The 67,078-nt window shown below is 45.6% G+C and overlaps 2 protein-coding genes across 2 annotated transcripts; both read right to left on the bottom strand.

Moving 5' to 3' along the window:
* Positions 1–2,922: 2,922 nt before the first annotated feature.
* LOC136610259 (uncharacterized) lies at positions 2,923–5,440 on the bottom strand. Its single transcript, XM_066589496.1, has 4 exons — positions 5,348–5,440; positions 5,165–5,259; positions 4,532–4,678; positions 2,923–3,817 (listed from the first exon to the last, which is right to left on the bottom strand). The coding sequence occupies exons 1-4, from the start codon at positions 5,438–5,440 to the stop codon at positions 2,923–2,925; spliced, it is 1,230 nt and encodes a 409-aa protein (XP_066445593.1).
* A 14,164-nt stretch (positions 5,441–19,604) lies between these two features.
* On the bottom strand, positions 19,605–44,425 carry LOC136610862 (lactose-binding lectin l-2-like). Its single transcript, XM_066590060.1, has 8 exons — positions 44,368–44,425; positions 43,755–43,865; positions 41,079–41,085; positions 40,975–41,027; positions 31,066–31,113; positions 30,493–30,635; positions 28,476–28,597; positions 19,605–19,828 (listed from the first exon to the last, which is right to left on the bottom strand). Exons 1-8 carry the CDS (start codon positions 44,423–44,425, stop codon positions 19,696–19,698), a joined length of 675 nt encoding a protein of 224 aa, XP_066446157.1. The 3' UTR covers positions 19,605–19,695.
* Between the last annotated feature and the right edge of the window lie 22,653 nt (positions 44,426–67,078).

Raw genomic sequence — 67,078 nt, 5'->3', positions numbered from 1 at the left:
CCTACCGTTGCAGGCGGCACCCCTGCCACCACCGCTACAAGCGGCACCCCAGCCACCACTGCTTCTGGCGGCACCCCTGTCATCAGCGCCACAGACGGGCCCCCTACACACACCGTTGCAGGCGGCCCCCCTGCCACCACCTACCGCTACAGGTGTCCCACCAGCAACCACCGCTACAGGCGGCACTCATGCAACCACCGATGCCGGCACCACTACCAACAGCAACGGAGCCCCAACACTATGATGATACCAACGGCCGAAGGTAAACTTATGCGTGTCGTACACTCATTCCCAGATTCATCACACAGCCAGTGCTGCAGGTTATGGTTCTGCAAACCTTCTTTTTTTTTTTTTTTTTTCAGGCAGCAAGTTCATACTAATCCACCAGAAGAGATGGCGTGGTACCAGCGCATGGGGATTAATGTCTTAAGAATGATTATGCTGGTGAGTTAACCACGTCTTTCATCCTTTGTCACAGATCTGAAGGTGGCGGCGGGTGAGTGTAATTTGTGTCCACATCTCTGAGAAGCACGTCCACAAATACGGAATGGCGCCAGCATCCAGACCACATGAGGCATTCACCAAGCCGCCTTTTGGATTGGCCTTTGGTCGCTTAACACAGTGTCAATTTGGCGTTTCAACACTACGCGGAATGGACACTCATGTGAAGTGACGTTCTGCTCGACTGCATGTGCTTATATCCCTTTTGTTGTAGGTTGAAAGTAAGCCCCAAATCTGGGACACAGCCGACGAGGGCTACAGTGACAGGGATGTGAAGGCGGACGCCTGGTTATCAGTGTGCTCCGGGATGTATCCGGATTGGGACTCTGCCACTGCTGGCCGTCAAAATGAGATATGTAAGTTTACATTCATATGTACCTAAATTGCTGATTCGCTTGCTATTGCAGCGATGATGTGTCTGATTTACCTGCATTGTTCCTTGCAGCAAAAAGGAGAGAAAGAAGAAAGGTAAAATTGGATGACCTTGTATGTAACATTTTTCTTTACCTTGCAGTGAAAGATGTGAAAAATTGATGGCGGTCTGTCCGCGATCGCTACAAAAAGCATGAAAAGGAGTGCGAAAAGAGTGGCTCTTCTCCCTCAAAAAAGAAATGTCCATATGCTGACGAGCTGGCGTTTATACGAACCAGCAAAAAACTGCGACCGTAAGTTGTAGCGCCACACCCTCACTCAAAACTGGTTGTCCTGTCCAAGCAAGTGGGCTAATATACTTGTGTATGGCCATATTAATGCACGATGTATATTACAAAGTGCATTAATATGGACATACAGAAGTGTATAACCCCACTTGCTTTTACGGGACAACCGCTGTAATATTGTTGTCCTCCTCTACATAATTGTTGTTTTATGTTTCACAGAACCAGCGGTAACGTGCAGCCATCGCAACCCACGATGCAAGAAACATCCGAAGAAACGGGCCAGCCGGACACAGAATTGTCTGCAGATATTGAAATAAATGCAGGTACCCCAACCTTGGACGACAGCCAACTAAGTGCACCTGATTCAGACACAATTTGCATTAGCAATGAAGCGTCGGGACAATCAGCGGCGGCTAGCAGGCGAGGGACACACAGGGAGCCCAGTTGTGAGCCGGCCGTTCGTAACGTTGTTACCCGCGGACGTAAAAAAAAAAAAGAGCTTGATGCAGCCGAAGAAGCAATGGCACTGTTGCGCCAAGCTGACAAGGAAGACCAATGGGATACGATGGGTGCGGCAGTGGCGGCACGCATCCGTGAGTTGTCGGCTGAGCGTCAATGGGCTATATCGCCAGTTATTTATGCTGCTCTCGAGGTCTTTGCGTCTCCACGCCCTATCGCTGACTCTAGCGATATTATACAGGCAATGAAAAATGCCGCATTTGCTGCCAACCCCCCGTCCTCACGAACCTTGTTTCCTTCACAATCCTGCCCTGAACAATCAGACAGGGTTGCAAGGACACCAGGCTATCCGATACAGTATGTTTCACACGATAGTGGTTTCACGGAGAACATGACGAGCGGTTCACCATCACAACAGTCGTTCATGTCACTCATGAACAGCCCTTTGCCACAAACATCACAAAACGCTACCTCAGTATTCAATTCACCACCGGCCGGTGTGCAAAGAAGTGAAGTAACATACAGGAATTATACGGCACTTCAGTGACCCCTCAGTCATTGTCGGATCACTGCAATGTCGTGTAATTGATAGGTGCCGTTTGCACGTTCTCAAGAGCCGTTATCGTGTGTTACACTGCATGGGATTGCCTGGTGTCCCCATACTTACTTGAATGTTGAGGGGGAAGATTGTTAAAAAACTGCGTCCTCTAACCGTACCTCCCTGGCCGGCTGCAACGCGTCAAAATGTAACACATTCCTTTTTTTCTTTCTTGCGTTACTGACTGCATTATGTTGGAAAGAAAAAAAAAGAATGTATCGTCTATGTACATTCTGCCGACTGTGTGCCTTTACTTATCACATATTGACTGGCTGCTAGCTGGTTGGCTGTCCTCCAAGGTTGGGGTAATGCAAAAGTCTCTGTCATTCGTAAATTGTTTTTTTAATTTGTTCTTAATAAATGTAAACGTTGGGATTTCAGCCCGCAGATACCCAAAACAGGAGATGTGAGTCGTGCGTCTGGTTGAATTTAGTTTATATTTGTTCCCTTACTTCAGACTCTCTTGCTCACTTCTCATTGTGGTGACCCAACTCTGCTAAAATAAACCCCAAAAGAAAGACGAAACAGTTCTGCCAAATAACTTTGTTTTTAATTTGTAATAACTTAAAAATGCAGTGCATTAGCACTAAAAACAGGTTTTTTTTTATGTCAATGTTTGGCATGTCATGCCGCAAATAAACAATTTTTCTTGCACTTTGTCTTCATGGTTCTTCTGAAGCTGGTGGCCGGGGGATCAAACTGCGATTAGGGCTGCACACCACCCACACAAGAGTACTGCCATGGCACGGCGCCTTCGGGACTATGGAAGTAGTCAGTAGAGTGTTCTCGTACCTGCACAGCGGTTGCAGCAGGACGTCCAGCACCCCAGTTGATGACCGTGTCAAAGGCAGGAAGCAGTTCTTCCACATCTACCTCGGGACGATATTCCCGGAGGTAGTTGTGAAGAACACAACATGCCTTGACAAGGTCATCAAATGTGGTAGGGTCTACCATTAGGGTAGTCCCTAGAACCCTCCACTGACTAACCATAATCCCGAAGGCACATTCAACCACTCGACGTGCCCGGCTCAGCCTATAATTAAAAATCCTTTTCCGGGCATTCAGTCCTCTTCGCGGGTATGGGCGCAACAGGTTCGGCATCAACGGGAACGCCTCATCCGATACCATCACGAAGGGGACTGGATGTGTGGTTCCCGGCAAAGGTTGTGGGGCTGGGAGCGTCACGCCATCTCGGAGAATTTGCATCCCAATCTGTGATGTTCGCAGCACCCGAGAATCCCCAGTACTACCATAGGCGCCGACATCGATGCAAACAAATTTAGAATGTGCATCAGCCACCGCCATCAGGACTAAAGAGAAAAATTTCTTGTAGTTATAAAACTTAGAGCCGGAGTGCGGTGGCTGAAGCACACGGACATGTTTGCCATCAACCGCGCCTATGCAGTTAGGAAATTTGGCAACAGTTTGAAAGCCTGCTGCAACACGTTGCCAAGTCTCCTCGGATGGTGAAGGCATCACGATGGGCTGCAACTTCTGCCAGATGACGCTGCATGTGCACCTCACAATTTCAGTGATGGTCGATTTACCAATACGAAATTGGAGATGCAGGGATGCATAGCTCTCTCCTGTGGCCAAGAAGCTGAAAAGGAAGCAGAGAAAAAGGGGAAAGGATTAGTGAAATCAAAAGAACTAAAGTAGCATGTCACATACAGATCAACAGATTACATTTTCTGCATTTTCATATTGGAAATATTTGGCCAAAGTTCCTGGAACTTCCTTGCTATCTGCATTCCATTACAACAATGTTGAATGAAACATAGAGTATTTGTCCCTTTTTTCTTCATTTATCTACATCGTACCGTTGCACTACATGGGCCCAGTAAAATTGATGAAAATTAATATTTCGTCGCCATACAAATACTCAATGTTGCTTAGTGGGACAGATGCAAAGCGGCGTTTTTTTTGGGGGGGGGGGGGTTGTCACCTACGGTAACTCGGCTCAGAGATCGTGTTGCCACAGGGGTTTGTACTTGTGTTGTCAGATTATTGGGTACAGGTGCACTAGCTACCAAGCAAGGTATTTATATGAAATATTACAGTTTGCTATGACAACCACCAACTCCATAAGCTGACTGATGCACCGGTAAAGTACGCCGAGGACTCACACATACGCACATCAACAAGACATGGCAATGAGTTATGGAGGACTGTGCAAGGGATCTAAGTTTCAACACGCTCACAGACGGATACGTGCGTGCCAATACTATGTCAGCGTACAATGCCATTTTAACCAGTCTCCAGTCAGACTCAATCAGTAAGTAATTCTTACAAAAGACATATTTTGGTTACTTACCGAAGGGTGATGAGCAGCCTTTCCTCTGCAGTGATCGCCTTTCGCATTTGGGTGTTCTGAAATGTCGGATCCCGGCGCACCAGCTCCAGAAGACGCTCGAAAGCCTCCTGCGGCAGGCGGCAGAACATGACAAACTTCTCCGGATGGCTACAGAGAGACATACATAAGAGACAGTGTGAGACTGTGTGTGCGGTGGGCACAGAAAGAGAGAGTGAGAGAGAGAAACACACAGAGAGGGAAACATAGGGAGAGAGAGATATACAGAAAGGTGTAGAGAGGGAAAGAGAGAAAAAGAAGGGAGAGAAATATACAAAACAGTGAGAAAGAGGGAGAGAAAGAGGGACACACCAAGGGAAAGAGAGAGAGAGAGAGAGAGGAGAGAGAGAGAGGGAGGGAAAGAGAGAGAGAGTGGAAAAAGAAGGGAGAGAGAGATACAGAGACACAAACAGAGGGAGAGAGAGAGAGAGAGAGAGAGAGAGAGAGAGAGAGAGAGAGAGAGAGAGAGAGAGAGAGAGAGAGAGAGAGAGAGAGAGAGAGAGAGAGAGAGAGAGAGAGAGAGAGAGAGAAACAGTGATAAAATAACATTACTGCTTCAGTAGCAGCGAAGCAAATTTCGGGCAATAATATACGTACTTTTTCAGATCTTGGTACAGGCTTACAAAGTGCCCCTTCGTCCCCCGCTCCAGCAACAGGGGATGAACCCAATACCGCCTGGATCCCCATCCGGTCTGCAACATATTTTCAGCAATACATTAGCCCACTATTCGCAAGTTTAGCAAGTAAAACACACATTTTCATTTCACGTATATAGCTGACCTTGTTGGTTTTTGCGGCGTGCATCAGCAGAACACATATCAGATACTTTCGCCTGTAATATTTTCGCAGACGCATTCTCTGTCCACTTTCCATCTTTCCTAGCTGTGCTTTCCCTGAACAAGGGGTCAGTGAACAGGGTGTTCCCACTTCCTTCCCAGTTGTGGGGAGGGATCATGACATCACAGGAAGCAGTCGAAATCTGCAGCAAAATCTGCAAGAAAATACGCGACTACATAGCAAATACCGCAGCGGTATTTTCTGCAGCTTCTTCGAGGCGGATTTTGATGCGGTTAAACCGCAATGAAATACGCGTATAAAACCGCAACAAATTTAAGTCAGTATATGCGGTTTTGCCGCTGATGCGTCTGGGTTGCGGCAAATACGCAATGGAAAATACGCAGGACTTACGCAGCAAATCCGCCGTGTGTGAACCTAGGTGTAAAGCTAGCTCCTTATGTGAGTTAATACAAAATGCCTGTTTCCTTTTCTACCAATTCTACTTGAGTAATAGTTGAGACTATGCTGGGAGGTCTTCTCTGGCTTACCCTACTCAAGACAACACTGCTCTTTATAGTTTAATCGCAGTCGGATCATTCATGATCCATTTTCCTCTAAGTGAGCGGGCTGCCTCGAAAATCGATTTTTGCTTTCGAATCTGGACAGAAGCGGACCGTGTCCTTAATCTTCTGTCCAGCTGCAAAAAACTAGAGACAATCCCTTATCATTAGTTATGTAATGTTATTGAGTTCTAATTATGTCCCCGCTTTCCCTGTTTGTATGATTTTGGACAATTCTGCTGATGCTGTATTCGCGATAATCAATCCTAACTACCAAAATAAATGGCAAATCTACCGATAAGTTCATTTAATGTTAGAGGTATCAATGTCCCCCAAAAAAGGGCACACATACTTCATTACTGTCAGGGAACTAGGGTCCCGGATATTGGAAGTCCCTGAGACTGCCCGCAACCCCTGTCCCTACCTACTTACCCCCCTGGGCTAAGCCCCAGGGCGACAACTGGGCGACTGTCTCACAACTCACTAGGAAAGTGGGGAATGGGGACAGACAACAAACAAACATTAGAGTAAACTAACACAGAGGCAAGTCAGACTATCCGGGTTGGCAACTGGAGAATATGTGGTACAAAGGGTCAGGCGAAGGCGAAGTCAGGGTCAGGCAAATGATCAAAAACTGGGAGGCAGGCAATATCCAAAAACATGAGTGCAGCAGGAGACCAAACTAACACTAGCAAAGGCTGAAGGCACTGAGGAGTTTAAATGCTGTCAGAGCTCCCGCCCCAGCCGGGGAGCCTGACAGCAGAAGAATCCACTCACTGAGGCGCTGGAGAACGGGCCCCAGCCTTGTAGGACAGGCGGAGACCAAGGACGCACGCCTGGTCATGGTGGTGCCGAGGATGCGGGGCGAGGCGGAGCCTGCCGCGTTCCTAGCAACCTGGTGTTGAGGAGGAATGCGGTGGCCAGGGGAGGTTACCAGAACCAAGGCTGTCCTGTGTTACACAGCTGCAGCCTGGGTGACAGGGCCAGCGGGGTGGACACAGAGGCCCTGCGAGTCACCGGTCCTGACAATTACCTAGAGTGCAATGAAGTTTAAAATTACCTTTTTACAGGAAATTCACTGTAAAAAACGCTACACCCCTTAAAGAAAAAATAGAACTTACACGAGATGGTACAATGCCTCATATCTACAGATGATCGAGCACACTCGTCCGAGCTGTTGTGATAACGTTTTTCTCAGGTTTTAAGTAGAAATTTGTGATGTTTTGCACATTATTTAGTACATAGAGATGAGCGAACGTACTCGGCCACGCCCCTTTTTCACTCGAGCACCGCAATTTTCGAGTACTTCTCTACTCGGGTGAAAAGATTCGGGGAGCGCCGTGGGTGAGCGGGGGGTTGCAGAGGGGAGAGTTAGAGAGAGAGAGCTCCCCCCTGTTCCCCACTGCTATCCCCCGCTGCACCACGCCATCCCCTGCTCCACAGCGCCCCCCGAATCTTTGCACCCGAGTAGCCAGGTACTCGAAAATAGCCATGCTCGATCGAGTAATTACTCGAAACGAGTACGTTTGCTCATCTCTATTAGTACACCCTTAGTTGTATGTGTGTACATATACCATCGTTGGGCTATTTCTATATTTGCCCCATACTATTTATAAAACCGTGAGTGAGATAGTTGGGGATATATTGGGTATTATATGTTATGGGCTATATGGAATATTTTCCTATACCCATATTCTGTATGTTAAACGTGCAGGTTATGTAGTATATTGAATAGTTAATTCACTGGACTGACTTTTGTGTCAGCTGCTCCTCTACCAATGTTGATAAATTGATATATACCCCCCTGAGATATGAGCACTTTTTACTGTTTTCCTATATAAGGCTTTCTTTGTCTTGAACATACTATCTCTTAGTAGTGCCATATTTATTTAGTTGGGCCCCTTATGACAACTATACGAGTAATTTACATAAGTGATAGACAATACTATGTAGTGTACATCTAGTCGGCCCGTATAGCCGCTACACTATGTTATAAGTGAACTGTGTTGTTGACAGTGCACTCTTAGTATGCTTAGCTATGTAATAGGCTATGATAGCATATAATAGCATATCGCCGCTATGTAGCCGCGGTCTCGCGGTAACAGCGGCATTAGAGGTTCGTTCAAAGCGGCCGGCGCATGCTCAGGGTGCTTGTCTGTGTCATCTATCTGTATAGCGCGGTGTGATATACCACCATATGACTGCCGTAGTCTCGCGATAACAGCGGGTCTGCGTGCATGCGCTCTGATAATATCAACAAGCCATTGGGACCGGAGGCCATGGAAGACGGACGCACATGCATTCCAGGTATTGGTCTGATGCTCAGCTGTTTGGTATCTGTTTTTAATTTAGGCACTATATTAGGATTGTATTTGAGGGTGTGTTTATACTTGATAAAGATCAGTTATCTGATTGAAACGTTGTATGATGTTGTGGAGGAATAAAGAAGCTGTGATTTAAACTGCATCACTCTTTTCTGCCACGGACTTTCTTTTCTGCTGTGCTGTTTGGGGTCAAGTGGCCCGGACTCCTTCTGTGGCTGGCACATAGACGGTCCCACCCTATGGGTCTAATAGAGTAGTGCTGTTTTGCGTTCTCTATGTATGCTCGTCCGAGCTTGATGCTCGTTCAAGGATTAGGGTACTCGAGATGCTCGTTACTCGAGACGAACACCACACGGTACTCGAGTCAATTTCATTTCCCTTCCCCGCATGTTTAGTGCCATTTTCTAGCCAATAAACATCCTGGGAAGGCATTATCGCTTCCTACCCACCAACAGCAGTGAGTGGCTGGCGGGATCAGGTGACCACTGAGTATTTAAATTGGTCCCGCCCGCGGCTCGCCTGAGACGCATGCTGGCAGAGGGTAGGGAAAGTGCTGCTGCTGATATAGGGAAAGTGTTAGAGCAGGATTCTCTCGTCAAGAACCCCAACGGTCCTTCTTAGGGCTACTCTTCATAGTGTGCATTACTGTTGTGGCTGGCTGGGAGCAGTAGTGCACCAATTTATTCTTTTTTAAGCCTCTAGGCCTGTGCAGGCCATTACAGCTATACCGTTCTGTGTGTGCATTGCATTAGGCAGAGCGCTCACTCTCATCGCTAAATAGTACGCAAATATTTCCTGGGCGACAGCAGATCATTGCAGCTATACCGTTCTATGTGTGCAGGGCCTTAGGCAGATGGCTCACTCTTGTTGCTAAATAGTACTCTAATATTTCCTCGGCCACTACAGATTATTACAGCTATACTGTTCTATGTGTGCAGTGCCTTGGGCAGAGGGCTCACTCTCATCGCTAAATAGTACGCTAATATTTTCTGGGCCTCTGCAGAACAGCATTTCACAGATACCATTCTCTGTGTTGGGTGAAGTAGCCGCAGTTACCAGCACTATCCACTGGCTTTATAGCTTTCTGCCCCTGTGCAGAGCATCTTACAATACCCTTCCCTTGAGTGCGGTGAAGTAGCTGCAGTTATTAGCACTGTCCATTGGCTTTAGAGTTTTCTGCCCCTGTGCAGAGCATCTCACAATACCCTTTCCTTGGATGTGGTGAAGTTGCTGCAGTTATTAGCACTGTCCACTGGCTGTATAAGTTCTCCCACTGTGCAGAGCGTCTCACAATACCCTTTCCTTGGGTGCAGTGAAGTAGCTGAAGTTATTAGCACTGTACACTGGCTTTAGAGTTTTCTGCCCCTGTGCAGAGCATCTCACAATACCCTTTCCTTTGATGCGTGAAGTTGCCACAGTTATTAGCACTGTCCACTGGCTGTATAGCTTTCTGCCCCTGTGCAGAGCATCTCACAATACCCTTTCCTTGGGCGCAGTGAAGTAGCTGCAGTCATTAGCACTGTCCACTGGCTTTAGAGTTTTCTGCCCCTGTGCAGAGCATCTCACGATACCCTTTCCTTGGGTGTGGTGAAGTTGCCGCATTTATTAGCACTGTCCACTGGCTGTATAGCGTTCTGCCCCTGTGCAGAGTGTCTCACAATACCCTTTCCTTGGGTACGGTGAAGTAGCCGCAGTTATTAGCACTGTCCACTGGCTGCATAGCTTTCTGCCCCTGTGCAGAGCGTCTCACAATACCCTTCCCTTGGGTGCGGTGAAGTAGCTGCACTTATTAGCACTGTCCACTGGCTTTAGAGTTTTCTACACCTGTGCAGATTGTCTCACAATACCCCTTCCTTGGGGGGGTTGAGGTAGCCGCAGGCACCAGCACTATCCACTGGCTTTCTATTTTTCTCCCACTCCATACAACCTCTATTATATACAAGTTTCTGTGAGCAGTAAATGACCCCTCGGTATCAGCGCAAGACAGCGGTTACATTTTTTCTGGTCACAGCATAGAGCCTACAAGTCTACAAGTCTCTGTGTGCAGTAAATTAGCCACAGTTCTCAGCGCTATATGGTTTGGTAGTTTATTTTGGCCCTGCTCTATCCTTAATCTGACATGCTGGAGTAGGGGTAAGGGTCGAAGACGTGGACGTGGACGCGGGCGTCCAAGTGAGGGTGTGGGCACAAGCCGAGGTCCTGGGCAGAGTGCATCACAGCCGGATGCCTAGGGATTAGGAGAGCGCTAAGTCCATTCGCTCCCCAGCTTCATATCACAATTTGCGGGTCCGCGTGGTAGACCTTTATTGCAAGCAGAGCAGTGCGAGCAGGTCCTGTCATGGATGGCAGATAACACGTCCAGCAATGTATCAAACCCCCAGTTTTCTACGCAGTTCACTACTCCCGGCCTAGGGACTGCACCTCTGAATCCTCTAGCTGCTCCTCCTTCCTCCCAGCCTCGTCACTACAGGAAAATTACAGATTCTGAGCAGGCAGATTCCCAGGAACTGTTCTCGGGTCCCTGACAGAGTGGGAAAAAATGGTTCCTCTCTAACCTGAGGAGTTTGTCGTGACCGATGCCCAACCTTTGGAAAGTTCCTAGAGTCCGGGTGATGAGGTTGGGGACTTCCGGCAACTGTCTTAAGAGCTTTTTGTGGATGAGGATGATGAGACACAGTTGTCTGTCAGTGAGGTAGTAGTAAGGGCAGTAAGTCCGAGGGAGGAGCGCACAGAGGATTCGGAGGAAGAGCTGCTAGATGATGAGGTGACTGAGCCCACCTGGCTTGCTAAGCCTACTGAAGACAGGGCTTCAGAGGGGGAGGCAAGTGCAGCAGCAGGACAGCTTGGAAGAGGCAGTGGGGTGGCCAGGGGGAGATGCAGGCCCAGATCCCAGAATCCACCAACTGTTTCCCACAGCACCCCCTCGTGGCAAGCCTCCGTGCAGAGGGCTAGATGTTCAAAGGTGTGGATGTTTTTAGTGAGAGCGCGGACGACTGACGAACAGTGGTGTGCAACCTATGCCGCACCAAGATCAGCCGGGGAGCCATCCCTACCAGCCTCACCACCACCAGCATGCGCGGGCATATGATGGCTAAGCACCCCACAAGGTAGGACAAAGGTCATTCACCACCTCTGGGTCACACCACTGCCTCTTACCTTGTGCCACAACCTGCCACACAGATCCAATCCCCCTCCCAGGATGAAGGCACAAGAGCCTCGCGGCCTGCATCCGCACCCTCACCTCCACCGTCCTCCATGGCATCCAGTAAAGTCTCTCAGCGCAGCGTTCAGCTGTTGCTAACACAAGCGTTGGAGCAAAAGCGGAAATACGCTGCCACCCACCCACATGCACAAACTTTAAACGTGCACATTGCCAAATTAATCAGCCTGGAGATGCTACCGTACAGTAATCTGGCCAACACAGATTACGAGGTGTACACTCTTCTCGACCCATGGTATAAGGAGAGCCTTTCCACTCTCATTCCCGAAGAGGAGAGTGATGCAATACCACAGGGCTCTGGTGGAAAAAGTGATGCTAAAGTTCCCATCTGACAGTGCTAGCGGTAGAAGATGCATTTCAGAGGGCCAACTAGCAGTGAATGTGCGGGGATCAGGCAGCATGTCCAGCGCAGGCAGGGGAACACTCTCCAAGGCCTTTGCCAGTTTTATGGCTCCCCAGCAAAACTGTGTCACCACTCCCCAGTCCAGATTGAGTCAGAGGGAGCACTGTAAAAAGATGGTGAGGTAGTACAGAGCCGACCCTACCACCATCCTCCGTGATGCCTCTGCTCTATACAGCTATTGGGTGTCTAAGCTGGACACGTGGCATGAACTTGCGCTGTACACCCTGGAGGTGCTGGCCTGCCCTGCCGCTAGCGTTCTGTCAGAGAGGGTGTTAAGTGCTGCTAGGGGGATCATCACGGATAAGCTTACCTGCCTGTCAACTGACAGCACCGACGTGCTTACCCTCATACAGATGAACAAAGGCTATATTTCCCTAGACATGTTTATGGGTTTTCTCCGCCCTCGGCGTTTAGCAATTTTTCACGGGTACACTTGTACTCTTGGTACACCAATTTTTCAGGCCCTCGCCAATACTGTTAGTGAACTAATTTTTCCGGGCTTCGCCTATACTCTTGGTGAACAAATTTTTTCAGGTGTTCGCCTATACTCTTGCTACAGAAATGTTACAGGGGTCCGCCTATACTCTTGCTACTGAAAGGTTTGAGGGGTTTGCCTATACACTTGCTACTGAAAGGTTTGAGGGGTTTGCCTATACTCTTGCTACAGAAATGTTTGAGGGATCCGCCTATATTCTTGCAACAGAAAAGTTTGAGGGGTCTGCCTATACTCTTGCTACTGAAAAGTTTGAGGGGTCCGCCTATACTCTTGCTACAGAAATGTTACAGGGTTCGCCTATACACTTGCTACTAAAAGGTTTAAGGGGTTCGCCTATACTCTTGCTGCAGAAATGTTTGAGGGGTCCACCTATACTCTTGCTACAGAAATGTTACAGGGGTCCGCCTATACACTTGCTACTGAAAGGTTTGAGGGGTTTACCTATACTCTTGTTACAGAATTGTTTGAGGGGTCCGCCTATACTCTTGCTACAGAAATGTTACAGGGGTCCGCCTATAGACTTGCTACAGAAATGTTACAGGGGTCCGCCTATACACTTGCTACATAAATATTACAGGTATCCGCCTATACCCGTGATGGCGACACGCGGCCGCTCACCCCGTTAGTGAATACTGGCAGGGGCCGCAGCTCCCCTGCTAGTATTCACTAACCATCGCTACTAGCAGCGCTGATCTCCTACCTTTTGGTTCCTCGAGAACGTCCAGGGGAGGAGGCGTCACAGTGTGCGCCGGAGATCATCGCTGCTGGAGGGTGCAGAGTTCAGAGGAGGAGCGGAGCTTCCAGGACGTGGAGGAGGTAAGTGCATGGGTCTCGGGGGCACTATCACTGATAGGGGGCACTATCATTGCTGGGGGCTGCTGTGGGGTCACTGTGACTGCTAAGGGCCGTTGTGAGGGGCACTATCACTGCTGGGGGTCACTGCTGGGGGCCGCTGTGTGAGGCGCTGTCACTGCTGGGGAGCTGTCACTGCTAAGGGCCACTGTGAGGGGCACTATCACCGCTGGGGGTCACTCCTAGGGGCCGCTGTCACTGCTGGGGGCCGCTGTGGGTGGCGCTGTCACTTCTGGGGGCCGCTGTGGGGCGCACTGTCACTACTGGGGGCCACTGACACTGCTGGGGGCCACTGTGGAGGGCGCTGTCACTGCTAAGGGCCGGTGTGAGGGGCACTATCAGTGCTGGGGGTCACTGCTGGGGGCTACTTTGGGGGTCGCTGTCGCTGCTGGGGGCCACTGTTGCTGCTGGGGTGGTGCTGTGGGAGGCGCTGGCACTGCTGGGAGTGCTGTCACTGCTGGGGCCGCTGTGGGGGCACTGTCACTGCTGGGAGCCGCTGTGGGAGGCACTGTCACTGCTGGGGGCCGCTGTGGGGGGTACTGTCACTGCTAGGGGGCACTATCATTGCTGGGGGGTCACTGTGACTGCTAAGGGCCGTTGTGAGGGGCACTATCACTGCTGGGGGCCGCTGTGTGAGGCGCTGTCACTGCTAAGGGCTACTGTGAGGGGCACTATCACCGCTGGGGGCCGCTGTGGGGGGCACTGTGACTGCTACGGGCTGCTGTGAGGGGCACTATCACTGCTAGGGGTCACTCCTAGGGGCCGCTTTCACAGCAGGGGGTCCCTGTCACTTCTGGGAGCTGCTGTGGGGGGCGCTGTCACTACTGGGGGCCGCTGTGGGGGTTGCTGTCACTGCTGGGGGCCACTGTGGAAGGTGCTGTCACTGCTAAGGGCGGGTGTGAGGGGCACTATCACTGCTGGGGGTCACTGCTGGTGGCAGCTGTCGCTGCTGGGGGCTGCTTTGGGGGGCACTGTCGCTGCTGGGGTGGTGCTGTGGGGGGCGCTGTCGCTGCTGGGGCCGCTGTGGGGGCACTGTCACTGCTGGGAGCCGCTGTGGGAGGCACTGTCACTCCTGGTCGCCGCTGTAGGGGACCGCTGTCACTGCTGGGGGCCGCTGTGGAAGGTGTTGTCACTGCTAAGGGCGGGTGTGAGGGGCACTATCACTGCTGGGGGTCACTGCTGGTGGCAGCTGTCACTGCTGGGGGCTGCTTTGGGGGGCACTGTCGCTGTTGGGGGCCACTGTTGCTGCTGGGGTGGTGCTGTGGGGGGCGCTGTCGCTGCTGGGGGTGCTGCCACTGCTGGGGCCGCTATGGGGGCACTGTCACTCCTGGTCGCCGCTGTAGGGGACCGCTGTCACTGCTGGGGGCCGCTGTGGGGGCACTGTCACCGCTGGGGACTCATCATTACTGAGATAAGTGAGGGGGAGGCAGCGAGAGGCGAGGGCCTGTGCTATGGGTGTTTTGGGTTTATTAAATACAGTTTTATATATTACAATTATGCAGTTTTGTTATTTAAACTATAAATATCGCAAATTTATAGTTTATTATTTTTTTTCTCGAAGTGACACACCAACCAAGTTATGCTCGTTTTTTGGGCGAATTTTGACACACCGAGCTCAAAAGGTTGCCCATCACTGGCCTATACACTTGCTACAGAAATGTTACAGGGGTCTGCCTATACACTTGATACTGAAAGGTTTGAGGGGGCCGCCTATACTCTTGCTACAGAAATGTTACTAGGGTCCGCCTATACTCTTGCTACAGAAATGTTACTAGGGTCCGCCTATATTCTTGCTACAGAAATGTTACAGGGGTCTGCCTATACTTTTACTACAGAAATGTTACAGGGGTTTGCCTATACTCTTGCTACAGAAATGTTACTGGAGTCCGAATATACTCTTGCTGCAGAAATGTTACAGGGGTCCGCCTATACACTTGGTACTAAAAGGTTTGAGGGGTTTGCCTATACTCTGGGTGCAAAAAGGTTTCCCATTGCGGTGTTCAGCTGCCTGACACATACACAAAATGAAGTGTGTGGGAACGCATGGATTTCCCATAGCTATTTAACTCACGGCAACTTGGGTCACACAAGGTGGAGGCTGGGACCGAGCCTGACCCAGGGCCCGCTCACGTACTTCCCACACAGAGTATTGCGGGTCCTACCTCGGTCATGGCCTTATTATGCCACCTCCTCCTCCTGCTTGGGGTCATGGGATTAGCACTGGGCTATTGTCTCTCGTGTTACCACAGTTATCTGAGACAGTGGTTTGGGCCAAACAGAAGGAGCGTTACTGCATTCATGAGACGTTCACAGCTGTACTAGCATCCGAGTCTGCTTTATGCCCATGATTACTGAGGGTGTGAGCTGCTTCTTTGGTAATTGGGGTGCCAGAAGTCCAAGGCACCCCACATCAAGTAAGATTTTCACTGGTTGATACAGTTGGATGGAGCGCATCAAGTGAGTTTTTCTGTCTCTTTCAAAATTTCCATTTCTTTCCTCCTTGACAACACTGTTTCGGAGTCGCTCGCTGCTGCTCTCCCCCAGGGGATGTCTCAGGACCACCAACGTATTCCACTCCAATTGATTTGAAATACCTCAGTGGACCCATGAACTGACCGGTACCTTTTACTAGGACCGGTTCAGTTGCGGTGAGTTCTTTTTCTATATTGTTCCTGTCTGTAACTTCGTTGTACACCATCGGAGCGCCGCTTCTGATTTACTGTTTATTCCTATGATTACTGAGGGTGTGAGCTGAGACCGACGTCCTTGGTGGGGTGAAACTGCCTTGTTTGGGTGCTCTGATTTCTTTATGTGTAATACTTTCCTTGGGTTCCAGGGGCTCGCCTATGCTGTGGGTGCACAAAGACTTCCCATTGCGATGTTTTACCTGTCTGGCAGAAATACACTGACTGACTTGGGTAGGGTGCAGACTGCTTTCCCATTGTGGTGTTTTATCTATCTGGCTCAAATACACTGAATGACTAGGGCACAAATGTGGGCCGAGGTCCTGGGCGGGGTGATACTCTGCCATGTTTGGGCACTCTCTTTTCTTCCTGTTTAATACTGTCTTTGAGTTTCATGGGCTCGTCTATGCTGAGGTTGCACAAAAGCTTTCCCATTGCATTGTTCAGCTATCTGACACATACAAAGAATGAATTGGGCAGAAATGTGGGCCGGGGCCGAGGTCCTGGGCGGGGCTAAACTCTGCCATGTTTGGGCACTCTCTTTTCTTCCTGTTTAATACTGTCCCTGGGTTCCAGGGGCTCGCCTATGCTGTGGGTGCACAAAGGCTTCCCCATTGCATTGTTCAGCTATCTGACACAAAGAATGAATTGGGCAGAAATGTGCAGGGAACATTTTGTGTGCGCTGTGGATGCAGGGTCGTATGTGTGTGTGTGTGTAGGGGGGTGTTGGACAGCAATGCCAGCATTTAACTCTTGAGAAGAGGCAGCGGTGTCACCCGCAGGCGGTGATTGTCCTTGGTTGCAGGTAGTGTGGTGCTTAGCTAAGATGTGCCAGCGCATGTGCCTTGCTAATGAGGGTTTGTCCCAAGTAAATTGTTAGGGGGGGGTGACCGCCAGGCTCTTGCCCCCATTTGGTTTAATAGTGGGACCTAGAAGCCTCAGATGTAGCCATGCATACTGCCCCTGTCGTTCCTTCTCCATTTATGTGGTGTTTCCATGACTTTCTGATGTTTTCTGGTGTTTCACAAGTTATCACCTATGCTGAGCATCAGTCCAATACAAAAATGCTCGAGTCCCCCATTGACTTCAATGGGGTTCGTTACTCGAAACAAGCTCTCGAGCATTACGAAAAGTTCGACTCGAGCAACGAGCACCCGAGCATTTTGGTGGTCGCTCATCTCTAGTCACACACAATAATAAGCACGATTTGCCCATAACATACCTCAGAAGTGTGGTAAGCCAACTAATGGCATGGGTCGATAATCAGACAAATGATCGTTCGTGCCTGAACAGGGGCCTGTATATAAGGGCTTTGAAGGGGATGTCCAAGACCCATATGTGGTATTAATTGAACTATTACAGTGACCACTAACTTTATAATAATATACTCACTATTAAAAAGTTGCCCTATTCAGCTGATCCTCGCAATCGACATGTTCCCTCACTGTCCAAAATCCAGAACTTCCACTGACCTCCCATACACAGATTGGGCGTCTCTGCAGCTCAGTGTGTACATTAGTAGCTGCCCCCTTGGTGGTGAAATACACAAGTACAGACGTTCTCCCCGGCACCGGCGCATATTCATCCTAGGAATAGCATCCCGTTCCATTTGAAGACAGATAGAATATCACACAACAACCTGATTGGTATGACAATGATGGTCTCTGACACTGGATTCTAAGCAAGTTTAATCCTTTAGAGATGGCCAATATGTCTTATTACTGACCTCACTAATGGCCTTTAAATCTACACATACATCTTTTTAAGGCAGTGGCTTCGCTGACTGCTGACAGCCAGGTTCCTTCTCTAACTGGTTGGAGAGGAGAAAATTCAGATTATGGCAGTGTAACCCCTTTCAAGGCGCAACCAATAGCAACTGCATCGTGTAAGCAGATGATAGGGTGAGGAGGCTCTTTCTGTCACCTATCAGCACCCTGCAATCAAATCCAAGGTACCAATGGGTTCCCGTGGCAGGTGGAGGCTTCTATGTCTGCTATGTAACTTAACCTATTAGGCCCTGCCTATGACAGAGTCTAATATGCTGCTGTCACAGGCTTTGTAAAATGCACTACAGTATTAAAGGCCCATTTACACGCAACGATTATCACTCAAATTTTATTCAAATGAGCGTCAGTGAACAATAATCGTTACATGTAAACGCAAAGCCATTGTTTGCTATTCGTTCACTAGTTGTTTAATGCTGATTTTCAAGTTGCGTAAAATAGTGGTTAGTTTGTAGGCTTGTCATTTAAACAGCAGTTGTTCAGTCGTTGAGTCTTTTAAATGACTTGAGGGGAGGCGTGATTGCTCTGCTAAACACAGTGACTCATGCAACAGAAGTCAATGGCCTTTTCTTCGCAATTAAAAACCTTCCACCTAGAGATTCTTCACATAAACACACGCCCACCTGAGCAAACAACACATATAGTGTTTACATAGCTAATGAGGATAATGGTGAGGATTTCAAACGATTATCTTTACGTGTAAAAGCGTAGCATTTGAAAGGAAAAAAGCAGAGAAATTGTTTGTTTGTTTGAACGACAATCGTTGCGCGTAAATGGGGCTTAAGTAATGCGCTGTCCGATCCTAACAATAGAACTATCACTTCTTCAAGTCCCCTTGAGGAACTAAAAAATCTTGTCAAAAAAGTTCAATAAAGTTTAGTTTAAAGAAAAAAAATCCAGTTAAAAATAATGTATTTTTCCCCATAAAAAAACATTTGCAATGGATGAAATACCCAAAAAAGTTTTAAAAAGCAACACCCAATAGGTGTTACTGTGTTCGTAAAACATTTTGTTATTATTGCACATAGGGATTGCTTCAAAAAGCATTTTAAAAAGTTATGAGCAGGGGCGTAACTAAAGGCTCAGGGGCCCTGATGCAAAAGGTGAGCAGGGGCCCCCCCTCTATCTGTATCTGTACCTGTACCCATACCTAAACCATGCTGCACAGAGACGTAACTTGAAGCTCCCGGGCCCCAATTCAAAACCTGTAACAGGGCCCCCAACTATAATGCTTTATTCATAGTACTGGGCTCCCTATATGGAGAAGAGAGGCTTTATGGGCCCCCTAAGGCTCCTGGGCCCAGGTGCAACCGCATCCCCTGCACGCTCTATAGTTACGCCCCTGGTTATGAGAGAAGTCACATAAACCTCAAAATATTACCAATAAAAACTACAACTCTTTCCGTAAAAAAACAAGCCCTCACAGAGCTTCCGCTGCTGGAAATATAAAAATGGTCTTAGAATGCAACTATGCAGATTCAATTGCTGAATTGCTGTTCTTTAAAAAAGTATCTAGAAAAACTTGGCATCACAGCTTTTGTGCTGATCCAGATAAGAAAGTTATTATGTTTCTTAACCGAATGGTGAACACTGTAAAAACAAAATCCAAAAACAACGGTTGGATTCCTAGACCTTATTTGCATCTCCCAACCAAAAATTACACAACACATTACATGTACCCCAGAAGGGTGCCATTAAAATATACTTGCCGCAAAAGAAAACAAACTCTTATAAAACTATGTCAATGCAATGATGAAAATCGCTTGGTTCTTAAGATACAAAAAAGGCTCTACACTACGGGGTTAAGAAACACTAGAAAAGTCTAAACAAGAAAACTTCATCCAACTGTTTCTTCTTTTCTATAAAATGCAAACATGAAAGGTAATGTAGAAAATGGGGAAGGGCCCTTTAAGAGCTCCTGACCCTATAAACAGTAGAGACATAAATCATGCAGAGATAAATGAGATGGGAAGTATAATTCATCCTCATTCGTAAAGTTCTGTTTGGTTCTAGATGTCTAAGATGAGCTCAGAGCTTCTTCTCACAAATCCCGTAGGCACCTTCATAATCACAGGAAATGTCATTCCACTCTCCAAAGGCCCGCAAGTGCACACAATCTTCAGCATCCTCCCAGTCATCTGGCTGTTCATTTCCCCAACGCCTGAAAATAAATGACACATTATTAAAGACTAGCTGGTATACCCGACTTCGCCCGAGTTAATTTGCTACTGGTGTTTATCTGGTGTTCACACGGAAATCTTATGAAGTCGTGGTTACTTTAGAGATACTGGAAAAACATATGTTCACCATTTTGCATAGTTCTCTGTGTTACCCAGGAAACACCACGGGAGGTAAACATGCGATGCTTCCTTTATATAAAATGACATCAGGAAGTGAGAGAATTAGATTCCATACGTGAAATGTGGACGCTAATTCTTTTGCTCTTAAAATTGAACAATCGAGGTGGGACCCATTAGCTTTTCCTATTTATGACATATTCAATGCTCGTGCCAAATTTCATGTTTCTATGACACCGGAAAGTGAGAAAATTACATTCCGTATGTAAAATTTGGACGCTAATTCTTTTGCGCTAGAATTGAACATTCGAGTTGGCACCCATTAACTTTTCCTATTTATGACATAATCAATGCTCGTGCCAAATTTCACGTTTCTATGACACCGGAAAGTGAGAAAATTACATTCCGTACATAAAATTTGGACGCTAATTCTTTTGCGCATAGAATTGAATAATCGAGTTGGGACCCATTAGCTTTTCCTATTTATGACATAACCGATGCTCATGCCAAATTTCACGCTTCTATGACACCGGAAAGTGAGAAAATTATATTCCGTACGTAAAATTTGGACGCTAATTCTTTTGCGCATAGAATTGAATAATCAAGTTGGGACCCATTAGCTTTTCCTATTTATGACATAATCAATGCCCGTGCCAAATTTTAAGTTTCTATGTGAGAAAATTACATTCCGTACGTAAAATTTGGACGCTAATTCTTTTGCGCATAGAATTGAATAATGGAGTTGGGACCCATTAGCTTTTTCTATTTATGACATAATCAATGCTCGTGCCAAATTTCACGTTTCTATGACACCAGAAAGTGAGAAAAATACATTCCGTACGTAAAATTTTGATGCTAATTCTTTTGCGCATAGAATTAAATAATCGAATTGGGACCCATTAGCTTTTCCTATTTATGAAATAATCAATGCTCGTGCCAAATTTCACGTTTCTATGACACCGGAAAGTGAGAAAATTACATTCCGTACGTAAAATTTGGACGCTAATTCTTTTGCGCATAGAATTGAATAATCGAGTTGGCACCCATTAGCTTTTCCTATTTATGACATAATCAATGCTCGTGCCAAATTTCAAGTTTCTATGTCACCGGAAAGTGAGAAAATTACATTCCGTACGTAAAATTTTGACGCCAATTCTTTTGCGCATAGAATTGAATAATCGAGTTGGGACCCATTAGCTTTTCCTATTTATGACATAATCAATGCTCGTGCCAAATTTCCTGTTTCTATGACACCGGAAAGTGAGAAAATTAGATTCCGTACATAAAATTTGGACGCTAATTCTTTTGCGCATAGAATTGAATAATCGAGTTGGGACCCATTAGCTTTTCCTATTTATGACATAATCAATGCCCGTGCCAAATTTTAAGTTTCTATGACATTGGGAAGTGACAGATTTAGATTATGTACGTAAAATTTTGACGCCAATTCTTTTGCGCTAGAATTGAATAACCGAGTTGGGACCCAATTACTTTTCCTATTTTGGAGATAATCTATGCTCGTGCCAAAATTCATGTTTCTACGATATCGGGAAGTTGGAGAACTTTTGGCGAGTCAGTCAGTCAGTCAGTCAGTCAGTGAGTCAGTGAGTCAGTCAGTCGGTCAGTGAGTGGGTCAGTCAGTGAGTCAGTCAGTGAGTCAGTCAGTCAGCCAGTGAGTCAGTGAGTCAGTCAGTGAGTCAGTCAGTGAGTCAGTCAGTCAGTCAGTCAGTCAGTCAGTGAGTCAGTCAGTCAGTCAGTGAGTCAGTCAGTCAGTGAGTCAGTCAGTCAGTGAGGGCTTTCAGCTTTATATATATAGATATTGCTGGGCAGTCATACCAGTAAGGCTCTGGTCACATCTTCACATCACTGGTATACGTCGGGAGAATCTTCCGGCAGTGTTTCCCACCAGGGGCGTAACTTGAAGTTCCTGGGCCCCAATGCAAAACTTGTAACAGGGCCCCCAACTATAATGCTTTTTTCATAGTATTTCGTTCCCTATATGGAGACGAAAAGGCCTTATGGGCCCCCTAAGGCTCCTGGGTCCGGGTGCAACTGCATCCCCTATAGTTAAGCCAGCGGTTCCCACTACATCAGCCCTCTGTACAAAGGTTCCATGTACCTGTAATTTCTGTACTACTCACTGACGTTCACCGTCAGTGCTGCGTTGTACTGATTTTTAAAAAATATGTGTTTTTTACGTGCCATCGCGGGTACCCGCAACCTATCCGCATTGTCAATTGTGGATGGGCTGCAGAACGGATGGTTTCCATTGACTTCAATGAAAGCCGTCCGTAGGAAGTCCGCAGCAAAATAGAGCATGCTGCGATTTTTCCTACTCTCACGGAAATCACAATTAGGGCTCCTGCACACTTGCGTTTTTCTTGTGCATTTTTTCACGCGATATCGCTGCATTTTTTTAACGCACTTGTCAATGGGACTAGTGTTAAAATGTTAAAATCGCATCGCGCAAAAATTGCAAAGCATTAACTTGCGATGATTTTTAAAATGAGAAAATCCCATTGACAATCGTGGAAAAAAACGCAGCGATATCACGTAAAAAAACGCGCAAGAAAAACGCAAGTGTGCAGGAGCCCTTAGTTTCCGCGAGTGTCAAGAAAAAAGCGAGTCTACATAGCATGCTTAGAAAGGTATTTGCTGCGAATCCTCCGTGTGGACGACGACCGCGGATTCCGCAGGAAACCTCCAGTCATTTGAAGTCGGTCTAAGGGCGAGCACCCACTGGCGTTTTTTTACCTGCGTTTTGCGTTTTGCGTTTTGCGTTTTTCCTGCACAGGCATAGAGATAACATGTGTTCCTGTCCACTGGCGTTTTTTTTGCGTTGCGTTTGCGTTTTTAACATAGGAGCTGTCAGTTGCATATGTGTCCTTATTTTTCTCCATGGAAATTAATGGAAAAGCCGCGAAAACGCCGCGAAAAACGCCGCGGAAAACGGGCGGAAAAAACGCGGGAAAACGCGGAAAACGCAAACGCCAGTGGGTGCTCGCCCTTATACTGTCTTAAAGGTAGTCTAAAGAAGGCAGGACTTCGCATATTAGCTCTGCTGAATGATGAATCTGTCGAACTTTAAGACTGTCTGTCCGAAGTTTAGGCCACCTATTAGCTGGCTTAGTTTACACCAAAAATGGTGGCTGCAATCTGCTGCGTTACTTAGGCCACGCCTTTACTCTAAGTTTGGAACATCTATTAATTAGCATAGTTTACACCAAAAATTATGCTAAAATTTGTGCACAATTTATTGAAATTTGGGGCAATTTAGGCCATGCCCCTTTTTTAACAAGTCAAAAAATTGTCTAAAAACACACAGTAAGTTTGGCACAAAGCAGGTAAGACAGTTTATTGCTGCTATTTTACCAGAAAACTGTTGTATTTTGTATAGTAAATAAGCCCAACTGTGCTCAGAGCAGGAGAGGCGGGGGAGAATCGTACGTAATATAGAAAGTAATGCCATGTGGCAGTCCGACTCCTGTGTGAGGGAGGCAGATAGAAAATGCAGTAGATGTTCTACTAATTGATTGAGGTTCAGGAGCAGGGAAATGGGAAGCGGGAGACTGACAGGGCACTAAACCTGAAGCCAGAAAATGGGGGCACTGTGCCCGGAGCCACAGAATTGGGCATTATATCTAAGTGCTGGCACAGAGGTGGACATTACTTTGTGGTGCCACAGAGGGTCACCAGTACTAAAAGGGTGGAGGGGTTACTGAGAGGTTCATTGGGTGATAGTGGAAGAATTGGGAAAGTGTGCAGAGATAAGTAATGGCTGGTCATGGTGGTCTGGGCCTGGATAAAGAAGAAAAAGCAGATGTCAATCAGAGAAGACATGTCTTGTGTAGAGCTGGCCTCTATTATTTATAGGTGTACTAGTAATGTAAGGAGGTCACTGAGGGACAGTTACGGTGCTGGGGGTCACTGAAGGGCACAATTACTGTGAGACGAGATCGTCCCTCTTTTTGTTGCTCTAAAGTTGGAAGGTATGGTGAAGTCCACTAAACTTAAGTCCATATCACAAAAAGAGTTAGGTCAATGCATACCACCCTGGAATATGGCGAAGGGACACTCATAAGACATATGTCAGCTGAATGGGAACCTATGGATTCTCTCTGCACATATCCCAGGAGCTTTCCCACCACATGCATTGAATGTTGTGTCAAAAGGTGATGAGAAAAGGCCCTACGTAGCAATGTTACAGATACCACAGTAATATGGTATGCAATGGAAGAGGAAACAACTCTGCATGCCTCTTTATGTAATCAGAGGCATATAGAGATGAAGTTGAGGCTGCATTACGGCTGTGTAAATGAGGCGTTACTCTGTGTCTAATACAATATCTACATTAATCTGATCTAGAGCTCTACTTTGTAAGTAAACTGTAAATAATAAGGGCTCAAGCACAAGGGAGAACGTTGTCTGGTACCTAGACAACCCCTTTAAAGGAAGTCTATCACCTATATTTTGGCCTACAAGCCGACTATACTATACAATGTGCACTGTTATGTGGAATTCACAAATACCTTTTATTTCTTTGCAGCATGGTTTCACTGTCCAGATATTAGTCTTTAGATTTATGCCATATGCAATTTAGTGGTGGGCCATCCACCGCTGCCTGCGGTCTGGGCTTTCTTCCCCCTTATTGTTTAAAACACCCCATTCTAACGCTTAGTGAAGTCTACAGCTCCTTTTCTGGAGACACCATGTGTTCTACCATTACTGCGCTTGCATTGCACTAGGTGAGCTAGCACATGCACTGTGAGTCTGTAGTGGCCCAGAGTTAACAGGGCCCCTCCATAAGTATGAATGTGCAAGGTGAGTGCAAGATAATTAGGCTTCTTTCATGAGTCATTGTGCAGTCTAGCAGAAGGTCTGAGAGTTAGCAAGAAAGAGCCTAGTCTGCAAGTGAGTGAACCCCACAGACACAGATTGGTCTGTGTGTGGACAGAAAGGAAGAAGCTGAGCGATTCCCTTTTGCTTGACCTGGGACCATCCTACCCAGGATGTGCCAGTGCTACCACTAAGCACTGAGTAAGAGGAGCTGCCATGCAGTGCTGAGTGCAACTTCTAAACGGGAGTGTTGACTGGTAGAGAGCTGGAAAGAGAGAGAGTGGATGAAAGTAGACCTCCACAGATAACTGGGACTGTGGACTCGGTTGACATCCTGTGAATCCTCCCTGTCACACCACCATTGTGTTGGCACCAGTACCCTGCTGGCATGTGTAAAGTTCTGGACTGTACCTGTTTTCTACAAGTGAGCTCAACCGACCGTTCCCGGTTTTGCTCTGAAACTTTATCCCTGCGTGTGGACTCTTTATTCAGAACTTCTGGATTCACTGCAGAGGTTGGAACGGTGTTGTCATGAGTGACAAAAAGGACTTAAGATAAACCACCTACTGGGTTACTCTGTGAAACTCCCCCAGCAGTAACTTGGTCGGGTCCCATGCTATACCCAGGGAAGGAGATGGTAGAGACCCCCGTGACAAGGCTGCAATCTTCCCCGTTATCTCCTCGGCTGTGGGCCTGCTCCTCAGATCCTGCAAGTTCTTCTTGGCCTGGACTAATGTCATGCTTGAGTGGCGCAAGTGCAGTGATGGTGAAACATATGATGATTCCAGAGAGCAGAGGTGGAGATATCACTAAGCATGGAATGGGGCAGTTTTTTAAGCAATAGGGAGAGAGACCACAGGAAGGGGTTGGACTGCCCATTAGATGGCCTACTGTTAAGTTGCATATGTGCAGGATAAAGACTGATATGTGGACAGTGGAGCCAAGCTGAAAATAAAGGTATCTATGGATTCCACATAAGAGCACTCATTGTATAGTATATTCAGTTTGAGGCCTTAGTCTGCCGGGCAATTTTTCGCGCAATTTGCGCATGCGCATGCGTCCGGCGATTTTATAAAACCATTGCTTTGCAATGGTATCGGACACATGAGCGCTTTTTATGCGCTCGTCCGATAAATTATAGAACAAAAAATCGCAGATCGCTCCTATCTGCGATCTGCGATTCCTGTTCGCTTCTGTATATGCGCTCAATGGGGCCGGCGGCAGCAGCGCCGACCCCATTGAGAACATATAGAAGACAAATCATTCTTCTCTGCCACAGCTGTAACAGTTGTGACAGAGAACGATGTTTGCCCATTGAATTCAATGGAGCGGCAATATAGCCGCTCCATTGAAAGCAATGGGCTGCCGGCGTGCGCGGGGTGAATTGTCGGGAAGGGGTTAAATATATAAACCCTTCCCTGCAATTCATTCTAAAATGTTTTTAAAATAAAAAAAAATTGTATACTCACCTTTCCGCTGCAGCCGGAGTCCAGCCGCGGCCGCTGTCAGTTCTCCTGAACTGCTTCTTGGCACTATTCAGCCGGTGGGGCTTTAAAATCCCCGCCTGCTGAATGATCTGCCTCTGATTGGTCACAGCCCTGACCAATCAGAGGCTGAAAACACTCACACACCCATTCATGAATTCATGAATGGGTGAGTGACTGCTGCCTCTCAGCTCTGAGCCAATCAGGGGCAGGTCTGACTCACATCCATTCATGAATTCATGAATGGGTGTGAGTGAGGCATGCCTCTGATTGGCTCAGCGCTGAGCCAATCAGGGGGCAGGTCTGACTCACACCCCCTTCACACCCACTGCAGGACTGCCACGCGGAGTTCCGGCTGCCGGGAGAAGGTGAGTATACAATTTTTTTTAATTTTAACACATTTTAGGATGGGTTGCAGGGAAGGGCTTATATATTTAACCCCTTCCCGTCAATTCATCCCGGGCTCGCCCGCAGCGCATTGCTTTCAATGGAGACGGCTGTATTGCCGTCTCCATTGAATGCAATGCGCTGGACAGCTCCGGCCTGTTTCTAATGAAATGCGGCTAGGAGCAGATTTTCGGGCGATTTGCGGGCGACTTGCGCGCACCGGTCACGCGATTTGCGGATGCGCATCCGTCATGCGATCTGCAAATCGCGCGAAAAATCGCCCGTCTGACTAAGGCGTGAAGGCCAAAAAATAGGTGACGGACTACTTTTAACGTCTTAACGTTACAGGATGTAAGAATTTTTTTTTTTAAATCCCACATATTTGATATCATCGTATCCGTCATGACCTGTACAATAAATTGAATGTGCTCTTTATCCTGCACGACAAAAACTGTAAAAGAAAACACTAAAAAGATAGGTAAAATGCATGTGTTTGTTTTGCCTCCCCAAAACATTAAATAAAAGTGATCAAAAACAAGCAGATACAGAGATTCGTCCATGAAAAAATAAAAAAAGATACGGGACTTTGAAAATAGCAATATAGAAAAAATTATTTCCAAAAAAGAATCAATAATAAAAGGGTCGGGATCAGAAGTAGCGCTCCTTCAGTGCTATATGGAAATACTGTAGTATAATTAGGTAAAAGAAAAGGACTTACCCGGTACTTAGTGAGTTTCCCAGGGTGGGAAAACCCACTAGTACCTCCAATTCCGGGATAGCCTATAGAAAAGTTTGATCCATGTATCCTTCTTCCCAATCCTGAAAAACGGAGAGCTGCTAGGATGTCAGGGTTCCCTAGTAATAAGGAACCCCGTGGAGTGGAAACTTTAGAGCAAAAATGTCCTGTTTAGCGCTTCACGGGATAAAGGAGTGGAGATGGGGTGTATAGATTACACCAAATCGTGTAGTTTAATGGCAACGCGTTTCAGCCCTCTGTGGGGCCTTTTTCAAGATGCTTGAAAAAGGCCCCACAGAGGGCTGAAACGCGTTGCCATTAAACTACACGATTTGGTGTAATCTATACACCCCATCTCCACTCCTTTATCCCGTGAAGCGCTAAACAGGACATTTTTATTTCCAAAAAAGGGTTTTTATTTAGCAAAATTGGAAAAACCTAAACATATGATAGATACAAAATGAATAAAGTTTTTACAATACATTATGTGTACCTAAAAATGGCACCAGTAGAAACTACAATTCGCCTTGCCAGCAACAAGCCTTCCATGGCCACGTATACGGAAAAATAACAAAGTTAGAGTTTTTGAAAAGTGAAGTTGAAAATCCCCAAAAAATCACTGTGTCTTTGGGCCAAAATAGGCCGTGTCTACTATGCTGCTATCTACGATATTACAGGATATACAGTAGACATTACATAAACAGCGGGGTTTTGATCTGGGTGTTGGAGTCAGATAGGAACTTTTCAAATTTTGATCCAGGGATTATTCTGTCTGCCATTATGGAGTCGGAAAGGAATTATTTTCCCCCAAAATGAGATAAGTTGGCTTCTGGCTCTTTGGGTTTTATTCTGCCTTCCTCTGGATCAATAAGGGGGATGGAAACAGACTGAACTGGATGGACATTGTCTTCTTTCAGCCTAATATGCTATGTTACTATGTCTTATAGGGACTAAATAAGATGGTTGAATGAAAAAGTCACCAATTCTATTTGGCACATAGTTCACTTCCTTCCTACAGTATACATTTATGGGTTTAATTCAACCTTATCATCTTCTTGGGAAACTTACTTGTAAGATGTTTCATAATTGCTTCCATCGACCCATGTCCAGGTTCCTTCTTCATCCATATCATGGAGTCCAATCCAACAATGTTTGTATGAAGAAGCACCAGATATAGAAACAAGGAATAGCTGAAAAAGAGAGAGCAGCTAGGAGCATTGGTAGCAGCTGGTCCAGAGAATCAGGGGGTGAGGCCAACCACACTCTTCACACCATATAGAAGGTAATCTTCCAATACAAAATCCAAGAGCTTTCACAGAAAATGAATACTAGATTCCTTCAAACTCAAAATAACCAAGGCACCGAAGCCAAAGTGCCAGAGTTACTTCAGTGTGATCATTTATGAGGAGCTCCTTCCTTGACATGGAGATGAGTGTAGGCTGTATTTTTGATCATGTAACCAAACATTGTCATAGGCCTCCACTTATGCAATAGAGGCTGAGGGTGACTACCCACTAGCGTTTACGAATTTGCTGCTTTTTTTTCCAGGTGTCTATGCGGCTTCCTAATGTTAAAAACACATCGCAGCAAAATCGCAATTTCCCGTGAAATCACGATTTTGCACGATGCGATTTTACCATTAGAAATCCCCCTGGAGAAAACAAAACGCTGCGAATTTCGCAGTGAAAAAGAACTGTGGTGGCTAGTCACCCTAAGACAGCCTGCAGACGCCCGGGTCGGATCCCGCTGGGAGAATTCTTGCAGCGGGACCCGACCCGCGACCCTGCAGAGACCAGCGCGTACTCACCTGCTTCCACGGCTCCAGCTGTTTGATGTGACGGCTGTCGGACAGCCGGCGCATGCGCAGACTGGAGCCGGTGGCCGGGGAGTGAGATTTCTGTGCGGGGCTCGCAGAAATAGAGCATGCCGCGATTTGTTTTCTGCGTGTGATTTCGCGCAGACAAATCGCGGCTGTCTGCCTAGGATTGCGTTGCTAACGCAATCCTATGGCAGATTCCACGGGCGGAAATTCTGCGGGAAATCCTGCTGCGGAACTCCCGCCCGTGTGCAGGACGCCTAAAAGGGGGACAATTTGGCTTCTTTCAAATTGAATTTGTTGGCAAACCTTTATTTATTTATCCTCCCCAAGGACACTGACATTTTCTTCTTTCCATGAGGCCTCATACTTTGCAGCATTTTTCTCCACCCCTGCCTAAAATTTTTGCATGCTTTCTACTGCAAATCTTTAAAAAAAAGTTGAAATGGAGACATTTTTTAGGGTAGATTTTTATTATTCTGTGGGTCAGAACAGTTACGGCATTACCAGATTTGTAGAGTGTTTGTTGCACTACCTTTTAAAAATAAAAGGTGCATACTTTTAATTAACTTTTGCCGCCATCTTTTGACAACCATATTCTTTTTATATTGCTGTTGATTAGGCTTTGTGAAAGCTTGTTTATTTGTGAAATCCCCTGTAGTTTCCCTTGGTACCATTTTAGGGTACAAACTACTTTTTGATCACTTTTTATTAAATGTTATCGAAGATAGGGGTAACCAAGAAAGCAAAACTCTGGCGTTGTGTATTTTTTTCTGACAGAGGTGCCCATGCATAATGAATAATGAATGAATGAATTTTTCAATAAATCAAACTTTCACAAACAGTGATACTAAATATGTTTTTTTTTACCATAGTGGCCAGGTTGGATATTACAGGCCATTCCATTCAACTGCCACTTTGCCTGTAATACCAAGCCTTGCCACAGGAATGTAGCTGTCTGCTTCCTGCAGAAAATAGTTCAATGTACAAGTGTGGTGGCCTGGCAAGCAGTTGATCAGAGGGAGTCCCAGGGAATGGAGGACAAACCATCAATAGTTTACAACCAAACACACTTCACAACCAAACTAGCAAACAAACAGATTACAGAAATACTAGAAATCAGACACCAATGGATTCTAGAAGTGACGGTTGATGTCATAGATACAGTCCTTCACCCATTGACATGATAGAGCTGATGGTTAGTGATGTAAATTAATGCCCTTTGGCCATATTGGCAGTTTGAGCTGCCATGTTGCACCATTATCTCACCTGCTCCCGCTCACTGGTGATTGAAGCTAGGTCAGCCCCTTTCTTGAGACATGAATCTCTGGTCTGTGACCAAGTAGCTTTAACTACAGTAGAGGAATAGCAACTGTCATCAAGCTGCTTCCATCCGTCCTCACAAGTCTTCTCTGAAAACCAAAATAAAATAAGATTTACATGCCGGAGGACATTGATTCCCCCGCACCATCCACAGCCCTCCCCTACGTTCTACAACTGCATTCAACCCATCCCAGTTACCTTCTAGGAAGGGTTTCTCACAAGCTGGAGGTACGGTGGCTATTTATCTTCAATTCTTGGAGAAGCCTTTTTACTCTACTGGACATCCATGTGTTTGTTTGCTCATATCACTGTTATTACCCTACGCCTTTAACGTTATCATTATGTTCCTACTACTTACATCGGCCATGTTGGATTGGCCAGTTTCCGGGTCATGTGTAGGAGAGCTATTTTGCATATTTTTCTTAGGAAGCATTTTCTGTTTTTTGACTCAGAAATTAATATTCATGGATTTCCCAATCCCTCTACCGTTCCATGATGACATTTCCCTTGGTGACTTACTCTTTAGTGATGTATGTAGGTCATCCATAGCTGAAGAAAGGTTATGTACTGCAGGGAAAAAATATTGTAGTTAGAATTTTATTGACGTGAAGAGCACTGTTCAGTGTATGTAGATTATTTTATGGGGTCCAAGGACAAGTGTAACCATAGATGGTGCAGAAATTGTATTAAACACGAAACCTGAGGCTTAAGGAACACACAGTCTTCTGTATCACATAGTAAAACAGAAGGACTGTAAATGGTTCATCACCAAGTGGATGTACCGCTGAAGTTTTTGTATTAGGGCCCATTTGCTTCCAGGGTATTTTCACATTGGAAATGCAGAATTTAGGCATATTAAAAAGTAAATTCTCTACATATGAGAGAGCTTTTTATTACAATGTGAGATCCTCTGTTATGTCTTCGCAACACCAGTGCACCAAGCCTCAGCACAGACCTAATATAGTGTTCACACAAATGCCATAAGCACACACAAAATGCATACTGAACACCAAGGTCAGACTGCGAACTGGTCTCACCGGCAGATATAACATATCCTTACTCTAACGGAACAATCACCACATGAAACCTACCTGCAAGCAGGGTGATCGTCCTGAGAAGGACGACCCTGTGCTGGAGCCTAGGGACCTACCTATCCCTGGATGGCAAATGATTCACAACAGGACTGTTCACACCAACTCAATAATGTTGAGAAGGACAAACTTTTAAATTCCTATTTCGTATCAGTTTTGCTTGAATAGAGATGAGCGAACGTAATCGTCCGAGCTTGATGCTCGCTCAAGTATTAGGGTACTCGAGATACTCGTTACTCTAGACGAGCACCATGCGGTACTCGAGTCAATTCCATTTCCTTCCCTGCATGTTTTGCGCCATTTTCTGACCAATAGACATGCAGGGAAGGCATTACAACTTCCTCCTGTGACGTTCCAGCCCTATCCCACCCCCTTGCAGTGAGTGGCTGGTGAGATCAAGTGAACGCCGAGTATTTAAAGCGGTCCCGCCCGCTGCTCGCCTCAGACACACGCTGGCAGAGAATAGGGAGAGTTCTGTTCCGGCTGTTCCTGCTATATGGAGAGTGTTAGGCTACTGTTTGCGTCTGCAAGAACCCCAATGGTCCATCTTAGAGCCACATCTTACCGTGTGCATTACTGTTGTGGCTGCTGGGAGCAGTTTTGCACATTTTATTTTTCATCTTGGCCTGTGCAGACTATTGTGCTCTCACTCTGCAGTCAATTATACAGAGTATAGGGGCAGTACTGGTGAGGCAGGGACAGTGGTAGTGTAGAATCTTGTCAACAAGTACCCCAAAAAAGTTTCTTCTTAGGGCTACCTGTGACCGTGTGCATTACTGTTGTGGCGGCTGGGAGTTGTAGTGGCTCACTATTAGCCAGCTAGGCCTTTCTGCAGCCTAGCGTATAATTTTTTCAGCTTACAGTGTGCGTTACATAACCGCTGTGATCCTCCAAGTGCAGGCCAATAATTGCCTAATTTTTTACACCGCTCTGTGCGTCCTGTCAACTTCACGCACAGCGTACGGCCACAGCCGCTGATAGAGGGAAAGACATATACACGCTATCTAGGCTGTGGGCTCTTTCAAAAAAATCTGAAAAAAAACTCCTCCTTAGGGCTACCTGTGACTATGTGCATTACTGTTGTGGCTGCTGAAAGTTGTAGTGGCTCACTATTAGCCAGCTAGGCCTTTCTGCAGCCTAGTGTATACTTTTTTCGGCCTACAGTGTGTGTAACATAACCGCTGCCAGCCTCCAAGTGCAGGCCAATAATTGCATAATTTTTTACACCGCTTTGTGTCTGCTCTATTCGAAAAACACCATGCTGAGGGGTAGGGGTAGGCCTAGAGGTTGTGGCCGTAGACGCGGGCGAGGACGTGGAGGCTGTCTCAAGAGCTTTCAGTGGGTGAGGAGGTCGATGATGATGAGACACAGTTGTCTATCTGTGAGGTAGTAATAAGGGCAGTAAGTTCGAGGGAGGAGCGCACAGAGGATTCGGAGGGAGAGCCGCTGGATGATGAGGTGACTGACCCCACCTGGTTCGCTAAGCCAACTGGGGAGAGGTCTTCAGAGGGGGAGGCAAGTGCAGCAGCAGGACAGGTTGGAAGAGGCATTGGGGTGGGCAGGGGTAGAGACAGGGCCAGAGCGAAGACTCCCCCAACTGTTTCCCAAAGCACCCCCTCGCGCCAAGCCACCCTGCAGAGGCCTAGCTCTTCAAAGGTGTGGATGTTTTTCAGTGGGAGCGTGGACGACCGACGAACAGTGGTGTGCAACCTGTGTCGCGCCAAGATCAGCCGGGGAGCCACCAGTACCAGCCTCACCACCACCAGCATGCGCAGGCATATGATGGCCAAGCACCCCACAAGGTGGGATGAAGGCTGTTCACTGCCTCCAGGTTGCACCACTGCCTCTCCCCCTGTGCCACAACCTGCCACTCAGATCTAACCCCCTTCCCAGGACACAGGCACGAGCGCCTCCCGGCCTGCACCCACACCCTCACCTCCGCTGTCCTCGGCCCCATCCAGCCATGTCTCTCAGCGCAGCATCCAGCTGTCGCTAGCGCAAGCGCAAATACGCCGCCATGCACCCGCACGCTCAAGCATTGAACGTGCACATTGCCAAATTGATCAGCCTGGAGATGCTGCCGTACAGGCTTGTGGAAACGGAGGCTTTCAAAAACATGATGGCGGCGGCGGTCCCACGCTACTTGGTCCCCAGTCGCCACTATTTTTCGCGGAGTGCCATCCCAGCCCTACACCAGCACGTCTCCCGCAACATCAATCGTGCCCTCACCAACGCAGTTACTGGGAAGGTCCACTTAACCACAGACACGTGGACAAGTACTGGCGGGCAGGGCCACTATATCTCCCTGAAGGCACATTGGGTGAATTTGGTCGAGGCTGGGACCGAGTCAGAGCCTGGGACCGCACACGTCCTACCCCCACCCAGAATTGTGGGTCCTTCCTTGGTTCTGGTATCTGAGGCGGTCTATGCCACCTCCTCTAAACCCTCCCCCTCCTCCTCCTGCTACGCAACCTCTACCTCTCAATTAAGAAATGTGAGCAGCGCGGCGCAGCAGCACAGCGGTGGGCAAGCGTCAGCAGACCGTGCTGAAACTACTCAGCCTATGTGACAAGAGGCACACGGCCCCCCCAGCTGTTGCAGGGTCTGACAGAGCAGACCGACTGCTGGCTTTTGCCGCTGAGCCTGCAACCGGGCATGGTCGTGTGTGACAACGGCCGTAACCTGATGGCGGCTCGGCAGCTCGGCAGCCTCACACACGTACCATGCCTGGCCCACGTCTTCAATCTGGTGGTTCAGCGGTTTCTGAAAAACTACCCACACTTGTCAGACCTGCTCGGCAAGGTGCGCCGCGTCTGCGCACATTTTCGCAAGTCCACCACGGACGCTGCCACCCTGAGGACCCTGCAACATCGGTTTAATCTGCCAGAGCACCATCTGCTGTGCGATGTGCCCACGCGGTGGAATTCTACGCTCCACATGTTGGCCAGGCTGTATGAGCAGCTTAGAGCAATAGTGGAATACCAACTCCAACATGGGTGGCGTAGTGGGAGTCAGCCTCCCCAATTCTTTACCGAGGAGTGGGCCTGAATGGCAGACATCTGCTAGGTCCTCGGAAACTTTGAGGTGTCTACCCAGATGGTGAGCGGGGATGCTGCAATCATTAGCGTCACCATTCCTCTGCTATGCCTCTTGAGAAGTTCGCTGCAAAGCATAAAGGCCGACACTTTGCGGTCGGAACAGGAGACGGGGGAAGAGAGTGTGTCGCTTGATAGTCAGAGCACCCTCATGTCTATATCTCAGTGCGTTTTGGAGGAGGAGGGGGAGGATCAGGAGGAGGAGGGGGAAGTGACAGCTGGGTCCACTGCAGACGGTACCCATGCTGCTTGCCTCCCATCTGTTGAGCGTGTATGGCCTGTGGACGAGGAGGAGGAGGAGGAAGAGGATCCGGAAAGTGATCTTCCTAGTGAGGACAGGGATGTGTTGCGTACTGGTACCCTGGCACACATGGCTGACTTTAATATTAGGCTGCCTTTCTCGTGACCCTTGCGTTAGACGCATTCTGGCCACTACGGATTACTGGGTGTACACCCTTCTCGACCCCCGGTATAAGGAGAACCTTTCCACTCTCATTCCCGAAGAGGAAAGAGGTTCGAGAGTGATGCAATACCACAGGGCCCTGGTGGACAAACTGATGGTAAACTTCCCATCTGACAGCGCTAGCGACAGAAGGCGCAGTTCCGAGAACCAAGTAGCAGGGGAGGCGCGGAGATCAGGCAGCATGTTCAGCGCAGGCAGGGAAACACTCTCCAAGGCCTTTGCCAGCTTTATGGCTCCCCAACAAGACTGCGTCACCACTCCCCAGTCAAGGCTGAGTCGGAGGGAGCACTGTAAAAAGATGGTGAGGGAGTACGTAGCCAATCGTACCACCATCCTCCGCGATGCCTCTGCTCCATACAACTATTGGGTGTCGAAGCTGGACATGTGGCACGAACTTGCGCTGTATGCCCTGGAGGTGCTTGCTTGCCCTGCCGCTAGCGTCTTGTCAGAGAGGGTGTTTAGTGCAGCTGGGGGAATCATCACGGACAAGCGTACCTGCCTGTCAACTGCCAGTGTCGACATGCTTACACTCGTAAAGATGAACAAAGCCTGGATTTCCCCAGACTACTCTTCTCCACCGGCGGAGAGCAGCGGAACCTAAAGATTGTTTTCGCTGCAACCGCAGATAAAAGCACTCTCCTCTATATCACCGGTTAAACGGGGCATTTAGCTTTGTCAATCTGTCTCTGACATTAGTCCTCCTCCTGCTACTCCTCCTCCAGAAACAACATGTCATCGCGCTGAACGGCCAATTTTTCTGCGGCTCAAAAGGCCCATCTACATCTACCAATTTTTTTTACAATTTTTCCAAGTTTCAAAAGGATTGAGACTGTAACATGAACCAATTTTTTTCAACAGGGCTGCCTCCAGGCTCTGTTACAAATTAAGCAACAGTGAGCTCTTTAAAAAAATGTTTATGGGTTTCACCTGCCCTCTCGGTTGATAAATTTTTTAGAGGTACACTTGTACTCTTGGTACACTAATTTTTGGGGCCCACACCTACACTCTTATCCAACTAATTTTTCCGGCCTTCGCCTACGCTCATGGTATCCCAATGTTTCAGAGGTTGGCCTATACTATTACTACAGAAATTTTACAGGGGTCTGCCTGCCTGCCTATACTTCTGCTACAAGAAAATTACATGAGTCTGCCTATACTGCTGCCACTTACATGTTACAGGGGTCTGCCTATACAGCTGCCACTTGAATGTTACAGGGCTCTGCCTATACTTCTGCCACTTAAATGTTACAGGGTTCTTCCTATACTGCTGTCACAAGGATGTTACTGGGGTCTGCCTATACTGCTGCCCCATTAATTTTACTGGGGTTGGCCTATACTTCTGTCACGTAAATGTTACAGGGGTATGCCTATACTTCTGCTACAGAAATGTCACTGGGATCTGTCTATAGTGTTACTACAGAAATGTTACAGGGGTCTGCGTATACCTCTTCTACAAAAATGGTACTGGGGTCTACCTATGCTTCCGCTACATAAATGTTTCAGGGGTCTGCTTATACTGCTGCAACAGAAATGTTACTGGGGTCTGCCTATACTTCTACTACAGACATGCTACAGGGGTCTACCTATGCTTCTGCTACATAAATCTTACAGGGGTCTGCTTATACTGCTGCTACAGAAATGTTACAGGGGTCCGCCTATACTGCTGCTACATAACTGTTACTGGGGTCTGCCTATACTTCTGCCACATAAATGTTACAGGGGTCTGTCTATACTGCTGCCACTTAAATGTTACAGGAGTCTGCCTATACTTCTGCTTCAAGAATGTTACTGGGGTCTGCCTATACTTCTGCCATGTAAATGTTACAGGGGGTCTGCATATACTGCTGCTACACAAATGTTACAGGGGTCTGCCAATACTTCTGCTAATGAAATGTTACTGGGGTCTGTTTATACTGTTACTACAGAAATGTGTTAATGGTGTCTCCCTAGACTTCTGCAACATAAATGTTACTGGGGTCAGCTTATACCTTTGCTACAGGAATATTACAGGGGTCTGTGTATACTATGGGTGCACTAAGTCTTCCCATCGTGGTGTTATACCTATCTGGCCCCCCAAAAAACCCAGACTGACTAGGGCATGGATTGTGGGCTGAGGCCAACATGTATTTCCTTTCACGTAACCTCAGCTATCTGGGGCACTGCAATGGGATTTCTTTATGTACCGTCTGTGTGTTCCTGCTAGCCACCCATGCTGTGTGGGCACACAGACTTGCCATAGCGGAGTTATACCTGCCTGGCACTTTAAAAAAAAACAGAATGTCTAGGGCATGGCGTGTGGGCCGCAGTCAACATGTATTTTCTCTCACGTAAGCTCAACTATCCGGGGCACTGCAATTGGATTTCTTTATGTACCGTCTGTGTGTTCCTGCTAGCCACCCATGCTGTGGGTGCACACATACTTCCCATTGAGGTGTTTTACCTGTCTGTCCCCAAAACACTGAAAGACTTGGGTAGGGTGCAGAGTGCAGATGCATTACCCCTTGTGTTGTCGACGAGGTATCCGACACCCAAACAGAATGAGTAGTGTGTGGACACATGGATTCCCCATTGCTATGTCACTCGCAGCACCTTGGGCCACACAAGGTGTTTGCTGGGACAGAGGCTGACCCAGGGCCCGCTCACATACTTCCCACACCGAGTATTGCTGCATTGTGGAGATGTGTAGAAGTGCTGGGCTGGCAGCGGAGTCCCCCTTATGCCCACATTTGCAGCTCCTGACGGAGGTGGCAAAGGATTGGAATGAAGATGGAACGTCAATCTATTATCAATTCTCAACAGCATTGTGGGCTATCGCCCACACTTTCAAAGAGGGTCGCTGCCTGGCCCTGCCAACCCTCTGCAGTGTGTGCCTCCGGTTCCTCCTCATGGCAGACACACTTATAAATAGAGGGTGGTGTGGCTATGAAGCGAGCGTGTGGCATGAGGGCAGCTGAAGGCTGGGCAGGGGCAATTTTGTGTGCGCTGCGGATGCACGGTCGTGCAGGGGGGGGGGGGGGGGGGTTGGGCAGCATGTAACCCAGAAGAAGAGGCAGCAGTGTGTCTCACAGGCAGGAATTGTGCTTGATTGGAGGTAGTGTGGTGCTTAGCTAAGGTGTGCCTTGCTAATGAGGGTTTGTCCGAAGTAAAAAAAAATTGGGGGGGGGGGGGCCCACTCTTGCCGCTATTGTGGATTAATAGTGAGACCTAGGAACCTGAGATGCAGCCCTGCATGTTGCCCCTCGCCTGCCCTATCCGTATCTATGTCGTTTCCATCACTTTCATAGGTTTTGAAGATTTGCACAAATGAAAACCTTAGAGAGCATCGGTCATATACAAAACTGCTCGAGTCGCCCATTGACTTTAATGGGGTTCGTTACTCGAAACGAACTCTCGAGCATTGTGGAAAGCTCGACTCGAGCAACGAGCACCCGAGCATTTTGGTGCTCGCTCATCTCTTTTCATGAAGTAAATGTAACAGCAACTGATCTTCTCTGTGCTATTGAAGTGATCAAAGAATGCAGGCTATCTACAAACAGAGAGATGGTAAGGAATCAATTAGAAAAATTCTTAAGTCTCCAGGTCCAGTTGAATTACATCCTATGATACTGAAGGAAGCAGAAGAAGTAATTGCTGAACCACTCGCCATAATCTTTGAAAATTTCTGGAGAACAGTAGAAGTCTCAAAAGATGGGAGAACGGCAAATGTTATCCCTATCTTCAAAAAAGGGAAATAGGTGGATCCAGGAAACTACAGGTCTGTGAGTCTGACTTCTATACCAGGAATGATCTTTCAACAAAATATTAAGCAGCATGTAAGTAGAATCATAGAATGGTAGAATTGGAAGGGACCTCCAGGGTCATCTGGTCCAACCCCCTGCTCAGTGCAGGATTCACTAAATCATCCCAGACAGAATACTTGAATGAGAATGGTTACTCCATTCTCATTCAAGTACTTCAAAGTACTTGAATGAGAATAGAGTAACCAGAGCCAGCATAAGTTTGCAACTAACAAGTCATGCCATACAAATCTAATTTCCTTCTATGACAGAATCACCAACTGGGTTGATCAGGAAAATGTGATAGATATCGTAAATCTTGACTTTAGTAAAGCATTTGACAAAGTATCTCATACCATCCTTATTGAAAAAAAAAGACCAAATATGGGATTAACAAGGCAACTGTTAGGTGGATTCATAACTGGCTGAGTGATCATACTGAAAGAGTAGTTATAAATGGCTGCACATTCAATTGGAAGAATTTCTAAAGTAAGGTACCACAAGGCTGTATCCCGAGCCCAGTGTTGTTCAACATTTTTTATAAATGATCTAGATGAAGGAATTGAGGGGAATCTGATCAAATTCACCAATGACACAAAGCTAGGAAGGATAGCTAACATGAGACAAGAGAAAGAGGATTCAAAAATATCTAGATAAGCTTGAGCAGTGGGTGATGACTATCAAAAGGGTATTAAACAGGGAGAAATTCAAAGTCCTACATCTGGCCAAGAAAAATGAAAAAAGCACATACAGAAAGGGAGGAATTGGGCTAAACAGCAGCACATGTGAAAAAGATTTGGGCATACTAGCAGATTACAGACTGAAGATGAGCCAACAGTGTGATATAGCAGCAAAAAAGGAAACATAATTCTGGGATGTATTAAAGGGGTTGTCCCGAGGCAGCAAGTGGGTCTATACACTTCTGCATGGCCATAATAATGCACTTTGTAATGTACATTGTGCATTAATTATGAGCCATACAGAAGTTATAAAAAGTTTTTTACTTACCTGCTCCGTTGCTAGCGTCCTCGTCTCCATGGTGCCGACTAATTTTCGCCCTCCGATGGCCAAATTAGCCGCGCTTGCGCAGTCCGGGTCTTCTCCTCTTCTCTATGGGGCTCCGTGTAGCTCCGTGTAGCTCCGCCCCGTCACGTGCCGATTCCAGCCAATCAGGAGGCTGGAATCGGCAATGGACCGCACAGAAGCCCTGCGGTCCATGAAGACAGAGGATCCCGGCGGCCATCTTCAGCAGGTGAGTATGAAGACGCCGGACCGCCGGGATTCAGGTAAGCGCTGTGCGGGTGGTTTTTTTAACCCCTGCATCGGGGTTGTCTCGCGCCGAACGGGGGGGGGGTTTAAAAAAAAAAAAAAACCGTTTCGGCGCGGGACATCTCCTTTAAGAGAAGCATAGAGTCTAAATTGCGTGAGGTAATTATTACCCTCTAGTCTTCCAGGGTCAGACCTCACCTGGAATACATTGACAAACTGGAGCAAGTTCAGTGAATAGTTACCAAGATGGTGAGCGGTCTGCAAATCATGTCCTACGGGGAACGGTTAAAGGATCTGGGAATGTTTAGCTTGCAAAAAAGAAGGCTGAGTGGAGACCTAATAGCTGTCTACAAATATCTGAAGGGCTGTCACAGTGCAGACGGATCAGTCCTATTCTGATTTGTACAAGGAAAGACTAGAGGCAATGGGAGGAAATTGAAAGGAAGAAGACACAGATTAGATATGAGTAGAACAGGTTGCGAAGGGTGGTGGTGAGTTCTCCTTCAATGGAGGCTGGACAGACTTCTGTCTGGGATGATTTAATGAGCTTGCATTGCGCAGGAAGTTGGACCCGATGACCCTGGAGGTCCCTTCCAACTCTACCATTCTATGATACAAACTGAGTGTGCATATATATGGGGAGAACAAAGGAATAGCTATTGGATGAATGACCATTCAGCCCAGCACTATTAAAGGGCTCTGATCTCAACATGACAAACACACAAAAATATTACCTCTTTCCCTAAAGTCATTCATCTCTTTTAAAGTGACCAAATCTTTTCTGGTACTGGAGACATAGCCTGTTAGGAAATAGAGAATCATTCTTAAATTGGTTAACACATTAGCTTACCTCCTCTCATCAAATATATCAGACATATAGAGAGAAAATGAAAAATATCAAAATATCCAAATAAATCAGTGACAATAACTGACCTCACTATTCCCTTGTACAACTATAATGCTATACTTTATGGCACTTCGGTACTATTCACATGCAACCTGATGAATGGTGCTACTTTTTAGCCCCCAAAATTAGAAGAAAAAAAACTACCATTAACACAGGGCACAATACTGTATCTATCCTGTTATGTAATGTTAGCATTGACGTCTGCTATACAGAAGACTGGATCTGTCTAGGCAGGATAATGTGAGCCCCGCATATATCTGTGTCCGGTTGCATCCTGTTTTAGGGGTAAATTATAAAATGGGCTAAATAAATAAAGTCAGTAATAATCTGGCGGCTGCTGCTCGGCCGGTAAAGCATTTCATAATCTATAGTACTGACCAATATGCCATTGGATGGACCAGGGCCATGTATAGCATAGAGGTAGCCCATGCCACTGCTATGGGGAGCTTCCAGAAAGGAGGCCTTAGTTGTGAAGATACCCTTTGGAACATTGTGGCCTGTGGACTTGTAAAGTGCTGCAGAATTTGTTTGGGATGATTATCGCCCACAGTTACTGTTTCCAATGAAAATGTAATCATCCCGTGTAAAGGTACCTCAACAGACCTTTTACATGGAACCATCATAAGTCAGTTTATCGCTTGATCGTACAAATCAAAAAATATCTAAATTCAGGGACTCACCAGAAAACTGGGACCCTTGACATGGGTTTGCGAGTTTTTGTATTTTGATGAAAATATTAACTAGTACCTCATATTTATCAGTATTTTTGCAGCAAGCAGTCTGGCTTTGAACGCCGGGGGAGCACAGGGTGTCCTCCATATAACAATTGGACCATCTGCATGCAGAGGGATGTGGTGTCTATACCTGCCCTTGTATCTTCTAGCAGTATAGCAGTAAGTATGGCAGCTTACAGTGATTTTTTTTTTTATCGTTGGATTGTGGAAAACTGACTGATAATCATTCTCTGTCAACCCTGCCAGCGACTGAACAGCGAATGATAATTTATTGGCTTCTCATTCATCATTCAGCTTATGCAGGCATACAAATCAAACAACGATTGGCCTGTTTTCTAGGCAGGCAGAAGTGATGTCCATCTCGCTCCACCTTCATGCGCTGCACGATTATCGCTCCTCTGTGAAGTACAGTAGCGGTAATTGTTTGGATGACTGTCAGGTTCTTAAACACCAGACAATTGTCCCATGTAAAAGGACTCTAACTGCACTGACAGGGCAACATGTCAAAAGTTTTGATCAGTGAGGGTCGAGGTCCTAAGGCGCTGAAACAAAGGGGCTGCAGCGCTCATACAAAAATCATGTACCTTCGACTGTCTTTGTTGCCTGTTGGCTTCTCTCAGCAGCTGAAGATGGACACAACTGTCTATAAAAGTCTATTCGTTCATCTTCAGCTATCAAGAGTTGCTGACAAGCAACGAAGACAACTAAAGGGGCACACTGCTTGGAGTGCTGCAACCCATTCAGTTCAGGGATCAACAGAGGTATCAGCAATCTGACCCCCACCAACCAAAACCTCTGACATGATGCTCTAACCCACACACATCAAACAGAACGCTGGCGGGATGAATATGGCCCACAACCTCACTTTATGTGACTCACCAGCCAAGCAACCTAACAGCGACTCCACTCACTTAGCCTGCAGTATCAGTCCAGCGGTGGCAGTGCAGAGTCTGTGACATGAGACCTCTTCCCCGCTGGAGTGTGCCATCTTCTATGCAGAGCAGACGCCAAGAAAGAGGTCAGCAGTCACAGACTCAGAAGTGACTACTGATGGATCAGAGCTGCATGGTGGGTGAGTGGAGTGCCTGGCCAGAGGCCAATAGAGGTATTGCTATTACTACTGGGACTACTATGGGGGTCACTTATTACTATTGGGGTCAATATAGGGGATGCTGTTACTTTTGGAGCCACCATGGTGGTCACTATTACTATTTGAGGGCACCAATATAGGGTCACTTACTACTGGGGTTACTTTGGAGATCTGCAATATCACTATAACCATCATTTTTACTACTGACATAACTATGAGTGGTCGCTATCACTATTAGGGCCACTATGGGAGTCATTATTATTACTAGTGCCATTATGGGGATCACTAATACTACAGGGCCTTTATGGCAGTACCATTACTACTGGGACCACTTTAATGATCACTATTATTACTGGGGGCAATATGGGAGTCACTACTACTACTACTGGGGACACTATGAGGGATCACTGTCACTACTAGTGCCACTATGGTGGACCGTATTACGACTGGGGCAACTATGAAAGTTACTATTATTTATTGGGCCACCATAGGGGTCACTTTCTGCTGGGGCCACTATGAGGGTCCCTATTACTGTTCTGGTCACTATTACTACTGTGGTTACTATGGGGTCACTTACTACTTGGGGGCCCTATTACTATACAGTCTTACAATTACAATCAGCCCTTTGAAGGCAACCATAAGACTGATGTGGCCCTTGGTGAAAATGAGTTTCACACCCCTCCTCTAACCTATCAAGTTTTTACAAAGGGCAGTATCTCTTTGACAATCCAATCAGAATCCAGTGAATCAAAGTTTTTAATAGCAATAATAAAACATTCTTACCTCCAGCATAGACAGTAATAAAGAGGACCAGGATGAGAACATACAGTAGGGCCAGCAGTCCATAGGAAATCCATTCTGGTTTCCAGGTGTAAGAATCGTACCACCTTCTGCCTGTAATGAGAAGACGCAGTAATGTAATATATACTGATATTCACTAGCCCGGTATGTTGTGACTTGACTTCATAGTCGGCCTGGACTGTGCAGAATATCCATACAGCCATTTATGTACAGGACTCCTCAATTACAGTCCTAATTAGCTCCAGAATGAACAGTGTAAATTACCAGAATGCTAAAGTTTCCGAAATATCAAGCCAAATACTAAAAAAACTACCATTAAAGAAAAATGATCAGCCATGGGACAGATACATTCTGTATATACAAGAGTTAGAAACCACTGCCGGAAAATGGGATTGCACGTTACCAGTAACTACAGTACGGTTGTGTTCACATAGCAGATTTTGTGGTGGATTTCATGCAGAATCGTTTTTACTGACTGCTGCTTACTTACAGTCATCAGTCACTAATCTGGAGAACATGAAGAGGCAATAAAATAGAAACCAGAAAATATTAAAAAAAATAAAAGTATCAAAATAGAAAAGTTAAATGAATGTACCTGCTGGTCTTTCATCATCATAAAGTGTCTCATGATCAATGCTGCTTTCGGAGTCCATAGTCAGAGATGGAATGGTGACTGTAATCTGATGGCTTTATGCTTATATTTACTAAATCAGGAAGGAAGTATCTGGGATGAAAATATGTTTGTTCTGTACAAGCAGCCAGAAAAGTGTACTTTTCCAACCAAAACATGCAGCCATAAGCAGTTTACGCTCGTGTGAACGAGTCCTTACGCTGTAATAAGAAAAAAAAAACTATGGCAGAATTGGTATTTTTTCTCCTTCCCCTCCAAAAAAATGTAACTAAAGTTATACAATAGATTATATATACCCAAAATACAAATGGTACAAATAAAAATGACAGCAGTGAATTTTCGAGTTGTGACCACTTTACTTTTCTTATTTAGGACCTAAAGAATGGTCGTGCAAAATTTCATGTTTCTACGACAATGGGAAGTTGCATTACATAGGGGTGCTAATACTTTTGCACTTAGCATTGAATAATCAAGTTGTGAGCCCTTTACTTTTCCTATTTAGGACCTAAAGACTTTTTGTGCCAAATTTCATGTTTGTACGACACTGGGACATTACATTACATAGGGTTGACACTCCTCTTGCACAAAGCATTGAATAAAACAGTGGTGACCCCTTCAATTTTCCTATATAGGGCCTAAAGAATGGTCATGCCAAATTTCATGTTTCTATGACAATGGGAAGTTACATTACATAGGGGTGCTAATACTTTAGCACTTAGCATTGAATAATCAAGTTGTGCCCCCTTTACTCTTCCTAATTAGATCCTAAAGAATGCTCCTGCCAAATTTGATGTTTGTACAACATCGGGAAGTTAGAGAATTAGATTCGGTACATTACACAGGTATGCTAATACTTTTTCACTTAGCAGTGAATTTTTGAGTTCTGATCCCTTTGCTTTTCCTATTAAGGACCTAAAGAATGCTCATGCCAAATTTGATGTTTGTACAACATCGGGAAGTTGGAGAATTAGATTTGGTACATTACACAGGGGTGCTAATACTTTTGTAGTTAGCATTGAATAAGCGAGTTTTGAGCCCTTCACTTTTTCTATTAAGTACCTAAAGAATGTTCCTGCCAATACTTTTGCACTTAGCATTGAATAATCAAGTTGCAACCCCTTTACTTTTCCCATTTAGGACCTAAAGAATGGTCGTGCCAAATTTCATGTTTGAACGACAATGGGAAGTTACATTAAATAGGGGTGGTAATACTTTTTCACTTAGCATTGCAAAATCAAATTGTTACCTAAAGAATGCTCCTGCCAAAATTCATGTCTGTGCGACACCTGAAATTTAGACAATTAGATTTGGTACATTACACAGGGGCGCCAACACTTTTGCACTAAGAATTTAATAATCGAGTTGTGACCCCTTCACTTTTCCTTTTTAGGACCTAAGAATCCCAAATGTCATGTTTGTACAACATCAAGAAGTTAGAGAACTGGATTTGGTACATTACAGAAGGGCGCCAATACTTTTGCACTTAGCAGTGAATTTTCGAGTTGTGACCCCTTTACTTTTCCTATTTCGGACCTAAAGAATGATCATCCTAAATTTCATGTTTGTATTACATTGGGAAATTAGAGAATTAGATTTGGTACATTACACATGGGCGCCAATACTTTTGCACTTAGCATTGAATATTCGAGTTATCAACCCTTTACATTTCCTATTAAGGACCTAAAGAATGTTCCTGCCAATACTGGGAAGTTACATTACTCCTTTTGCACTTAGCATTGAATAAACCAGTGGTAACCCCTTTAATTTTCCTATATAGCGCCTAAAGAATGCTGCTGCCAAATATCATGTTTGTTCGACATCGGGAAGTTAGCAAATTGAATTTGTTACATTACACAGGGGTGCTACTACGTTTGCACTTAGCATTGAATTTTCGAGTTGTGACCCCTTTAATTTTCCTATTTAGGACCTAAAGAATGCTCCTGCCAAATTTCATGTTTGTACAACATCGGGAAGTTAGAGAATCAGATTTGGTACATTACACAGGGGCGCCAATACTTTTGCACTTAGCATTGCATTTTCGAGTTGTGAAACCTTTACTTTTTCTGTTTAGGAAATGAAGAATGATCATCCCAAATTTCATGTTGGTACAACATTGGGAAGTTAGAGAAATAGATTTAGTACATTACACAGGGGCGCCAATACTTTTGCATTTACAAGTGAATTTTTGTGTTGTGACCCCTTTACTTTTCCTATTTAGGACCTAAAGAATGCTTCTGCCAAATGTCATTTTTGTACGACATCAGGAAATTAGAGAATTAGATTTGTTACATTACACACGGGCACAAATACTTTTGCACTTAGCATTGAATAATTGAGTTGTGGCCCCTTTACTTTTCCTATTTAGGACCTAAAGAATGATCATCCCAAATTTCATGTTTGTACAACATCGAGAAGTTAGAGAATTGGATTTGGTACATTAGACAGGGGGCACCAATACTTTTGCATTTAGCAGTGAATTTTCGTGTTGTGACCCCTTTACTTTTCCTATTTAGGACCTAAAGAATGCTCCTGCCAAATATCATGTTTGTAAGAAATCTGGAAGTTAGAGAATTAGTGGTAAGTCAGTCAGTCAGTGAGTCCGTGAGTGAGGGCTTTCATCTTCTATATATATAGACAGAAGACCTACTACTCATCATATACTAATTAGGGATGAGCGAGTATACTCGCTAAAGCACTACTCGTTCGAGTAATGTGCTTTAGACAAGTATCTACCTGCTTGTCCCTGAAGATTCGGGGGCCGCCGCGGAGCGGGGACCGGCGGGGGAGAACGGGGAGGAATGGAGGGGAGATCTCCCTCTCTCCCGCCCGCTCTCCCCTGCTCCCCGCCGCAACTCACCTGTCAGCTGCGGTGGCTCCCGTATCTTCAGGGACGAGCAGGGAGATACTCGTCTAAAGCACATTACTCGAGCGAGTAGTGCTTTAGCGAGTATATTCGCTCATCCGTAATACTAATCTATTACACAGACGACCTCCTCCTCCTCAAATACTAATATATTAAATCAGTATATATATATATATATATATATATATATATATATATATAAAGACAAAAGCCCTCACTCACTCACTGACTCACTGACTGACTAACTGACTGACTGACTCGCCACTACTTCTCCAACTTCCCGATGTCGTAGAAACATGAAATTTGGCACAAGCATTGATTATGTCCAAAATAGGAAAAGTAAAGGGGTCTTAACTCGATAATTCAATTCTAGCGCAAAAGAAATAGCGTCCAAATTTTATGTACGTAATCTAATTCTCTCACTTCCCGATGTCATAGAAACTTGAAATTTGGCACGAGCATTAAATGTCATAAATAGGAAAAGTTAATGGGTCCTAACTCGATTATTCAATTCTAAGCACAAAAGAATTAGTGTACAAATTTTACGTACAGAATCTAATTCTCTCACTTCCTGATGTCATTTTTTATAAAGGAAACATCGCATGGTTACCTCCACGTGGTATTTTCTGGGTAACGCAAAGAACCATGCAAAATGGTGAACATATTTTTTTCCTCGGTATCTCTAAAGTAACCACGACTTTATAAGATTTTCCGTGTGAACACCAGATAAACGCCAGTACCAAATTTACTCGGGCGAAGCCGGGTATATCAGCTAGTATATATATATTTATACACACACACAAACACACACATATTTACCACACAGCATTCCACCAGCACTGATGTTTCAACTACCACACAGCTTCCCACCAGCACTGAGCCACCATCTAGCACACAGCCTCACACGACCACTGAGCCCCCATCTACCACACAGCCTCCCACCAGCAGTGATGCTCCAACTACCACACAGCTTCTCATTAGCACTGAGCCTTCATCTACCACATTGCCTCCCACCAGCACTGAGCCTTCATCTACCACACAGCTTCCCACCAGCACTGGGCCACTATCTACTACACAGCCTCCCACCAGCACTGGGCCATTTCAAATCGGTCCTCGCCGGAATTGCACTTGAGCAGATGGTTTTTATTTCACAGTCTTATATTACACAGACAACCTCCTCCTCATCATACACTAATCTATTACACAGACGAACTCCTCCTCCTCTGCTCCAACTACCACACAGCTTACACTGGTGTTGCCCGTGTATTTTTTTTTTTAGACATGAAAAGAATAGAAATATATGTGTGTATATATACAGTATGTGTGTACTGATTTAATATATTAGTATATGAGGAGGCAGGGTTCGTCTGTGTATTATAGGACTGTGAAAAAAGACAACTGCTCAAGTGAAATTCCAGCAAGGACTGTTTTAAAATGGTAGCCGCGCACTGGTAGTAGTGGTTCCGAGCTGCGTGATGTCAAAATAGAATTGTGCTGGTGTGAGGCTGTGTGGTAGAAAGTGGCCCAGTGCTGGTGGGAGGCTGTGTGATAGATGGAGGCTCAGTGCTGGTGGGAGGCTGTGTGGTAGATGGAGGCTCAGTGGTCATGTGGGGCTGTGTGGTACATGGTGGCTCAGTGCTGGTGGGAGGCTGTGTGGTAGATGAAGGCTCAGTGGTCATGTGAGGCTGTGTGGTACATGGTGACTCAGTGCTGGTGGGAGTCTGTGTGGTAGATGAAGGCTCAGTGCTGGAGGGAGGCTGTGGGGTAGATGAAGGCTCAGTGGTCGTATGAGGCTGTGTTGTAGATGGTGGCCCAGTGCTGGTGGGAGGCTCTGCGGTAGATGGTGGCTCAGTGGTCATGTGGGGCTGTGTGGTACATGGTGGCTCCGTCCTGGTGGGAGGCTGTGTGGTAGATGAAGGCTCAGTGGTCGTGTGAGGCTGTGTGATAGATGGTGGCTCAGTGCTGGTGGAAAGCTGTGTGGTAGATGGAGGCTCAGTGGTCATGTGGGGCTGTGTGGTACATGGTGGCTCAGTGCTGGTGGGTGGCTGTGTGGTAGCTGAAGGCTCAGTGGTCATGTGAGGCTGTGTGGTAGATGGTGACTCAGTGCTGGTGGGAGTCTGTGTGGTAGATGAAGGCTCAGTGCTGGAGGGAGGCTGTGTGGTAGATGAAGGCTCAGTGGTCGTGTGAGGCTGTGTTGTAGATGGTGGCCCAGTGCTGGTGGGAAGCTGTGTGGCAGTTGGAGCATCAGTGCTGGTGGGAGGCTGTGTGGTAGATGGTGGCTTAGGCTGGTGGGAGGCTGTGTAGTAGTTGGAGCATCAGTGCTGGTGGGAGGCTATGTGGTAGATGAAGGCTCAGTGCTTATGGGACGCTGTGTGGTAGATGAAAGCTCAGTACTGGTAGGAGGCTGTGTGGTAGATAAAGGCTCAGTGGTCATGTGAGGCTGTGTGGTAGATGATGGCTCAGTGCTGGTGGGAGGCTGTGTGGTAGATGAAGGCTAAGTGCTGGTGGGAGGCTGTGTGGTAGATAAAGGCTCAGTGGTTGTGTAAGGCTGTGTGGTAGATGGTGGGCAAGTTCTAGTGGGAAGCAGAGTGGTAGTTGGAGCATCAGTACTGGTGGTAGACTGTGTGGTAGATGAAGGCTCAGTGCTGGTGAGATGCAATGTGGTAGATGACGGCTCAGTGGTTGTGTGAGGCTTTGTGGTAGATGGTGGCTCAGTGCTGGTGGGAACCTGTGTGGTAGATGAAGGCTCGGCGGTGGTGGGAGGCAATATGGTAGATGGAGCATCAGTGGTTGTGTCAAGCTGTGTGGTAGATGGTGGTAGATGAAGGCTCAGTGCTAGTGGGAAGCTGTGTGGAAGATGAAGGCTCAGTGGTCATGTGAGGCTGTGTGGTAGATGGTTGCTCAGTGCTGGTGGGAAGCTGTCTGGTAGCTGAAGGCTCAGTGGTCATGTGAGGCTGTGTGGTAGATGGTGACTCAGTGCTGGTGGGAGTCTGTGTGGTAGATGAAGGCTCAGTGCTGGAGGGAGGCTGTGTGGTAGATGAAGGCTCAGTGGTCGTGTGAGGCTGTGTGGTAGATGATGGCTCAGTGCTGGTGGGAGGCTGTGTGGTAGATGAAGGCTAAGTGCTGGTGGGAGGCTGTGTGGTAGATAAAGGCTCAGTGGTTGTGTAAGGCTGTGTGGTAGATGGTGGGCAAGTTCTAGTGGGAAGCAGAGTGGTAGTTGGAGCATCAGTACTGGTGGTAGACTGTGTGGTAGATGAAGGCTCAGTGCTGGTGAGATGCAATGTGGTAGATGACGGCTCAGTGGTTGTGTGAGGCTTTGTGGTAGATGGTGGCTCAGTGCTGGTGGGAACCTGTGTGGTAGATGAAGGCTCGGCGGTGGTGGGAGGCAATATGGTAGATGGAGCATCAGTGGTTGTGTCAAGCTGTGTGGTAGATGGTGGTAGATGAAGGCTCAGTGCTAGTGGGAAGCTGTGTGGTAGATGAAGGCTCAGTGGTCATGTGAGGCTGTGTGGTAGATGGTTGCTCAGTGCTTGTGGGAAGCTGTGTGGTAGATGGAGGCTCAGTGCTGGTGGGAGGCTGTGTGGTAGATGGAGGCTCAGTGCTGGTGGAAAGCTGTGTGGTAGTTCAAGTACCAGTGCTGGTGGGTGGCTGTGTGGTAGCTGAAGGCTCAGTGGTCATGTGAGGCTGTGTGGTAGATGGTGACTCAGTGCTGGTGGGAGTCTGTGTGGTAGATGAAGGCTCAGTGCTGGAGGGAGGCTGTGTGGTAGATGAAGGCTCAGTGGTCGTGTGAGGCTGTGTTGTAGATGGTGGCCCAGTGCTGGTGGGAAGCTGTGTGGCAGTTGGAGCATCAGTGCTGGTGGGAGGCTGTGTGGTAGATGGTGGCTTAGGCTGGTGGGAGGCTGTGTGATAGTTGGAGCATCAGTGCTGGTGGGAGGCTATGTGGTAGATGAAGGCTCAGTGGTCATGTGAGGCTGTGTGGTAGATGATGGCTCAGTGCTGGTGGAAGGCTGTGTGGTAGATGAAGGCTAAGTGCTGGTGGGAGGCTGTGTGGTAGATAAAGGCTCAGTGGTCATGTAAGGCTGTGTGGTAGATGGTGGGCAAGTTCTAGTGGGAAGCAGAGTGGTAGTTGGAGCATCAGTACTGGTGGTAGACTGTGTGGTAGATGAAGGCTCAGTGCTGGTGAGATGCAATGTGGTAGATGAAGGCCCAGTGGTTGTGTGAGGCTTTGTGGTAGATGGTGGCTCAGTGCTGGTGGGAACCTGTGTGGTAGATGAAGGCTCGGCGGTGGTGGGAGGCAATATGGTAGATGGAGCATCAGTGGTTGTGTCAAGCTGTGTGGTAGATGGTGGTAGATGAAGGCTCAGTGCTAGTGGGAAGCTGTGTGGTAGATGAAGGCTCAGTGGTCATGTGAGGCTGTGTGGTAGATGGTTGCTCAGTGCTGGTGGGAAGCTGTGTGGTAGATGGAGGCTCAGTGCTGGTGGGAAGCTGTGTGGTAGCTGAAGGCTCAGTGCTGGTGGGAGGCAATGTGGTAGATGGAGGCCTAATGGTAGTGTGAGGCTGTTTGGTGGATGGTGGCTCAGTGCTGGTGGGAGGCTTTATGTCATAATAGAATCTTTATAACAGCATGACCATAACCCCATACTGTGTATATATGGGTATGTATGTACACACATACACACACTTTCCCCTCCCACACGCACTCACATTCCCCCCTTCCCTTCCAGGGTTAGTCAGGCTGTGTTATCCCCACTACATTTTCCCCAATGGGATGCGTTATATTGTAGTGGCCCAGAACACCATCCTGGTCCCCTCCATAAATGTCATACATGTTTTGCCCTATGTGGATGCACTGTGCAAAGCTTGTCCTGTCATATCCAGTGCGTGACTTGCACAGCTGTGGCACTTGAGAGGCTAACAGTAATAAAATCATTGCCTGCATGTAAATGTATCAGTTTGTCATGTCATGTGGTATAGGTGAAGGTATATTTATAGGAGTGCTTGAGAGCAGGAAAAGGGTCCATCTTCAGGAGATGAGAGTAAGTGCTAACACGAAGCCACATGGAAGCACCTTCAGGTTTCATGTAGGTGAAGATGGAGGAAAAGGAGCTGCATCCTGTAGCATTTGGAGTGTGGATATGAATTGAGTGAGTCCCGTCATCAGAGAGAGAGAGAGAGAGAGCCCTACAAAAGTTCTAAACAAGGTATCAGTTCACACCACAGGCTTTTCCTGTGCGGCCGTCCATAGTTAGGATCACCGCACAGAGGTACTTTATTGTGATACCCACGTGTCTGCCGCACAGGGTGCTTATTGGCTAAGCCTTCTTTAATAATTGTCTGCCAGAGAGTCTGCGGAGTGACCCCTAACTCCCTACCTCCTCTGGTCCCAATCCAGGACTGGTGACATACAGATAACGTGCACTGTAGGACCGTATTCATCCTGTGTATCCTCCCTACCTCTGAGCTATAGTCTGCTAACATTCCAAAGTGAATTATACCTGCATTACCTGTTGTAAAAGTTATACATTCAGGAAAAGTTATACCGGGCCTAACCGTTCCTGGGGACCCGAGGTATTATACACAAGTCTCTGTGTTCATTTCTCCGCCACGTAGCATACCAGTGTGTAGGAATGGTGGCGTCACTAGTGATAAGTGCTACTACTTCCCCCATCCTGTTTATTGGCGTTCCCTATCATAGGGGTGTCGAAGATAGCCTGTGATTCTACACTGGCCTTGGCTGTGTGTCATCCCTCTGGGACCAGAGCCTGGTAAGTGTCACCATGGCAAGTCAGCACTTATCCCTCCCAGCTCTTCACGTTAGCCAGGTCCCAGGATCACCCCTTTGGGGTGTTGCAATATATGTACCAAGTTTTGTTGAAATTGCTCCAGGCGTTCATGAGTTATGGTGGCACATACACACATACATCCCATTTGATATATTATATTTAAACTCTATTTTCTTCTTTTTTCCTATTTTGTATCAGTTTTTTCCCTCCCCCTCACTGGTTCTCTGCCTCTCTCCTCCCCTCCGAGTGATTTGCAATGGAAGTGGGCGGAACGGGGGCAGAGCTAAGCCCTGCCCCTTCCTGCCCCTTGTCCGCAGCCAGCAATAGGACCAATCTGTGATTGGTTCTATATAGATGCGAATCGCAAACGCAGGTAACATACGCACATAAAAAATGCCCCTGTGACTGAGCCCTAAGAGTGTAGCGCCATCACTGCCAGTTCTTTTAGTCGTTTATGATCTCTCATATCTGTCAATCTCATATCTATCTATCTATCTATCTATCTATCTATCTATCTATCTATCTATCTATCTATCTATCTATCTATCTATCTATCTATCTATCTATCTATCTATCTCATATCTATCAATCTATCTATCTATCTATCTCATATCTATCTATCTATCTATCTATCTATCTATCTATCTATCTATCTATCTATCTATCTATCTATCTCATATCTATCTATCATCTATCTCATATCTGTCCATCTATATATATAAAGACGAAAGCCCTCACTGACTCACTCACTGACTCACTCACTGACTCACTCACTGACTCACTCACTGACTCACTCACTGACTCACTCACTGACTGACTTGCCAAAAGTTCTCCAACTTCCCGATGCCGTAGAAACATGAATTTTGGCACAAGCATAGATTATCTCCAAAATAGGAAAAGTAATTGGGTCCCAATTCGATTATTAAATTCTAGCACAAAAGAATTAGCGTCGAAATTTAACGTACATAATCTAAATCTCTCACTTCCCAATGTCATAGAAATTTAAAAATGGCACTGGCATTGAATATGTCATAAATAGGAAAAGTTAATGGGTCCCAACTCGATTATTCAATTCTATGCGCAAAAGAATTAGCGTCCAAATTATACGTATGGAATCTAATTCTCTCACTTCCCGGTGTCATAGAAACTCAAAATTTGGCAGGAGCACTGATTATGTCATAAATAGGAAAAGCTAATGGGTCCCAACTCGATTATTCAATTCTATGCGCAAAAGAATTAGCGTCCAAATTTTACGTACGGAATGTAATTTTCTCACTTTCCGGTGTCATAGAAACGTGAAATTTGGCACGAGCATTAATTATGTCATGAATAGGAAAAGCTAATGGGTCCCAACTCGATTATTCAATTCTATGCGCAAAGGAATTAGCGTCCAAATTTTACGTACGGAATGTATTTTTCTTACTTTCCGGTGTCATAGAAACGTGAAATTTGGCACGAGCATTGATTATGTCATAAATAGGAAAAGCTAATGGGTCCCAACTCGATTATTCATTTCTATGCGCAAAAGAATTAGTGTCCAAATTTTACGTGCGGAATGTAATTTTTTCACTTTCCGGTGTCATAGAAATGTGAAATTTGGCACGAGCACTGATTATGTCATAAATAGCAAAAACTAATGGGTCCCAACTCGATTATTCAATTCTATGCGCAAAAAATTTGCGTCCAAATTTTACGTACGGAATGTAATTTTCTCACTTTCCGGTGTCATAGAAACGTGAAATTTGGCACGAGCATTGATTATGTCATAAATAGGAAAAGCTAATGGGTCCCAACTCGATTATTCAATTCTATGCGCAAAAGAATTAGCGTCCAAATTTTACATACGGAATCTAATTTTCTCACTTTCCGGTGTCATAGAAAGAATTAATGGGTCGCAACTCGATTATTTAACTCTAGCGCAAAAGAACAAGCGTCCAAATTTTACATACGGAATCTAATTTTCTCACTTCTTGGTGTTATAGAAACTCAAAATTTGGCAGGAGCACTGATTATGTCATAAATAGGAAAAGCCAATGGGTCCCAACTCGATTATTCAATTCTATGCGCAAAGGAATTAGCATCCAAATTTTACGTACGGAATGTATTTTTCTTACTTTCCGGTGTCATAGAAACGTGAAATTTGGCACGAGCATTGATTATGTCATAAATAGGAAAAGCTAATGGGTCCCAACTCGATTATTCATTTCTATGCGCAAAAGAATTAGTGTCCAAATTTTACGTGCGGAATGTAATTTTTTCATTTTCCGGTGTCATAGAAATGTGAAATTTGGCACGAGCACTGATTATGTCATAAATAGCAAAAGCTAATGGGTCCCAACTCGATTATTCAATTCTATGCGCAAAAAATTTGCGTCCAAATTTTATGTACGGAATGTAATTTTCTCACTTTCCGGTGTCATAGAAACGTGAAATTTGGCACGAGCATTGATTATGTCATAAATAGGAAAAGCTAATGGGTCCCAACTCGATTATTCAATTCTATGCGCAAAAGAATTAGCGTCCAAATTTTACATACGGAATCTAATTTTCTCACTTTCCGGTGTCATAGAAAAAATTAATGGGTCGCAACTCGATTATTTAACTCTAGCGCAAAAGAACAAGCGTCCAAATTTTACATACGGAATCTAATTTTCTCACTTCTTGGTGTTATAGAAACATGAAATTTGGAACGGGCATTGATTATGTCATAAATAGGAAAAGTTAATGGGTCCCACCTCGATTGTTCAATTCTAAGCGCAAAAGAATTAGCGTCCAAATTTTGCGTATGGAATATAATTCTCTCACTTCCTGATGTCATTTTATATAAAGGAAACGTCGCATGGTTATCTCCCCGTGGTGTTTCCTGGGTGAGGGTGCATTCACAAGAACGTATATCGGCTCGGTTTTCACGCCAAGCCGATATACGTGCTCCTCATCTGCGGGGGGGGGGAGCCTGGAAGAGCCAGGAGCAGGAACTGAGCTCCCGCCCCCTCTCTGCCTCCTCTCCGCCCCTCTGCACTATTTGCAGTGGGGAGAGGCGGGGCGGGGCTAATTCTTGGAACTTAGCCCCGCCCCCGTCCCACCTCCTCTCATTGCAAATAGTGCAGAGGGGCGGAGAGGAGGCAGAGAGGGGGCGGGAGCTCAGTTCCTGCTCCTGGCTCTTCCAGGCTCCCCCCCTGCAGATGAGGAGCACGTATATCGGCTCGGTGTGAAAACCGAGCCGATATACGTTCTTGTGAATGCACCCTTACGCAGAGAACTATGCAAAATGGTGAACATATGTTTTCCCGGTATCTCTAAAGTAACCACGACTTCATAAGATTTTCCGTGTGAACATCAGATAAACACCAGTACCAAATTAACTCGGGCGAAGCCGGGTATATCAGCTAGTCTTCATATAAGAATATCTTTATTTGTATAGCGCCAACATATTCCGCAGCGCTTACAAAGACAAGGGGACTACAGAAAGACAAAAGTACAAAAATTACAGAACCACGGTTACATAGTAATCAGTTGATGGAAACAATAGCGGTGAGGGTCCTGCTCCAACGAGCTTACATACTACAAGTAATGGGGTGATACAGAATGTAAAGGGCTGCAGATGTGCATGGTATGGCGAGGTGGAGAGTGAGGGATGTTATACACATATACAATGGTCAGACCTTTAGCCGTGTGATGGCAGAATCGTTATGGCTGGAGAAGCGGTTTATGACGGCTAGCAGGGATTGCAGTCAATAAGTCAGGGAGCATGTTATCAGATGGCACACAGAGGAGTTTGTTTAGGGTATGCGGTATGCCTCCTGAAGAGGTGTGTTTTTTAGAGCACGCCTGAAGTTTTTTGAGTCCTGGATTGCCCGGGTAGTGCGTTCCAGAGGACCAGTGCTACTCTGGAGAAGTCTTGGAGGTGAGAATGAGAAGTTTGAGTTAGAGGGGCACGCAGTCTAGTTTCGTTAGCAGAGCGGAGAGCCCAGGCTGGGTGATGGATTGAGATAAGGGAGCAATATAGGGGGGCGCTGCACTGTGGAGGGCTTTGTGGATGAAGTTAGCGAGTTTAAATTGAATTCTGAATTTAAAGGGCAGCCAGTGCAGTGATTGGCACAGGGCAGAGGACAGGAAGATGATATCTATCCGTCTATCTATCTATCTATCTATCTATCTATCTATCTATCTATCTATCTATCTATCTATCTATCTATCTATCTATCTATCCATCTAATCTATCTACAGCTGGTATAAGTTATACATCTCCCTGTATATACTGCATATAATTGCACACTTTATACACAATTAAAAAGCGCATCAAAACGCATGCGGTTTTCATTAGTGTATGCAGTTTCTTAATAATGTATGAGGTCTTTGAATACCACATGCATTTTTTTACGTGTTTTTCTTATTTGTGGTTCAAAAGTACAACAAAAACATGAACACACCCTAACACGAGTGTGTTTTTGTGCATGCATACTGGCGCACAAAAACACACTTCTATTAGAACCAATGCATTCCCTATGGTGTGTTCACATGTCCGTGTTTTACAGGTGCGGGTCTGTAAAGATAGGATATGTGTGCACCATAAGTAATGCACTCATTGTCTTCAATTGAGCCGCGGCGCGCTCCCTCTGTGACTTCCACCGGCTCTCGCCAGATACCGGCGTCCTGTATTGACAGAGCCTAAGATCGCTATAATAAGCGATAAGGCATGGCAGGAGAGAAGTCCTGCCATGCCTTATCATAGCGATCTTCAGTGCTGCAGTGTAAGTCCCTCAGAGGGACACAGATGGTGTAAAAAGAAGATAAAAATAATGTACAAAAAATAAAAATGTAAAAAAAAAGTTAAAAAAAACTTTTTTATGCTTTTTCTTATATTAGCATAAAAAAATCCCACATATTTCATATCACCGTGTCCGTAACTACATGTACAATACATTGAACATCCTTTTTTTCCTGCACAGCAAAATGCGTTAATAAAAACACTAAAAAACTTTTAAGCATTTTGCCTCACAAAAAACGCAATAAAAGTGATTTAAAAAAACATATGTAACCCAAAATGGTACCAATGAAAACTGCAGCTCATCACGCAAAAAATAAGCCCTCAAGACTTACAGGACTTTGAATGAAGTGAGTTTAAAAAATAAAAAAAATTTCCAAAAAAAGGGCTTTTATTGTGGAAAAGTGGAAAAACCTTAAAACAAAATATAAGAATTTTGGTATTGTTCTAACCATACCGACCCGCAGAAAAAAATGTATTGTATCATTTATGCTGCAAAAAAAACCAAAAAATCTATGGCAGAATTGATGTGTTTTCTCTCCCTACGATCATAAAAAAAATAATAAAAGTTTTACAATATAGCCAATGTACCAAAAATTGTACCAATAAAAACTACAGTTCGCCACGCAAAAAACAAGCCCTTATACGGCTGCATCGACTGAAAATTTAAAAAGTTATGACTTTTGAAAAATGGAGGTGAAAAAATACCAAAAATCGTTTTGTCCTCAACGCCAAAATAGGCCGTATCCTTTGTGGGTTAAAAAACATGAAAACGCAAAAATAGAGCAGACAGCTCTCGAAAATTGCGGCGTAAGTAACATGGCATTCAAGCGCGGGTTTGAGTAACCCCAATAATCAGTTTATAATAATTTATGTACTACTGGTATAAGCTAGACATCCGCTGTATATACTGATATGGACCATGCTGGTATAATCTGGTATATTACTATTTACAGCAGCTGGACATACATAATAATATACAGGAGATACCCAGGTTAGGGCTCCTTCACAAGGGCGAGTGCGATATGTGAATCACGGCCTGATATCGCGCTCCCCACCATGTGAAAGCCCCATGGATGCAAGGAGTTTTCATGTAACATGGAAGTTTTTACAACTAATAATGTAAGGCTAACAGGTAAAACATCCCTAATAGAGATGAGCGAACGTACTCGTTTCAAGTAATTACTCGATCGAGCACCGCGATTTTCGAGTACTTCAGTACTCGGGTGAAAAGATTCGGGGGGCGCCGGGGGGCGGGGGGAGGCGTGGCGGCACGGGGGAAGCAGCGGGGAACAGGGGGGAGCCCTCTCTCTTTCCCTCTCCCCCCCACTCCCCGCTGCAACCCCCCACTCACCCACGGCACCCCCCGAATCTTTTCGCCCGAGTACGGAAGTACTCGAAAATCGTGGTGCTCAGGCGAAAAAGGGGCGTGGCCGAGTAGGCTCACTCATCTCTAATCCCTAACCCTAACCGTCCACGGCAGTCAACAATCAATACACAGCGTGCTGCTAGGACAAGGGCTGAAGGTGCCCCCCCTGATAATTATGGATAAATATATCAGGGGATAACACAGAAATCTCTCCAATCAACTAATTATACCCAGAACTGTAGCAAGGGGGCGCTCTAATAACAATGTATCAGGGGACACTACAGAGATCTTCCCATCATCTGTTTATACCTAGGACTGTGACTGAAAGAAAGGGGCAACCTCTATTTGTAGAGGAAAAAAAGTTTCTACACCGATATAGAAGGGGGTTGTTTTCTGTAAGAGCAGTGAGATTATGGAACTCTGCCTGAGGACGTGGTGATTGCAAGTTCGATAAAAGAGTACAAGAGGGGCCTGAACACCTTTATTGAGCGATACAATATTATATGTTATAATCATTAATAACTTCAAAAGGGTTGTTGATCCCGGAATTATTCAGATTGCCAGATTGGAGTCAGGAAGGATTTTTTTTCCCTTAACCCCTTAATGACGCGGCCCCTTTTTCTTTTTCCATTTTTGTTTTTTCCTCCCCCTTCAAAAAAATCGTAAATCCTTTATTTATCCATCGATGTTGCTGTATGAGGGCTTGTTTTTTGCGGGAGGAGTTTTAGTTTTCAATGGTGCTATTTAAAGTACCATATAATGTACTGAAAAACTTTTAAGAAATTCTAAGTGGAGTAAAATAAAAAAAAACAACAACATTTTGCCAGCTTTCAGTGCATATTGTTTCTACGGCGTACGAACGACAATAAAAGCGACATGATAACTTTATTCTATGGGTTGGTACGATTACTACGATACCAAACTTGTATAGGTTTTTTCTTACTATACTACTCTTTTTTTTTTTTCAAAGACAGTTAATTTTTTTCAATCATTTTCTGCATTCATTTTGTGCGCACAATAACTTTTTTACTTTTCTGTCGACGTAGTTGAGCAAGGGCTCATTTTTTGCGGGATGTCCTGTAGTTTCTGATGGTACCAATTTGGAATACATACGACTTTTTGATCGCTTTTTATTGCGTTTTTTCTGGGAGACAGGGTAACCAAAAAAGCGCATTTCTGGCGTTCTTTATTTTTTTTTTCGGACAACGTTCACTATGCGGGAAAAATAATGTGCTACTTTGATAGATTGGACTTTTACGGACGCGGCAATACCAAATACATATTTTTATTTTATGATTTTGATTTTTTAACAATAGATATGGCAAAAGCGGGGGGGGATTTAAACTTTTATAACTTTTTTTTTTACAATTGAAAAAACTTTATAGATTTTTTTTTTTACTTTACTTTAAAGTCCCCCTGGGGGACTTTAATATGCGATGCTTTGTTCGCTCCTGCAGCATGACGTAATGCTATAGCATTACGTCATACTGCCATTTAACAGGCAGTCTATCAAGCCACCCCACGGAGATGGCTTGATAGGCAGTCTGGTAAGGCAGCCCTGGGGCCTTTCAGAAGGCCCCCGGCTGCCATGACACCTGCACGGCTCCCCCGATCTCACCGCGCGGGGGTGGGGTGGGGGAGGGGGGCGTACGGGACCCCGGATTTAAATGCTGCTGTTAGAATTGACAGCGGCATTTAAATGGTTAATAGCCACAATCAGCTGAATGGCCGATAGCGGCTATTGCCCACGGGTGTCAGCTGTAATAAACCTCTCTTCATACATACCCCACCGTTCCATGACGTACCTATACGTCATGGAGCGGGAAGGGGTTAAATTGGGTAAAATTGGCTTCCATTGGTTTTTTTTTTGTCCTACTTGCATACTATGTAAGCACTACAGTAACTAAACCCGCCACATTATTGATATACTGCCTCTAATATACGTTGGTTTTTTTTTGGGGGGGGGGGGCAAATTTTAAATTTTGCTATGGGGCCCCATGACTTCCATGTGCGTCCCTGGGGGAGAGTTCCTCAGTTTTCTCTTGGCCTCTTCCCTTTCTCCCCTCAGCCTTTTCCTTATCTTCTTTATCAACCCATCCAGCTTATCTTCCTTTCCTCTATTATTGCACTTGTAGCCCCTCTGGGTGCTATAAGATATGTTCAGTTACCTCGGGGTCCAACCTGCTATGTAAGATGTTCTCACCTGGCTCTTTTGAAGCATTGGCCAGGTTTTCGACACCTACGTTTGGATTTGTTCTGTTTACTGAACTTTGTCAATGGACTGTGTTTATAGGCCAGATGTACCCACATACTCTACTTCTGACACAGGTCTTACCTCTTTTCTCAGGTCTTGTTTGACTTATAGTCTTGTTTTGTATTCTTTTCGTTTTTTGAAAATGGACAAAAAGAATTTATAAAAAAAGTTGCTCCAGTTCCAGCAAATAAAAGCATCATGAAATGTTCTACCATTTTCAAATTCCTCACAGTTTTCAAGAGCTCTGCTTGCTGTAATTCAATAGGAACCTTCATTGTTTCCTTCCAGTGGATACAAATCTGTCCTGGTCATGAGATGTTCACAGGTGTATATGGTCTGTTACAGTATAACTTTTAGAGAACTGTGTCTTGTTTGGTCTGTATGAATGATGCTTATCCCCCTACTGAAATAACAAGCATGATCGTCTGGGTTGTACTTGCGTATTGTGACAGACTGCTGGCAAAAACTTTAAACCTTGAACCTTTCCAACAGGACCTGCCTTGGAGCGGAGCACCCGTCCCAAAAGGAACAACCCCACTGCTTGAACAAGGCAAGGTTTGAATTTAGAGAGGGAATGGAGAACTGAATTGGAAACTACAGAAGGACTGGACATAAAACATGAAATAACAATAGAGATCACAACAAACAAACTGATTGCAGACATTAGAAAATTCAGAGAATGCAAAACAGACAGAAACACAGAGTATGAGCCCGACAACAGCCGGGTACACTGTGAGTGCTGATAGGACCAGAATACAAGAAGTGGGACCAGCACTTCCAGCCAAGAAGAGCTGGATTATATATCTAAACGGAAGCTGCTAATTGGTTGATCTAGCTGTCAATCCTCACAGACAGTACAGCTGCTGAGATAATTAATATGGATACTGATTAGATGACAGAGCGGGAAATCACCGTCTAGAACTTCAGCTAAACAGCAACAGGGAGACGTTTAACCCCAACTAGTAAGGACTAATTGAAGTCCGTGCGCGCCGGTAGTGATGTGACACATATTAGTTACTGCACTGGAGCTTTCAAAGGATGACTTCTTTAAAGAGCCTGCCACCATCTTTTTTGCACTCCTCTCTAGAGCAATATGTCTGCTGTGAGTATTTGTGCAGTTCTTTTAGAGGAACTTACATCTTATTAGCAGCTGCAGATACACAGAGGACTACTTAAAGTAGTCTTGGATAATCATGAGCTGCAGGCTAGCTACACCCACCCTGCCCTCTCACTACTGATTGACTGCTATCTACCTATTAGGCCTCGGTCAGACGGGCGTTTTTTCGCGTGATTTGCGCATGCGCATGCGTCCGGCGATTTTTTAAAACCATTGCTTTGCAATGGTATCGGACACATGAGCGCTTTTTATGCGCTCGTCCGATAAATTATAGAACAAAAATCGCAGATCGCACCTATCTGCGATTCCTGTTCTCTTCTCTATATGCGCTCAATGGGGCCGGCAGCAGCAGCGCCGACCCCATTGAGAACATATAGAAGACAAATCATTCTTCTCTGCCACAGCTGTAACAGCTGTGGCAGAGAAGAACGATGTTTGCCCATTGAATTCAATGGAGCCGGCAATACAGCCGGCTCCCTTGAAAGCAATGGGCTGCCGGCGAGCGCGGGATAAATTTTCGGGAAGGGCTTAAAAATATAAGCCCTTCCCTGCAATTCATCCAGAAATGAGAGCTGCCTCTGATTGGTCAGGCTGTGACCAATCAGAGGCAGCTCATTCAGCAGGCAGGGATTTTAAATCCCCGGCTGCTAAATACTACTCAGAGCAGTTCAGAAGAACTGCTGCCGGCCGCGGCTGAACTCCGTCTGCCGGGACCAGGTGAGTATATATATATATTTTTTGTTTTTAAACATTTCTGGATGAATTTCAGGGAAGGGCTTATATTTTTAAGCCCTTCCCGAAAATTCATCGTGAGATCGCCCGCAGCCCATTGCTTTCAATGAAGCCGGCTGTATTGCCGGCTCCATTGAATTCAATGCGCTGGATAGCGCTGAACTGCTCCGGCCCGTTTCTATTGAAACGCGGCTAGGAGCAGTTTTTTCGGGCGATTTTTCAGCCCCGGTCATGCGATTTGCAGATGCGCATCCGTCATGCGATCCGCAAATCGCGGGAAAAAACGCCTGTGTGACCGAGGCCAAACTGTGCATGGAAAGCAGAAAATTCCATGCAGGAAAAAGTGTCATCCACGCTTGCTTGCAGAATAAAATGTATAATCTTCCTTTATTTAAACATATTTAAAATTTGCCAGGTCTACACATCTCTAACCAGAGGCGTATCGGCTGCACAGAGCCTTCGTCAGTGCTATGATCTGAATGGAGTGTGGGACCAGCTTAAATAGGTGGAACAGAACAAATAATTACAGTGACTGTCAGCTGTACAGGCTATAGGGCAAAAGGGAAAATACACAGAAACATCAAACTATTACTGGCAGGATAATACTTATGAATGAAACTTGTAATAAACACATATCGCACACATAGCAATATAACACAAAAAGGATACCAACGGGCGTTCTGCCAAAGCTTCATATATTTCATTTATTGCAAGATTAACCCCTAGTTGCACTATGTTTGTATCTGTTGAGTTGAACCTCACAATTGGGTTAATAAAAATTGTATATATAGAGGAGCATAGAAATTTCCCTTGCTATGCGATGGCATTATACTTAGCTCCCCTTTTAGGGCGCCCACCCACTGGCGTTTCCGATTTTCGTGCGTGAAAAACGCAGCGTTTTCGCGGCGTTTTTCCCGCGTTTTCGCGGCTTTTCCATTAATTTCCATTGACTTTCATGGGTGCATTAGGAGAAAAATAAGGACACATATGCAACTGACAGTTCCTATGTTAAAAATCGCAACGCAACGCAAAAAAAAAACACCAGTGGACAGGAGTACATTCAATTCTAATTGCTCTTGAGAAAAAACGCAAAACGCAAAGAAAAAAAAATCGCCAGTGGGTGGGCGCCCTTAAATAGAAGTTAACCTGTATGTTTTTTTTTTTGTTTGTTTTGTTGTTCCTGAACATGCAGGCTAACTTCTATATAAAAGGGGAGCTAAGTATAATGCCATCGCATAGCAAGGGAAATTTCTATGCTCCTCTATATATACAATTTTTATTAACCCAATTGTGAGGTTCAACTCAACAGATACAAACATAGTGCAACTAGGGGTTAATCTTGCAATAAATGAAATATATGAAGCTTTGGCAGAACGCCCGTTGGTATCCTTTTTGTGTTATATTGCTATGTGTGCGATATGTGTTTATTGCAAGTTTCATTCATAAGTATTATCCTGCCAGTAATAGTTTGATGTTTCTGTGTATTTTCCCTTTTGCCCTATAGCCTGTACAGCTGACAGTCACTGTAATTATTTGTTCTGTTCCACCTATTTGAGCTGGTCCCACACTCCATTCAGATCATAGCACTGACGAAGGCTCTGTGCAGCCGATACGCCTCTGGTTAGAGATGTGTAGACCTGGCAAATTTTAAATATGTTTAAATAAAGGAAGATTATACATTTTATTCTGCAAGCAAGCGTGGATGACACTTTTTCCTGCATGGAATTTTCAGCTGTTTAAGCCCAGGACCGGGGGCAGGTGAACCCGCTTGAGTAAGCAGTGGATCATGAGACATATGAAGTGAGCAAGCTGACAGCACAGCACACTATTGCCAAGTGTCTGTGCATGGAAAGCTGCCAATCATTGGCTGGAGTGCAGGGTGGGTGTGGCCAGCCTGCAGTTTATGAATATGGAGGATTATTTCTGTAATTGGGTACAACTAATAAAATGCAAGTTTCTCCAAAACTACTGCACAGATACACACAGTAGACATATCACTGCAATCAGTGTGCTAGGCACTACCTTATGGAGGATAGTAAAGAGTTCACTGTGTTGAAGGGTTCTTGTGGTACTATAGTGTCTATGTGTTCTAGACCGTACAGGAATTTGGGAAGTACTAACATTTTAACTAAATTCTCTCCCTTCCAATAGAGGAAGGGCACCCCAAACTTTACATTTAGTTCATAGATAAGGAAGTAATGGGGCAATACTCATGCTATAGCTCAGGAGAGCTACCACATGGATTTTATAGTCCCCGTAGGGGACAAAAACTTGCGATGGTTTGATTTCTCTGACCATAGTGTTACATTTAAACCAGACACTAGTTGGAGGTGGCAGATCTCTTCACCCCGGACCATTCTCGTACCTTTAGCGGCATAAACGTAACTACATTTCTGCCAGTTTATGTGAAGGCCAGAGAAATGAGCAAAACTGTAAATAAGCGAAATGTCTGTGATGTACACACTGCTGCAAAAATGAGCTGATGACTTTATTGTATGGGTCAGTATGATTACAATGATACCAAATTTCTATATTTTTTTTAATGATGTTATAAAATATCTTTGGAAAAAAATAGTATTATTTTCTACCACCATCTTCGGACAACCAGATTGTTTTTAGATTTCTGTTGACATAGTTGTGTGAGGGCTCATTTTTTGCAGGATGTCGTGTAAGGTAAGTGACTGACTCCTCAGGTGATAACGACATGATGTTTTCTCAACCGACTGTTTTTGCAGGGTCGTTTGCCTTTGGCAGTCATCTTTCACTCACCCAGGAAGCTGGGTACTCATTTTACTGATCTCAGGGGGATGGAAGGCTGAGTCAACCTTGAGCCGGCTACCTGAACCATGATTGAACCCACAACCTTCAGGTTGTGAGCAAGAGTTTAGGACTGTATTTCTACTGCCTAACACTCTGCGCCACACAAGGAGTACATAATGATATGTTACTTTGATAGATCCCTTGTTACTTTGATAGATTGCACCCTGCAATGCAATCACAAGACACAAATGGGTTCCCATGATAGGTGATAGCCTGACAGCGGCTATGATGTAGAAACTGCTAGACCAGCAGACATTTTGGTGTGTGTCAGGCCTCAGGCCTACCTCAGCTACCACTTTATGTTAGCCCATTCAGCCCATGCTGGCTGTATGGAAGTCATGTTGGGTGCAGTTAGGTAGCATTTGTAATTTGTCAGGACCCTGGGAAAGCTGAATGAATTCAATGTTCTAATTCCACTTCCTGCCTCACATCTGCCCAGGTCTTCTGATGTACAAAAGGCCAGGGAATCCTTTGTTGCAATGGCAATAAAACTAGCTAGTGACAGGTAGCTACTAATTGACCACTGCTGGTGTAGATTGACGCCTTAGATATTTCCAATAGATAACTTGACTGCAAAGTTCACATCAGAAGGGAATCTTTTAATAAAGGATATTTAGTCGGGTGTAGGTACTAGCTGGATATGAAATATGTTTTCAGAATCGAGCGGTCTTGTGAATAAAACGCACCCACACACGTTTCAGTATAGGGTCCATAAACCCCTCAAACTGCGAATTTCTTATAACTGGTTATAATTTTTAGGACATGTTTGATATCAATGAATAGATAAAATCATGACTAGAAATATGACGGGCCTATATTCCTGATCAGGGAACCTCATGCGAAGATATGACTGAAGAGGGGATTTATGACTTTCCAGGGCTTGAACAAATCCAACCCACCTCTCTCCAAATGACATCAGAGGGGGCGGCGGAAAGGTGTCGTCCTACGGAGACTTTAAAAACTGGGGCATCA

This window comes from Eleutherodactylus coqui, chromosome 2 (assembly GCF_035609145.1).
Source record: "Eleutherodactylus coqui strain aEleCoq1 chromosome 2, aEleCoq1.hap1, whole genome shotgun sequence".
Classification (NCBI taxonomy): domain Eukaryota; kingdom Metazoa; phylum Chordata; class Amphibia; order Anura; family Eleutherodactylidae; genus Eleutherodactylus; species Eleutherodactylus coqui.
This window is presented reverse-complemented; position numbering and strand designations above follow the sequence as displayed.

What these genes read in the sequence shown, in the direction of transcription:
- LOC136610259 (XM_066589496.1), bottom strand. Translation starts at nt 5,440, where the DNA reads ATGGAAAGTGGACAGAGAATGCGTCTGCGAAAATATTACAGGCGAAAG. An exon ending in CTGTACCAAGATCTGAAAAA is followed by an intron (nt 4,679 to 5,164) that starts GTACGTATATTA and finishes GTCTCTCTGTAG; the next exon opens with CCATCCGGAGAAGTTTGTCA. An exon ending in AGGCTGCTCATCACCCTTCG is followed by an intron (nt 3,818 to 4,531) that starts GTAAGTAACCAA and finishes CTTCCTTTTCAG; the next exon opens with CTTCTTGGCCACAGGAGAGA.
- LOC136610862 (XM_066590060.1), bottom strand. Translation starts at nt 44,425, where the DNA reads ATGGACTCCGAAAGCAGCATTGATCATGAGACACTTTATGATGATGAA. An exon ending in TGATGATGAAAGACCAGCAG is followed by an intron (nt 43,866 to 44,367) that starts GTACATTCATTT and finishes TTCTCATTACAG; the next exon opens with GCAGAAGGTGGTACGATTCT. An exon ending in AATTATGAAACATCTTACAA is followed by an intron (nt 19,829 to 28,475) that starts GTAAGTTTCCCA and finishes ATTTATTTTCAG; the next exon opens with GCGTTGGGGAAATGAACAGC.